We start from the raw sequence: 63,853 nt of genomic DNA, 5'->3' as shown, positions 1-63,853 counted from the left end.
ACTGGTTCTGACCCAGCCTTGTCTGTCGGGGAGGCAAACCTTACATCTGTTACACAAGGCTCATACATATAACTAACAATTGCAAAATTGACAAATCTTAATTCTAGGTCTTATCCATAGTGATGTGCTTATAGTTAACTCTTCAGCACTACCTCTCATATAGCAACTCTTAGCATGATAATACTTTTAACTATGTGCTCCTGGATGTTTCAAGGTAAGCAAGATATATCAGGTACACAATAACAATACTTGGCCAAATACAAACAAAACCAGACCAGAAGACCAGACCAGCCCAGAGGGGATATTCCCCTGGGAGAGCGTCCTCTCCCGTGTCCCCCGCGAGACGGCGTCCCGCCTCGACTCACGGGTATCCAGAACCAGAATAACCAGAACCAGAATAAACAAAACCAGAACCAGATACAAACACCTTTTATCAATAGGCAGTGTTCTTGTCCAGCCCCCGCAAGAAGCCACCGAAGAAGGGAGCCCCTTCGGGTAAAAAGACTTACCCGAGGGCGCCCAAGGGGGTCCCGTCCTTTGGGGGATTCCGCAGCCGGGTGGAGAAGGTGTGCTGCTGCCGGTCGCCAAATGAATCCGAAAAATCGGTCCGAGAAACTGCTCAGAGACTTTTTATCTTTAAGCAGCAAGGTATTTGTTTATTCAACGTTGGGAGCAAGCCAGCTCGCGCTGGACAAACTTGCTCAAAGGCTTCACACAAAATCAGCATTTTTATACAATCTTCAGATTGTATAAATACATATTCAAGTGATTCCAACATCTATCTCTGCATATTAATAATAGGTGGAGTATAGGTGGAGCTCAGGTGGGGCTTGGGGCGGTGCTTCTCTTGGCCCTCAATTTTGGTGGGTCTGGGGGCTTCAACTCATCTTCCTCAGCTTGACCTTCCTTCTTTTCCATTGTTCTTGACCCGCTCACTGAAGCTTGGAGAAAGCCCTGGCTCCAGGCCTATTTCTCCTATTCAAATGTCTACCTGATCCTACTGCATTTCTAATTTATTGCTTCTAGGCCTATTACATGTTCCGGTACTATTCTCTTAAGCTTTGGTCCAGTAAGTAGAACAGAACAAGCACAGATTGTTTTGGATGTTGGTAGCTTGTTAGCAGGCCCAAATTTCTTAGTTAACTCTTTTGGGCCTGGCCTCCTGTTTCAGATCCTGGAGTGGCGTGTTGGGTTTGAAATAAGAGTAAAGGACAATTTAGTCAGAAACGATTCCTGTTGTTGGTGGCACAGGGCAAAAGGAAAATGGGCCTTTCTTTCAACCATTAAAATTTGGAATTGGTAAATGGGTGTTGGCCCTTCAGTTTCTTTATGTGCCTGACTGTGCTGTACCATTCCTAGGCAAGAGATGGATTTAGTGAGTTAAATGACATTTGAAAAAGGGAAAATCCAAGTTAGTGGGTGCAGCTGCTCTGTCATTTCTGGGTTTTGGTGTCATTGTGTCACTCAGGGATCCTGAGGAGGGTGAAGCCCTTCTGTGCAGGACATGGAGATGGTCCCTGGCCTGTCCAAATGCATTAAATGCTGCTGCTGAAGGAGCCCCCCCAGTGATTTTATCTGCATTGACCCCCTGGAGCCCACGGGCACCTGCTCCGGCCTGGACAGTAACCAGGAGTTTCCTTGGACTGGTGTCCCCCAGGAAGGACGTTTTCCCCCCTGTTTCTGCGGCTTTTAATAGTCTTTGATCAATAAATATTTCTCCATGTGATTTCTCCTTGTGGTGTCTTCTTGAAGCCTGAAGCAAGCAGAGGAGGGGATGCCAAAGATCCGCCCTCCCCTCTCTATTGTCCCTCTGCACCCCCCAGGCCCTTCCTCTGCAGTGTCCTGTCTCCCTGGACGTCCCCCCTGGAACTTGTGCCCTTCCCTGCTGGCACGGGTGGGCACACCCCCCATCCCAGTCATGTTCCCAAGCACTGCCAGGGCCACCTGGGTGACCAGCAGGACATGAGTGGGGGTGGCTTGTGAGAGAGTCCCCAAAGGCTCCCTGTCCCCAGAGAGCAGAGCCACGGGGACCAGGGCAGGTCCCCCAGCAGGTCCCACTGCAAATGGCCCACTTTGTGCTCCAGGGAGGAACAGGCAAGGACCCAGCTTGGGAGAAGATGCTCCAGGAAAGGACCAAGAGGGTCCAAGACACAGGATTTGGGGCAGGAACACACCTCAGTGCCTCCTCACATACATGTGGTGTGAGTGAGAACAGCCCAGGGCAGAAACACCCACCTGCCCGGGGGCCCCAGCAGTGGGTCAGCACCAGGCTGCAAACAGGGCAGGGCAAAACTTGGCCCTGCAGACCCCACAACCGAGGCCAAAGAGAGACCAGCCAGGCCACCACCCCCAGCCCAGCCTATTGCACCTCCGGCCACAAGAGTGGGGACCAAAGCTGTGCTTCTCCTTCCTCCTCTGCACCCAGGAGCCACAGCCCGGGGCACGATCCTGCCCCCAGCAGCACAGACTGCCAGGTCCCTGAGCCCCTGGGGCAGGAGCTCCTCAGGGCGCAGCCCCTGGGCCCTGCAGCACCACAACCTCCTGTAGGGCTGCCCCTGCCTGGGCTCAGACTGCCCAGCACGAGGGAAACCAGGAGCCAGAGAGCAGAGCTGGGGGCCTGCAGAACATCAGCATTTCCTGCCCTGCACAGCCAGGACAGTTTTCCAGAGCTCACTTAAAACAGCCCCTCCAGAACTTTCAGGGTGTTCCACAGGGCCCAGTCAGTCCCAGGATGATCCCAGTCAGTCCCAGGATGACCCCAGTCACTCCTGGTCTCTCCCAGTATATCCCAGTTGCCCCCAGCTGCCCCCCCACCCCGAGCTGCCGTCGGGCGCCGCCCCCCAAGATGCTGACGGGGGTCGGGGGCTCCGTGCTGGGGTTCCTCTGCCTGGGCCTGCATGGAATGAAGGGGCCAAGGTGACACTGCAGGGCCTCCTGGAACCAAAGAACCCTGAGACATTTGGGAACCTCCTGCAATCAAGGGACAATTGGGAGCCTGCAGGGCCTCCTGGAAAAAAGGGACCCTGAGACACTGTGGAAACTCCTGGAATCCAGGGGCCTTTGTGACATGGGGGCCTCATGGAACCAAAGGAACCTGGAAACATTTGGGGAAGTTGTGGAATCAAGGGACCATTGTGACACTGCAGGGCCTGATGGAATTACAGGCACACTGGGACACTGTGGCAGGACATTCCCCCCTGGAATGGGACCAAGACAATGCCCTATTTGCAAATGTATCAGTGCTGAGCTGAGAGGGGCCCAGGCCAGGCCAGGAGATGTTGGAACCAGTCTGGGTTCAACCCTGAATTAACATCCTGATGGTGAGGCAACCACTGGAGTCCAAGGGCTGTCAGTCCATCACTTTATACTATAAAGTTCCAGTCCCCTTTCCCAGGGGCAGGTTCTTCCAACATAACCCCTCTTGGGGTGTATGTTTGGAGATTCCCCCCTTGGCTGGGGACCCCCCGCAAGGTCAGTCCTCGAGGGTGAGCAAAAGAGATCTCCCCAGGAGCCTTGGTCCTGGGGAGTTACATCAAATGTCTACTTAATAATTATTAATTTTTTGCCAGCTTTAGTATAATTCCTTCAATTATATTGTACTTATCCTGTACTACTGATAGTTTTATTGTTTATATTGTGTAGTAAATAATTCTGATTAAAATCTTTTGTCTGTTCATCTGTGATAATGATGAGTTCATTTCATATCAATATATCTGATTTTCCATCATTAAAACCTGCAGGACAAAAGTGGTTCAATCACAGCTCTGTAATTCCTTAAATTCCAACCCTTGGCATAATCCGGGGCTGAGATTGGATCCAGCCGCCCCCAGGCTCCTCTCTGAGCAGGAGTTTAGAGAGCCAGGGAGTCCTTTCTGCACCTCGGGACTCAAGGGCAGGACTTCTTTAATGAACTTTGTCTAAACCTTCCACTCCCCCCGGCAACAGGGGATGACAGGGAAAAGGGAGGGGAAAGGGGAGAAAAGGTGGAAAAAGGGGGTGAGACCCCTTCAACTGAGCGGTTGAGGGGGTGGGACCCCCAGAGCAGAGCACGGGGAAGCTGTGGTTTGACGGGACGATCGGAAAGGGGTGGGAGAGAAGGGAAAAGGGGTGGGATCCCCAAAACTGAGTGTGAGGGGGGTTGCGACCCCCAGCCTAAGTGGGAGGGGTTGGGAGCCCCTGGCTGAGCACAGAGGGTCTGGAAATTGGGGGGACGTTGGGAAAGAGGAGGGAGAGGGGGGAAGAGGGAGGTGGGACAGAAGGTCGAGGGGTCCCTTTGTGTCCCCCATCACATGAGCGTGACCCCCCTTCTTCATTTCCTGCCGGGGGTTTTGCAAACAGGGCCTTGTTGGAGTTGTTTTACCCCATTCCAGGCAGAGCATCCTGCTACAGGACCCCCATGGGACCCCCTACGCCCTTTCTCACCCTTTTCCTCACTGTCCCACTCGTTTCCCACCCTCCCTGCAATCCCCTGCTCCCCCCACAGCTCGGTTTGGGGGTGGCCCCCTCCCCCACCCTGTTCAGTTCAAGGTCTCAGCCCCTTCTCACTCACTTTGACGATGCAAAGCGCATCCCTTTTCCCCCCTCTCCCACCCCTTTCCCATCAGACCCCCAAACTCCAGCTGCCCCAGTTGCTCTCACTAAATCTGGGAGTCCTACCTCCCCCTTTCTCTCAGTTTTGTGGGTCCCACCCCCCTCCTTCTCCATTTGGGGACCCCAGCTGTTCCGATCCACTTCAATGCAGAGGGGAACCAGGTTCTAAAACACTCCCATAAGCCAGGTTAAGGCACAAACGAGGCCAGATGCTGGATCCCAAAACGAGAATTCCACTTTGTTTTGGAACACAAAAGAGCAGAGAGAAAGAAGGGAGATAGGACAGTGGGACAAGCTAAGGGGAACTGTTAAAAGCACAGGACAGGAGTTAGCAGCACCAGGAAGTGCTGCTGCCTTGCAAGCTGGTAGATCTCTGCTGGGCTTCTGCCCTGGTCGCCTTGTAGCCTCTGAGGAACAAACCCAACCCGCAGGGGAAGGGGGTGGCAGCAGCTCCCGCAGCAGTCCTGCAACAGCTCCCCACAGTCCCCGGGCACGGCCTTAAATCCCCTCGCCGTGGGACCCCTGGATGCCCCCTGGCCCGTTCACCAGGATCCAAGCAAAGGTCTCCTGGCACCGAGATGGGCCCCGAGTGTCCCTTGGCTGGTTCCCCGGTCTCCAAGCGAGATCCGCCTGGCACACCTTCTCCCATTTTTGGATTGTCACAAGTTTTTCTCTTGTTTGCTCCTCTGCCTGCCTCTGCTGGCTTGCTGTGTGCCTCCTGGAGCTTTTGCAAGGAGCTCGGCTCCTGCAGCAGCCCGGCTGTGGCACCAAGGCTTTGGAACTCTGCTAAGGGAAAAGGTGAAGTTGCTGTTGGGCCAATGTTCCAGTGCTATTGCTAAGGGAAAATGTGAAGCTGCGGTGGATGGGGAGGATGTTGAGTTGCCCTGGAACTGGCCCAGTTGAATTAAAGTGCAGGTTGAAGGGTCGGTGCTGTTGCTAAGAGAGCAGCCCTGTTGCCGGGGAGCAGCCAATGGGGAGCTGCCCAGAGGCAGCCAATGGGGAAGCTGCGTGGTGGCGCAAAGGGCCAGCCAATGGGAGAGTGCGATGGAGCCAAGTGTAGCCAATAGCCAGCCAATGGGACCCCGAGCGGACGGGCAGCCAATGAGGAGCTGTGGCCGGGAAGGTGCTGAGGGACTGCGCATGCTCTGGGCCAGTCCCCGTGGGGGGCTTTTCCCAATTGTCCCCTGTTCAACTCACTTCAGCCTCCAACCCTGATAATTCCTGGCATCCCCCTGTCGCTGCAGAGATCCACATGGGTTCTGCACTTGACCGCCCTGGGGCAGGGGGTGAGCAGGGCATAACCAAGCTCAGGTGTGGACACCTGACATTTCTGGGGGTGCCTAGAAGAGAAGCTTTGGGCAAGGTGACTGTGGTTAAACCTGTCTGGCCATCCAGGGACAGCCAAGTTGCTCTCTCCCTTCCCCTCCTCAGAGACGCTTCCTGTGGGGCCAGCACTGCCCAGGGACAGCCAAACCCTTGGGCTGGGACCAACAGCGCTGCAGCCACGAGCACCAACCCAGCAGGACAGGGGCTGCTCTGGGCAAAGGGAACTGCAGCCCAGCCACAGCCAGAGCAGGGCTGCTCAGGGGGCCCTTCCAGCCTCTGGTATTCTGGGACTCAATGAAGCTTTTCCTTGGAGAGCTCTTTGAAGGCCCAAGTGAGAGAGAGGCAGAAGTGCAGCTGTCAAATGCAGCAGGATAAACACAGCAGTTCCATTGAGGAACATTTCTGCACTCAATCTGGGGAAGGGCCTGTGAGGTCCCTTCTCTCTGCAGGAGCTGATGGCTCAGCCCGTGACTCAGGGCTGGGCCAGGGGCTCTCCAGCTGCCCCTGCCCTGGCCTGTGACAGCCCAGCACAAGGCCCCTGGCTGGCACAGGCCCTGGGAGATCCCCTGTGCCTCAGGGCCTGGGCTCACTCCAGCAACGGGGCTTCTCTTTGGGCTGCCCCGTCCCTCGTGCTGAGCGCAGGATGGGACAGCAGCAGGCACAGCTGGGCCCTGTCTGTGCCCGCAGCTGAAAGGAGCAGCCTGGGCACAGCACGGGGAGGCTGCTGCTGGCAGGGCACAGCAAAGGGCCCGGGCAGGCTGGGCACTGGCACCCCCTTGTCCTTCCCTCAGCGTCACCCCCCAAGGCAGTGCCCCCGGCAGAGCCCTGAGCCAGGCGGGAGGGACAGGATCTGCCTTCCCCGGGCTGGGGGTCAGGGCTGGGCCTTTCTGCTGCCTCCAACCAAGCCAGGCTGTTCTCAACATCTCAGCTGCCTGCACAGAGCCTTTGCCTCCCTGCACTCACGGCCCCCAAGGATCTGCTGGAGAGTCCCTGGGGAGGCTTTGTCAGGAATGGCCCTTGGGGGGCTCCTGAAGGCTCCAAGGGACTGCAGGGTTTTCCAAGGCCTTTGGGTTTTGCTTTGGAATCTCGCAGAAGTTTGTGCAACCCTGACCTCCAGTTCTCTGCTCTAATGAGTCCCTGAAGAGGCTTGGTCAGGAAGGGCCCTCAATGGGGCTCGTTAATGCTTGAAGGGACTAAAGGTTTATTCAGGTCCTTTGCCTTTCCTTTTGACTCTGAGTCTAGGAGAGGTTTGATCAATCATGGTCTCCAATTCTCTGCTGTAATTAGTCCCTTGAGAGGCTTTGTCAGTAGGTCCTCCAGGGTTTTTAAGGAGCTTTGGGATTTCCTTTGGAAACTGAGCCTTTGAGAGCTTTGTGCAATCATGGCCTCCAATCCTCTCCTCCAACCAGTCCATGAGGAGCCTGTCTTGGGAATGGCCCTCAGTGGGACCCATTAATGCTTTGAGATACTTTGGGTTCTCCTTCTGACTTTCACTTCTGGACAGGTTTGTGCAATCTCCCCTCAGTACCTGAGGTTCAAGGACTCAGCACCAAAAGCCCCCCGGGGCTCATTCAGATAAAGCAAATCCTAACAAACCACGGCCCTTCCTGGGATTTTCCTCCAGTCTAGCCAGTAAATTAGGAATGTTGTCCCATGGAATCAGGGGACCATTGTGACACTGCAGGGCCCCAGGGAACTCTTTTGCCTGCGACGAGGGTCAGCACAAGAGACACCGACACCAACTTTGGAGAACAAGTGTGTAATTTTCCTGCAGTGCAAAGCAGCAAAGAATGACAAAAGGCTGAGCTCAGTAACGCACCTCATCGTTCCTACCAAGAGTGCCTGGAGTGAGTAGAAAAGCTCCCTGCCCAGTTGCCCTCATCTGTTCCCCTCAGCCAGGCCCGCACGGCAGCGGGGGAGCCCCGGTCGCAGCCAAGGGTTGGAGAACCCCTCCCGGGCACGGGGAATCCCACCCAGGGCGTCCACTCCTAGGGGAGGGCTCCATCTCTGCTGGGAGGGGGTCCAGCTTTTCTGGCCTTGCAGAAACAAGCTCGCAGAGCTACGAGTGTGCAAAACCATCTGGCTCCATTCTCCTCCTGGGTTCCACCCACAGCCTGGCCAGGGCTTAAGGGGAAAACCCAGGCAGTCAACCTGCCCCATCTGCTGCCAAACAAGGCCACACATCCACTGCCAGGGCCTTGACCACTCTCTAAAGACAGAAAGATAAAGATCACATTTTGCTCACAATCAGACATAAGATTTGATTAATCAACACATACAAATATCATTCACTAATGAGCTGAGACTCACAGATCTCACTAATAAGCACATTTATTTTGTTCAGGGGCAGATACACGGGGAGTCTTTCCACACTACATCTTTGACCAACAAACATACACAGTTTTAGCTAAGGAGCAAATACAGGGATAAACAGACTGTTAGGTTGGAAGGTTCATCTGGAGCTCAGCTTTGGCTCAGGGCCTGTTGTTCAGCCTCAGCACTTCAGTGACAGCCACACAGGGCTTTACATGACACACACAGTTTCCAGATTCATTAGATATTCTCCCTTACTTAAGACATAGATGTTACTTTGCTTTACACAGTCACCTCCCCTATTGCAAGTCCTTAGTTGGTCCTTTGGGGTCTCCTTCAGGGCTCTCTGGTGGGTTTTTTGGTAGCTGGTGCCCCCCAAAGTTGAGGTGTCCACTTCTTGCCCTCGGTTCTGAGCAGACACAGTGTCATTACCTTTCACCACAAAGACTGGAACGTTTGGGTTTGATCTTCTCTGGGCCCACAGAGCTCAGCTTCCATCCTGTTTGCTTAGTTACATCCCTGATCCAGTTCTCCAGGACCTCTCCAAGATTACAGTTTTCCTTCCTTGGCCATAGAGAAATGTTGGGAGCAGTCTTCTATATCCCACATCAAATCCCCCCTTTTTTCAGACTAAGCTCCTGAAGGGATAGAGTGTCTTAGGAGCTTTATTTCATTTTACAGCTCAAGGCATTAGAACAGCTACAGCACTGAATCCTGATGCAAGCTAAAATACAAATGCCCTTCCAGCTTTGGGGCAACCCTTCACAGGTGTTATTTCCACACACCAATCCCACCCCGTTCCTTTGGGGACCGGCCAAGGATCAGTCATTTCCCCAGCAGGAAGGGTTTGAGGACATTGGGGGTGATTTCCCACAAACGGGCCACTCTCATTAACACAATCCACTTGTCCTGTTCCTTTAGTGGGGGTCACAGCTTTGGACACAGGCAGGATTGTCAGAGGTGGTGGGGGGTACTTGCACACTGACTGCGGGGTCTACTTTTTGGGGAACACAAGTGCTCACCCAGTGACCAGGAATCATTTCTGCCAGAATAGGGAAGGCAGAAATGGTGAATGGCTTCCTTGTCTTTTCAGGTAAAGGAGTGCACACCCAGCAATCCCTTGGAGGCAACACTTGGGTCACGTTTGAGACTAAAAGGAGATGTAAATTTTGCTCCCAAGTCAAGACCCAATTAACTATTGTCAGGAGAGCCAAAGCAGACTTAAGCATTTGGTTTCTTCTCAGACAACCTCTCAGTTACCCAAGGGGCTCTGGCCTTTGGAATTCTGCAATAATGCATCCCTGACTTGACTTGTTGGACCACTTCTACAATCAAGTGGGCACCTCTGTCTGATGACATTCCCAAATGTACCTCGAATCCAGGGATTCTTGGATTCAACAGTATTCCACTCACTTCCCCAGCCAAGTTGGTGTGACAAGGAAAAGCCTCTGGCCACCCAGAGAAGGTATCCCCCAAGACCAGGAGATCTTTACACCCCCCTTGTCTGGGCAATTCAGTCACATCCATCTGCCAACATTCACCTACAACAATTCTACATTTTCCATCACCTGTTCCCACTCCACTGGCAGGGTTTGGATTATTTCTCTTCCACACACCACACTGCTGACTCACTGCTTGTACAACTGGGGTCAGTTTTGGACCAAGAACCCACTTGGGCAAATGTTACAGTGCAGAAACAAATACAAACACAAAACAAGGATTAGTGGAGAAAACAAAGCCAGAGACCAAATGGGGGAACACCAAATAACCCACCCAAAGAGCTGGAAGATCCACATGTCTTAGAGGGACAGGATTCCCCAAAAGAATGCCTTATTATCCAGTGGGATCTTCCCCCATCCCAGACCAGTCCAGGGATCTGTGGTCTTCTCCAGGAAAGTCCTGGGGCCGGCATGAAGATCCAGAGATCCCTCGGATCCACGGGAGATCAGGCAGAGGGTCCCATCTGGGGCCAGAAATGGTCTCCAAAAGCAGCAGAAAGCAAGTCCTTAACCCCAGCTGGGAGGTGTTAAGAAGCAGGCATTCTTTAGGGCAGCGTGCTGGACGCCTGCAGGAGAGTTCTTCTAATCCAGCCTGCTCAGGGACACAGGCAGGGCTTGGGATTACACCCACTGATTCCAGAGGCATTGGATATTCCCCCTTACTGAACACATGTCCATTACTGTGCTTTACACAGTCACACCCCTATTGCAAGACCACTCTCTAGATACAGAAAGAGAAAGATCAGATTTTGCTCACAATCAGACATCTTTTGTTAATGAACAGACACAAACAGGATTCACTGATGAGCCCAGACTAACAGATCTTCCTAAGAAGCACACCTGTTTGGTTCAGGAGCAGATACACAGGTGGAGTCCCATCACACCACATTTGTACCAACAAATAGACCCAGTTTTAGCTCAGGAGCAGATACATGGAGACACAGCCCATTAGGTTGGAAGGTTCATCTAGAGCTCAGCTTTGGCTCAGGGGCTGTTGTTCAGCCTCAGCACTTCAGTGACAGCCACACAGGGCTTTACATTACACACACAGTTTCCAGATTCATTACAGAGTCTTGCTTATGTAATACAGACACTTGTGGGCAACACTTGGATCACCTTTGGCACTAAAAAGACATGTAAATTTTCCTCCCACGTCAACAGTGTTTGAACTGTGTTCAGAAGAGCAAAACAAGAGTGAAGCATTTTGTTTCTGCAGTCAAGTGGGAACCTCTGTCTGATGACATTCCCAAAGGCATCCCAAATACAGGGAGGATTGCACTGAACAGGATTGCAGTCTCTTTCCCAACCTGCTTAGTGCAACAAGGAACAGCCTCTGGCCACCCAGAGAAGGTATCCCCCAAGACCAGGAGATCTTTACACCCCCCTTTTCTGGGCAATTCAGTCACATCCATCTGCCAACATTCACCTGCAACATTTCTGCATTTTCCATCACCTGTTCCCACTCCAGTGGCAGGGTTTGGATTATTTCTCTTCCACACACCACACTGCTGACCCACTGCTTGTACAGCAGGGGTCAGTTTTGGACCAAGAACCCACTTGTGCAAATGTTTCAATAATTTGCTTCACTCCAAGGAATCCCCTCATGTTCCCCATCCACCAGGTCACAGGAGATTGGCTCAGGGACTATTATTTGCCCACTTGGGGGAACTGCCCAGCCTCCTGGAGCAAATTTTGCTCTAAGGTTTCAAGGAGTTGACAATCCTTAGCACTAGACTCATTTTCTTCTACTGGGAGAAGGATCTCTGTCAGGATCTCTGACCTGGTGGTGGGGAGTTCTGTGCATCCAGAGAATTGTTTTCCATGCCGGACAAAGCTGCCCCCCCTGGGAAACAATTCCCAACCAGGACTTTCCAAGGGGCTGTCTCCTAAGTCAGGTCTGCCCCAATACACTTCCCCTCTAGTCTGGAAGCAATCCCGCTCTGGGCTTCCTTTGCTGGGGCTGGGGCAGTTGACAGGTTGCTTCTTTCCTTCCTGGCCCAGCCTCCCTTGTCCTTGGAGAATTCCAAAGCCCACAGAGGCTCCTGGGCTCTGGACTACTTGCACTTTGTGTTTGGGATACCCCATATCCACTCAGCCCAAGGAAATTCCACAGGGCCACAGTCTGACCCCAACGTTGCTGCTCAGCATCAGTGGCTATCAAAAGATCATCCACACCCTGCAATAAGGCTCCAAGAGGGTGGGTTTGGACTTCTCCATTCCTCCAGTCCCTTTGCCAATTGAGTTCCAAATATTGGGGGGCTATTTTTAAACCCCTGCAAGAGGACCACCAAAGTCAGATGGGTTTTCCTCCCCGGCTTTGCATTTTCCCATTGGAAAGCAAAAAGCTCTTGACTTTCCCAACTCAAAGGGAGACACAAAAAGGCAGCTTTCAAACCTAATCCTTTGAAACATATTAAACTCTAATTTAGGGGAGTGAGCAAAGTGTAAGGATTCGCTACGACTGCTTGTATATCTTCTACTCTATTCTTTACAGCTCTAAGGTCTTGGACTAACTGGCATAGCCTTCCATTTGCCTGCTTGACTGGCAAAACTGGAGCATTCCATTTAGATTCACATTCTTTTCACAAGCAAAATTTCATCAATTGTTCTACAAAGGGTGAGAATCCCTTACAACTTTCTATTTGCAAAGGACATTGCTTTGGCCCCACCAACCCCACTCCAGGTTTCTCTGGAATTCTCACGGGTTCTGCTCTCTTGGATCATGGAGGCACCTCTCCAGCCCATCCTGTTGGAACCACTGCATCCCCAAGTGATGGTGGCAGATGGATTACTTCTGCTTTGGGAGACTCTCATGCAAAACTAGAAACTTGCACAGAATTAGGCTCTGCAATAATAACCTATATTGGACCATTTTTCAATTGGATTGTGGCATTTCATTTTGCCAAGAGATCTCTCCCAAGCAGAGGCTTTGGGGAATTGGGGAAATACAAAAACTGGGGAGCCAACCACTGTTTTCCCAATTTCAAAGCCACAGCATTAAAAATGGCCCAGTTTCCCAATTCCCTGGCACACCAGACAATTGTTCTAGAATTGTCCCTTGAGTTTCATTTTCCTGGATTTAACACAGAGGAACAAGTTCCCACAGCCACAAACAATTGTGCTTAGCTTGGCTGGAACCAGATGTTCTGATGGGGAAGAATCCTCTGGTGCCCCCTCAGTCGTCTTCAGTGATGCCACGAGAGGGTTCGGAGGGTTCTGAAGTTTCAGTTGTGGACAATCCCATTTCCAGTGTCCATCTTTCTTACAGGATGCAGAGGGACTGATCCCAGGTCTCCTGGGGGGATGTTTGAAGCAGGCTGCCCATGCTCTCGTCCTCTTCCTCTCCCTGGGGGCACCATTTCCTCGGGGATTTCTTCCAGAACTGCAACTCCAACCTCCAACAATGTCCCCAAATTAGACTGATCTTGTCCCTCAGCTTGATTTTCCTTTCCGGGCTCACACCAAGGGCTCTGAGGGCGCTGCATTCACACCACAATCTTTCTGCCCTTTCACAGGTTCTGCAAAGTGAAAAACACATCACCAGACATAACCTCCTTCCACTTCTGTTCCCCTTCTCAAACAGCATCAACTGCAACAATGGATTCTAATTCAGTGTTCCAGAACAGCCACCCTTTGATTCCAACACTCCATTAAATTCTCCCTGGGAGAATTTACAAGTACAAAACAATATTGATGGATAAAACAAAGGCAGAGACCAAATTCCAGAATAACAAAGAACCCACCCAAAGCGTTGGAAGATCCACAGGTCTCAGATGAGCAGGATTCCCAAAATACCAAAGAACCCCAGTGTGCTGAAAGATCCATATCTTTGACATGGGCAGGATTCCCAATAAGAATGCCTTGTTATCCACTGGGATCTTACCTGTGTCCCAGACTGGGCTGGGGATCTGTGCTCTTCTGCAGCAAAGTCCTGGTGCTGGCGTGAAGATCCAGAGATCCCTCGGATCCGCGGGAGATCAGGCAGAGGTGTCCTGTCTGGGGGCCAAAAATGACACTGAAAAGCAGCAGAAACAAACTTCTTCACCCCAATTTGGAGATGTTAAAAAGAGCATTCTTCTTTATTCAGCATGCTGGGCGTTCAGAGGAGAGCTCCTCTAATCCACCGTGCCAAAGGACAGACAGGGCTGTTTATTACACACACTGTTTACATGTGCATTCAATAGTCTGGCTTACTTAATACAGATTCAGTACTTTGCTTTACATAGCCACACCCCTATTGGAAGTCCTTTTCTGGGCCTTCCGGGCCTTCTCTGTCATCCTGACCTCAGTTCTTGAGCAGCACAGCACCACTGTGTTTCACCACCAAATATAAAGTTTGTTCTTTCATTATCTGGGTACCCAGAGCTTAGTTTCCATCCTGCTTGTTTGGGACATCCCTTCTCTAATTCTCTAGGACTTCTCCAGGATTACATTGTTCCTCATTTGGGCACTCCGGGGGACTGTGAGAAGAGTTTCTATTTCTTCTCTCAGTGGTTTGATGGAGACCATGAGGAGCTGGGAACTCATTGCAGGGACAGGAGGGAGCAGTTGGGAAGTACTAGGCAGGTGGGGGAGAGAACTGTTCAGAGAACAGCTGAGATACAGCTCGAGCAAGCTGAAAACTAAACTGTCATTTGGGGTCATCCCAGAACGACTGGATTTCAGCAATTACTCAACACAGGTGCCACCTCCTCCAGCCAAGCCCAGGAGATCAACCTCCTCAGCAGCTGCAAGAGCGGGATGTTCATGTGCCTGCTGCCATCTCCCCAAAGCCATTATCCCACTCCTGCTGACAAGATGGGCAAGAGGAGCATCTACCTCACAAGATCTGCTGCCGCAAGAAGAGCGTGTCCCAAAGGATGTCCTCAGCCTTCTCAGAGGGGACGTCAGATCCTCTCCAGGGATGGTCCCAGCCCTTCCCAACCCGGACTGGGCACCAGCTCCAACTCTTCCCTGGAAAACAAACAACAAATTCATGAACAGAGATTACAAACCAAAAGTGGAAACAAGAAAAAAAGGTAAAATGTTAACCTTCTGTCAGGGTTCTGAGGAAGGCCCAAGCCCTGCAGGCCAAAGGAAAACCCCACCTCCTCCAGCTGAGGAAAACCCAGGCCTTCTCCCTGCCCTGCAGCACTGGCCCAAAGAAAGGCTCCTAAGCCAAGGCAGGCAGCCCAAGCCTTTCCTGGCCTGCAGCCCAAAGCAGCTGGTGTTCTGCAGCCCCGCCTTTGCTCCCCCCACGGGGGTTTGTTTTTGGCAGGCTGGCTGCCCCTGCCCCAGCCCCGCCCAGCAAAGGGGCAGTAGCAGAGGCTGGGGGCAGAGCCGGGCTCCCATTTCACACCCAGCCCAGAGCACCCGCCCACCCTCCTGCCAAGAAGCAGCTTGGCAGCCGGCTGAAGAATTCCTCAGGTTCCCCATCAGCAAAGGGGGAACCTTCGGTGCCCAGCCAGGCTGAGCAATGCCCGTGTCCGGGAGCACCCCCTGGGTGTGGACTCATCTGCAAACGGCGTGTGGAGCACGGCTTGGAGGAAGGGGCCAGAATCAAAGGCCATCCTCTTCAGCTCGCCGGCGTCCAGGTCAACTGAGAGCTTGTCATCCCTGACGTCGTCCTCGATGTCTCCAGCAGCAGGCCCACCCGGCACAGCTTCTGCAGAGGCCTCTTCTCCTTCCCTGGGGGCCAGACCAGGCTGTCAGCGTTCTGCCGAGGGCCCAGCTGTCTGTGAAGCGGGACGAGCAAAACCAGGTTGGATGGTGGCCACCAGCACTTGGGAGACCGGGTCTGCAGCCCAGCTCCAGCACAAAGAGGGGCGTGTTCCCATGGGATGACCCCCCCCCAGTGCTACAGGCTGACAAAAAAGTCTGGTTTCCTTTGCTTCTTATTGCCAAGAGATGTGTGGAGGTGTTACCTGCCAGGCCCCGGGATCAAAGGGAGCACGTGGATCTCTCCCGTCTTCTAGGGCAGGGGAATGCCCTGCACCCAAGGATGGCACAACAGGTCTTCCAGTGCTGGCCTGTCCGAGGGGCGGATGGACAAACACCACCTGATAAGGTGCTGGCAGCCTGGGGGGAAAATGGCCGGTCAGTTGGAGAAGGATCCTGTCCCCTCTGTCCCACTGTCCACGTGCCCAGGCTGTGCTGGCTGTGCTCAGGGCTGTGCCCAAACTTCTCCATCGATTCTCCCTTTTGGAGGAGAGCAGGATGGCAGGACACAGGCCACCTCCTCCAGCCACCCATGGGACACAAACAGCTTCAAGAGCGGCGTCCTCGTGAGCCCGCTGCCCTCTCCCAACACCGTTATTCCCCCCATGCCACAAAGATTGGTATCCACCTGGAGAGACCAGTGCTGGGAACGGGAGCTGGTCCCAGATGGTGTTGGGGCCTTTGCGGAAAGGGTGCTTCCCGCAGACCATCTGGTAGAGCAGGATGCCCAGGGACCAGATGGTCGCCTCCTCGCCGTGGTAGCGCTTGAGGTAGATCCACTCTGGCGGGCTGTATGACAGTGTTCCTACGGAATACAGACGCAGTTCATCAGGTGGATGCTGCCTGCTCCCAGAGCCTCACCCCAGCATCCCTGGCAATGTGGGGCCTGCCCCAGTGGCACACGCTGGGACCCACTGCCTTCTCGCCGGCCCCTGACTCTTGGTTACAAACTCTGGGTTGGAGAAGAAGCCGCTGGTGTCCAAGAGGGCAGCAGAAGCCCTGGCAAGGCCCAACCATTACATGCAAGGGAAAAACCCACCCAGTGGTGGGGAAAAGCCGTGCCTTCTCCCCGCCCCACTGCACTGCCCCCAACAATTCATCATAAGCCAAGGCAAACAAGGCGAGCGGAGCAGCCCAAGCCCTTCCTCGCCTGCACACCAAGCCAGCTGGTGCACAGTTCTGACCCCCTTCTCTGCTACCCTCATGGGGGTTTTGGTCAGGCTGGCTCCCCCCTGCCCCAGACCCAGCCCGGGACAGGGTGGGTGGCGCAGGCTGTCGGCAAGGCCGGGGCCTGTCTCACAGTAACCTCCCAGCCCCATCCAAAAGCAACTTGGCTGAAGAACTAATCCTGTTCCCCCTCAGCCAAAGGGGCAATCTCCACTGCCACACCCGGGCATGGCCATGCGATGCCCGGCACCAGGAGCATCCCCCGGCTGTGGGCTCACCTGCAAACTGGGTGTAGACCGTGTCCTTAAGGAAGGTGCCACATCCAAAGTCGAGGAGCTTGGCCTCGCCGGTGGCCAGGTGGAGGAGGATGTTCTGGGGCTTGATGTCCCGGTGCAGGACGCCGCAGCTGGTGCAGTGCCGCACGGCCTGCAGCACCTGGCGGAACAGCCCCCACGCCATCTCCTCCGGCAGGAACCCCCACGCCCTCAGTAAGCGAGAGAGGTCCTGAGACGGCTCCGGATGCTCCATGACCAACAGGAACCCGTTGGGGAGCTCGAACCACTCCAGCAGCTGGATGACACCAGGGAAGCCATTGGACACCTTGTCCAGCAGCACGATCTCCAGGGGGGCCCGGGTGCCGTCAGGCTGCGGGGGGACCACGGGGTCGTCAGTGGGGCTGATGCCGTGCCTGTCTGCCTGCTCCCCCTCGGCCAGCCCTGGATGCTCCCCGTCCCCCACGGAGCCCACGGCCACTCTCCCTCCAGGTGTCCCGGCGGCTTCCACCCTGCCGGGCCTCGGCTCGTCCCCGCCCGTCCCGCCCCGCTTTCTGCCGCTGGCCCCGCTCGCTCACCAGCTCGCCCCAGCGCCGGATGCCATCCCGGGACACGGCTTTGATGGCCACCTGCAAGCCAAGGGGAAGGGCGGGTTGAGCTCTCCCGTCCCGCTCTCCTCCTCCTCCTTCTCCTCCTCCTCCTCCTCCTCCTGCACTCACCGGGGCTCCGTCCGCCAGGCAGGTCCCCGCGTAGACGCGGCCGAAGCCGCCGCTGCCCAGCAGCGAATGCAGCCGGTAGCGCTCGTGCAGCGGCTCCTTGGCCTTCGGTGCGGGCGAGACGTGGCCGTCAGCGTTGGGGCCGGGGCCCGGCACGGCCCCCGAGCGCCCCTCAAGCGGCCCGGGCCGGGCTTCCCCAGCCGCAGCGGGCAGCGGCGGCTCGCTGCCGGCGGCCGGGCTGGCGAGCGGCGGAGCTCTGGCCGGGGAAGCCGCCGAGGAGGCGGCAGCGGCCGCGGCGCCCGCGGCCCCCGCCGGCCCCGGCAGGCGCCGGGCTCGAGCCAGGCGGAGCCAAGGGGCGGCGAGGCCGAGCCCGTCCCACAGCCAGCCCCACAGGAGCGCCCAGCAGCGCCACAACCGGCGCGCCGGGAGCCGGGCGAGGGCGAGACCGCGCCGGGCCGCCCAGGGCCGGGGCCGGGGCGGCCCCGCCCGGCACAGGGGAACGGCCGGGGCCATGGGCCGGGCCGGCAAGGGGAGGGGGACACCGGCAATGGGACAGGGACCGCGGGAGTGGGACACTGGGACAGGGACACCGGCACAGGGACACTGGGACAGCGGGACACCGGGAGAGGGAGAGGAGGACGAAGAGCTCGAGCAAGGAGAGCACGAACAAGAGTCACAGCGAGAGCGCGTCGCTACAGTCGCTGCTGCCGCCGCTGCTGCTGCCGAAGCGCAGGGGCCGTTGGTCCGTTGGTCCGTTTGTCCGTTCCCCGTTGGCCCCCGCGAGCCCCGGGGGCAGCCCCGGCCGCTCCGCTCCCAACCAGCCCCGGCCGCAGTCACGGAGCTCCCCTTCCTCCCGCCCCCACGCCAAGACCACGGCCTTTTGGAGCTGCTTCACTTTAGTTCAACTTCTTGGCTGCCAAGTTTGCAACTTCCCGCCGCTGCTCGGACCCCATCCCGCCCGCTCGGCCCGCGCTGCTGTCGCTTCCTCCCAGGCCAGGCGGGCTCTGCACTTGCCCCTCAACTTTGGCAAGGGCTTTGCTCAGTGAGGAGCCCCGGCACGTCCGGCCAGCGCCAGGCAGAGCCAGCCCCGGGGGAGGGCAGAGCAGGACGATCGGCAGGGGAAATGCAGCCCTTTGGGGTCAGCGCTGCTCCCCGACCACCCCAGGGCTGGTCCTGTTTTCCACCTGGTTTGAGGGAAAATCGGCAGCTGCAGAGAGGATTAAGCAGAAGAGAATTAGAAGACTCTTCTTGCTGCCCTTTGGATGCCAGTCCCTCCTAATAAATGCAGGCTTAATTTGGAATGGACACGATGGAGCAGCTTTTTCAGCACCCAATATTTAACAGCTGCCTTTCAGGGGACAATGGGAAAAGGGGGGGAGAACAGGAGAAAAGGGGGGCTGGGACCTCCAAAGTGAGCGAGGAGGGGGCTGAGACTGTGAAACCGAGCAGGGCAGGGGGAAGAAACACCCCCAAACCGAGCTGGGGGGGAGCTGGGGACGGTGGGGATGATGGGAAAGGGGTGGGAGAGGGGAGAAAAGGGGTGTTGGACAGTGGGCAGGGGGACAGAGGGCAGGGGGTTCCCACATGGGTCTCCCCTGTCCCCCATCACTTGAGCCCTGGAGCGGTTCCCTGGGGCTCTGGGAGGGGGCAGATCCGCCCTGGGAATGTCCACTGCTTCTGTAACCCTTTGTGTGCTTGCTCTGGTGACGATTGTCCACAGGTGCCCAACCCCCCTGTCCATCCCTGGGGGGCTGATGGGGGGACTCCCCCACCCAGTAACTGGTGCTGCAGCAGCTGTGGGGCAGAGGGGGGTGGGAAAGGGGGGTCCGGGGTGGCCCCCTGAGCTCCCAACCTGCTGGGGGGGCTGAGGGCTGCTGGGGGGGCACCCCCTGACCTGTGTCCCTGCACACCCAGGGCTGTTCCAGGTCCTGGGAAAAGCCGAGTGAACGGCCCCAACCGGGAGAGGTTCCTGCCCGGGTACATCTCCAACTGGGAGCAGCTCAGGCACTTCAGCAAAGATTTGGGCACCTGGGGGGGACACCCCGTGTGGGGAGACCTAGGCCAGGCACTGGAACAGCCAAGGGGAGTTCCTGGAGAACAGACAGGATCAGGGGACATGAACTGCTGGCACAACTACGAGAATGTGGCCCCGTTTGCCCGGCCTGGGAACCCCCATTTTTGGGGTAATCTCCCCAAATCCTCCCAAATATTCCTCTGAATCCCCAAATGCCTGGGGTCAGGGCTCTGGCTCAAGCTCTCGTCCCCTTCCCGGCACAGGGTGGGTCTTTCCTCCTCAGAGCACCCTGGGCTGGCTTTGGAGCCCCTCCTCCTGGGGTACCTTCGTGGCTTTCCCTCCCCGCTGCCTTCCTGCGCCGTGGAGCCCTTCAAAACGGCCTCTCCCACCAGGCTCTGCGGGGGGGATTTGTCCTCCAGGCTCTCCGTCCTCAGCTCGGGGCCTGGGGCAGGAGGGAAGAAGGACAGGGAGGGGATTTGCCTCCGGCCCAGAGGGAAGGCCAAGGACATCCCCCCAACTCCGGCCCCAGCAGGACGGCGGCGGCAGCGGGGTTGTCCTGCAGCCGGGGGCGATGCTCAGCTGGGAGATACAGGACAAGACAGGGCAAAGGGGCACTGACTTCCTCCTCACCTGCCTGGGGGTCCTGGGGCATCTTCCTCTTCCTCGCAGCCTCCTCCTCCATCTGGCCAAGCTTTGGGAAGGAATTATTCTGTGTAAACTCATTCCCTTCTGCCCAGAGTAACTCAAACTAATACACATATATCAGACTTACAGGCTGATGCCATAGAGTTTAGAGACAGACTTCCCAAAGGGATGAATTTTTCCTGGTTTAGGAGGGAAAACAAGGTGTGGGTGCATTGGGTTGGCGGTCCCTCTGTTACAACCCACCCCAGGAAAAGAGGGGGGGGTAACCCAGGTTTTATCAATAATTCCTTTGGGGTGGATTAAAGCAAAACGACACTAAATAATTGGTGTCTGAAAACATATATTGACAAGATTTATTTTAACAATTTTGTATCAATAGGTATGTTAGCATTTTGGGTGCTGTCATAACCTTTCGGGGGAGGAGGAAAACAAATGCATAGGGGAGAGAAAGACAGGGTAAGAGTAAGGGAGAGCAAGAGAAAAAAAAGGAAAGATGAGAGTGGTATAATCACCACCCACTGGATCCAGCGACGTCTTGATCCGCAGGCGGTGGGGGGAGAAGAAGAAGAAAAACCCCGCCAAACCCCCAAAGTCACCAGTCAGTATCTATATCCTTTGCAGCTCCCCCAAGGCGGGGAGTTGTTTTCACAGGGTGGTGTCTCCCTTTTTGGCGCGGAGTTCGTGGTCTCTTCCCGCCTTTTCTTTTCGGGGCTTGACATCTTCTGCACTGGAGGACGGGGGATGGGCCCAGTTGCCCATCAGAAAGTCAAAAGCCTGCAGAAGTCTCTTAGAATGCAGAAATCCTTAACTGTTCCAGTCTCTGACACCCTCCTGCCCAGCTCCATCTCTAGAAGTCACCTGGAATCACCAGGAATCACCTCCAAACCACCAAGATTCAGCCCAAAACAACCCTCTCAGCAGTAGAGTTCCTCCTCGCTGGTCCATCCACTTTGGGGTTCTGGGGTCCCTCCTGGGTGGGCTGCTGGAGGTCTCACATGTATTGGGGAACCCCCTCTCCAGGGTTCCCGCCCTCTCTGGGCTGCCGGAGATCCCGGGAATCCCAGGGGTCCTTCCTTTATGGGCTCCTCACTTTGCCATTCTGGGGATCCCCCTTCTCTGGGCTGCTGGGGGTCCCGGGGGTCCCGGGGGCTCCCCTCTCCGGGGTCCCTTTTAGGGTGGTCGGGGGCTTTCGGGGTCCCAGGGTCCCTTCTCCCCTGACTCTCGCCTTCGGGGTGCTGGCGATCCCAAGGTGTCCAGCCCTCTCTCCAGGCTGCCGGGGGTCCCGGCTCCCCCCACAGCCCTCGCTGCTCCCCCCTCCTCTCCAGACTGCCGGGAGTTCCCCCTCTCCGGGCCCCCGTTTCAGATTCCAACCCCCGCCTGTCCCAGGGGTCCCCAAAGCCGGTGTGTTTGTCCCGTGTCCCCCCCACTCCCCGCCGGTATCCGGCGATCGCCACGTGGCTCCGGGGACCCAACATCCCCCTGCTCATCGTCGGGGCTGTGCCGGGAACCCACCCCGGGACCCCCAAAAAACACCTCCCGGGGATCCCCAATATCCCCCCAAGGGGCATTTGCGGCTCAGCTTTGGGGTCCTGCAAGATCCAAACATCCCCCTGCACCCCCCAAAAAAATCCCAGCGTGCTCAAGATATTTGGGGCGAGCTCCCCTTCCCCGGTCACCTGCGGGATGCGGGGGGCGATGCTCCCGGGACGCGGGGGCTACGGATACAGCTGTCGGTGCATCCACGTGCGTTCTTTCTCCTCCTTCCCCTCCTCCTGGGGGGGTCCGGGTGGAGCGCTGGGCGCTGCGGGTCTGGCTGGCAACTGATGAGTCATCAGCGCTGCGCGCTCGGATTGGCTGAGCACTGCTTTGGGGGCGGGGCTGAAGGAAAGGGGGTTCTTTGCAGGGGAAGACATTTGGAGCTGGAAGGACTCCAAAGCTGAGCCGCAAATGCCCCTGGTGGGGATCGGGGGGGGTGCGGGGTCCCCCCCGCGGTGGGGGTTGGTCTTGTTGGAAATGATCCAACTTGCCTCAAATTTTAGTCAGGGGCAGCAGCTGACCGGGTTTCTTTTCACGGGCTCTTGTCGGTTTGATCTTTAAAGCACCCAAACTTGGAGTTTCTCTGCACTGGCTCTGATGAGCTTCCATAAACAAAGCCCGAGGGAGCTGAAGATTGGACATCTGGGATCTTAAATTCCTGGTCCTTCAAGGACCTGTTGGAGGAACCAGAAGGTCCAGAGGGGATTAACAAAGACATTGCAGCCTGAGAGTTGGAGACTCTGTGTCTGAGGAGGAGTGCTAAGAGGACCAAAGAAGGTGGACCAAATTAGCCAGTTAAGGATAGACTACTAATTAGAGTCTTAATTAATGAAGAGAATTCATTAGTTCATTAATTGGGGTAAATTAGAAGCAATGAACATGAATTTGTTTGTTTGTTCAAATGTAGAAATGTGTGAAAAGTCTGGAAAGGGACAGGTGTGGCTGGAATGATTGGCTCCCTGTCTCTGGGAGCCAGAACAAAGCAGTGCCTGGCTCACCAACACTTCCCAGGGGCGTTGGAGGGTTTCATTTCTTCCCAACGCTTTTCAGGGACAATTCTTGGTGAGCCAGGTGGGACAATGCTGTCGACCCTCCAGGGATTCCGGGACCCTGAGGACTCCAGCGAGCAGTGAAAATATTCTTCTGGGAGATCTCAGTCCCTGGATCTGGTGAGTTCGAAGCAAGATCCCTGGAATTTTATTAAGGCATTCCTGAGTGTATAAAAGGTATACCTAAGCATCCTAGAAATGGAGCTCTAGAACAGAATTGAATAGAATTGGGTTGTGAAAGTGATGCTAGAACTGTAAAAGAAGGAGTGTGATATTTGCCTTATGAGAAGAAATCCCTACTGACTGAGTGAAAGGGGTGGGTTCCAGGCCCCAGGTGTGGTTCAGGGGGTGGGTTCCAGGCCCCAGGTGTGGTTCAGGGGGTGGGTTCCAGGCCCCAGGTGTGGTTCAGGGGGTGGGTTCCAGGCCCCAGGTGTGGTTCAGGGGGTGGGTTCCAGGCCCCAGGTGTGGTTCAGGGGGTGGGTTCCAGGCCCCCCGTGTGCTTTGCCCACAGATCAGTCACACACAGAGCTCTTGCCCATAGAGCTGCTTTGGGGAGGGCTTTGCTCAGGGAACTGTGTTTGTCAAAGCCAATGGTCAGTGCTGGAGAAAGTGAAGTGTTTGGGGAGTGTGTGTTACTGGCAGTGTGTGTTATAGTATTAGAATCCTGTCTGACTCGGGGACGCCCATAATAGATATAAAAAAGAAAAAATTCACTTGCTGTAGAGTGTTAAATGCAAAAGTTTGTTCTTGTGTGCATTTTAAAGCATTTGGTGCACATTAAATATTTGAAGGAAGGTAAATTGCCACAGCAGCTGTTAAGCTGGGATTGTGTGTTCAGAGCATTCTTTAGTGTCAGCTTTAGTGTTTGCAGGGGTTGGATTTGTGTTAATTGTGCCGATCTTCCATTAGTGATTAGTGAATTAGAGATTCAGTTTGTGGATTATAATACGGTTTTTCAGTTGCTGTTGTTTTGTCAGAGAAAAGAGAAGTGAACTGAAATCTCTAGATTTATTCTTTGAACTGAGCAATAGTCAGGGTTTGGGAAGGTGTGGTTTGATGCCAGGGAGCAGCAGCAGCTGGGGAGGTTCTGAATCCGAAAAATCGGTCCGAGAAACTGCTCAGAGACTTTTTATCTTTAAGCAGCAAGGTATTTGTTTATTCAACGTTGGGAGCAAGCCAGCTCGCGCTGGACAAACTTGCTCAAAGGCTTCACACAAAATCAGCATTTTTATACAATCTTCAGATTGTATAAATGCATATTCAAGTGATTCCAACATCTATCTCTGCATATTAATAATAGGTGGAGTATAGGTGGAGCTCAGGCGGGGCTTGGGGCGGTGCTTCTCTTGGCCCTCAATTTTGGTGGGTCTGGGGGCTTCAACTCATCTTCCTCAGCTTGACCTTCCTTCTTTTCCATTGTTCTTGACCTGCTCACTGAAGCTTGGAGAAAGCCCTGGCTCCAGGCCTATTTCTCCTATTCAAATGTCTACCTGATCCTACTGCATTTCTAATTTATTGCTTCTAGGCCTATTACATGTTCCTGTACTATTCTCTTAAGCTTTGGTCCAGTAAGTAGAACAGAACAAGCACAGATCATTTTGGATGTTGGTAGCTTGTTAGCAGGCCCAAATTTCTTAGTTAACTCTTTTGGGCCTGGCCTCCTGTTTCAGTCCCCCCTTTTTGTTTAGAATTTACGAATTCTTTCATCAAGTTCCAATGGATTTTGATAGGTATTCATCACAGCCCACATTATCTGCATCCTTCTAACCATGATGCTTGATTTGCACCATAGCCAAACAATTAGGACCAGTAGTAGAATCATGCCAGCTCCTAATACCAATATTGGATGTATCAAATAGTGGAACACTCGTGATGCCGTAGGGGAGTATCCTGTAAAGACGTCCCACCAGTGGTGCTCTCCCACTTTTTCTACTTTGGTTAAAACGGTTTTTATGCTCTCAGTGTCATGTTCTACTTGCCAGAACATTTGTTTAGTCGTTCTGTTTACTTCCTGGACCAGTTTTTCTATATCAGGATGTTTAAGCATTGCTTTAGAAAGATTAATGTTCATTGCTATCTGTAACTTTGGCACATCATGGTACATTATATAATCAGCTTCAATCAGTTGTCTAGTAGTCACTGGAACAGTATAATCAAAGTCACAGCCTATTATTTTAGTAAAAAAAAATTAGTACCACTCACTACTTCATGACAAATATCTATGGTAAAATTAACACAAAAGATTCTAACACATGCACAACCATTTCCTACGTAATAGACTTGTGATTGGGTTTTAGTTTGGGGAAGCATTTCAAAGGTACACACACTATCGTCAGCAGCTAAGCATAAATCTTCATTTCCTACTACAGCATTTTCACAGATATATCCTAATTGTCCTTTAGGAATACATGCCTCAGGACTGACTGGCTGCCACTTTTTCTTGGTGTGATCATAACTTGCCCAAACATTATGGTCAATGGGTCTGACAATTACATTTTGGTGTATGGCTCCTAATGTCAGGATAGGAAAGATGGTCTTTTCTTTAGCTGCACTGATAGTGAGCACATAAGCTTCAATTTGTTCATGTTGAGGGTTGTAAGTGAAGTTCACTAACTGCCACCACGCTTGGTAATTTCTCTCAAATTGCGTAGTAGAACTGTTTCTAGCTATTATTTCTCTTACTTCTTGTGGTAATATTCCTGAAGGTCCTTCTCTTAATATTCCTGCAGCTACAGATTGTACCCACTGTTGAGTTTGGAGACATTGTATTGCAAGTGCAACCCTTTTATGGATGACACCAGCATAGTGAATAATTTTGGTGAAATCTTTTGCAGTGTGGTTGGCTTCTAATGTTAACAATTTAACTGCCAATGATTGTGTTTCTGCCAAAGTGAGCAAAGATGACCTTAAAGGGACTTTGAATTTTCTTAGATCAGATGTGAGAGCACTTAGTATATTCACTAATACTTCTTGATCTATGGTGTTTAATACACTTAATCCTGTGCCAAACCATCCGGTTACATCGCTTTGAATTCTGGTACGAGGGGATCTGGCCATCATCTCTGCATGCCAGCCTTTAGGGCTTTGCTGTATATAGGGCTGACAATCTTTTTGTATGTTTGATATGTTTACTTGAAGGCTTATTTGAACCCTCTTCAGTGAATATGTGGGATCTAACAACAGCTTCTGCTCATTTGAGTGTCTAATCATGTAAGGTCCAGCATAAGTTAAATTGTGGACACTCTCACAGGCTAAAGAAGGAGTTGTAAAACTGGTGGTGGTCTTAGTCAATGGGGTGGTAGGAGATTTGCTGGTTGGAAATCTCCTGGTTATATTTCCTTCCCTGAATGTCCACTGACACATCACAGAAACTGATTTATCTAGAGTGAAGGTGTGCCAACACTGATCAGCCACTAATTACATTTCACAGTAACGTCAATTCTGGGTGACCATCTAATCTGTGCCTATTAAAACACTTGCATCGTATGGGGTACCAGGATTTTACCAATTATTCAGTACCTTTGTTCCTTGGAGGACTATAACAGATGCATTGTATTGGTTCAGTTCAGATGAATTCAGAATATCTGTATTTATAGCAAATCATAGACTAGAATTCCCATTATAGGCCTGAGACCATAATAATTTTTCGGCCAGGGTTTGATTTAACACTAATGTACTTATCAGTCCAGAGATCAGCACTGAGGAGGCTTGATAGTAGATGATTCCTCTCCCGAGGTCCATGCTTCCTCTGGAACCCTCTTGACTCGAGAGCAGTGGATCCCCGTGGGTTTCTCTTTCACCCGGATCGTGTGGAGGTTGTCATCAGCACCTGGTAGGGTCCATCCCACTTCTCCCACAGTGGATCTCCTGAAAGATTCTTAACATATACCCAATCACCAGGGTTGAATGGATGTAACTTACAATCAGGCTGCTTGGGTTGATGTTCTAACACCACTGTAGCATTTTTCTGCAATTGTTTTCCTACAGCCATAACATGATCGTACACATACTGATTACTGATTTGATCTACAGCTTCACTGTTCACAGTTTGCATCATGTAGGGTCTGCCCAATAGAATTTCAAATGGTCTCAGTTTCCCTTTTGATCTTGGCTTGACCCTTAGCCTGATTAAAGCAATAGGTAAAGCTTGATACCAATGAAAATTTGTTTCTTGACATATTTTAGATTCATCTTTTCTACTTGCCCACTTGCTTGGAGTCTGTAGGGCATATGCAGTTGCCAATTGATTTTTAGTGCTTTACTTATTGCTTGTACAATTCATGCACAGAAGTGTGAACCTCTATCTGAAGAGATGCTCTTAGGCATTCCAAACTGTGGTATAATCTCATTCAACAAGACTTTAACCACTCCTTTTGATTCATTTTTTTCTACATGGGAAAGCTTCAGGCCATCCAGAAAATGTGTCAGTCAAAACTAAGAGATAACAGGACCCCCCCCTTTTCTTGGGAGCTCAGAGAAATTAATTTGCCAAGTTTCACCTGGGAAATGCCCTTTACTTATTGCCCTTTGGCGTATTTCTGTTCCAGTATTAAAGACAAAGTTCACATTGGGATGTGACTTGCTCTATTGTGATAAATAAATTTGGTCCTGCTACTCTAGTCCTTAAATGCTAATAGAGTGAGTCTAAGCCCCAATAGTTTTATCATGTTTTACTTTTACAAATTGCCACACTAATTTTTCTAACAGTATTAACTGACCTGTTTTTAGTTAACCTCATCTATTGTCTAACACCTTACCTTCATTTTCATGTATCCATTTATAATCTGTTTCTTGATATTCTACCTGTTGATCTGTGTCTAGTTCTTCTAGCACTAAAGCTGCTACTGATAGTTCTTTACTTCTTGCAGCAGCTAATTCAGCTTCTGCATCAGCTTTTCTGTTTCTTATTTCCAGGACAGTGTAACCTTTCAGGTGTCCTTGGCAGTGCATAATTGCCACCTGAGAGGGGAGTTGTACAGCTTCTAATAATCATAGAGTTTCTTCAGTATATTCCACAACTTTTCCTTGAAGAGTTAAAAGTCCTCTTTTTTCCAGATTGCTCCATGAGTGTGAACTATGCCAAAGGCATATTTGGAGTCAGTCCAGGTGTTAATTTGTTTTCCTTCTTCCAATCCTAAAGCTCGAATGAGAGCCATCAGTTCTGCTTTCTGGACTGAGGTTCCTGCGGGCAAAGGATTTGATTTGATTACCTCAGTAGTGGTGGTCACAGCATACCCAGCCATCTTCACACCTTGTCTTATGAAACTGCTGCCATCGGTAAACCAGTCGTCTGCATCCAGGGGTGGTTCTTCTTTAAGGTCCAGGCAGCTGGAGTGCACTGCTTCGATGGTTTCCAGGCAGTCCTGCATGACAGGTGCAGCCGAGATTCTTCCTTCTAGGAATGAAGCTGGGTTAACAGTGTTAGTCACCTGAATGGTTATGTCATCTGATTCAGCCAGGATTACCCGATATTTCAGGAATTGGGAGGGTGACAGCCAGTGATTTCCTTTCTGTTCCAGTACTGTAGATGCTGTGTGGGACACTAACACAGTCATTTTCTGTCCCATTGTACATTTCCTGGCTTCTTCCCTATTTATGATCATTGTTGCTACTGCCCTTAGGCAGGTGGGCCATCCTTTGCTTACTTCAGCCAATTGCTTGGAGAAGTAGGCCACTGTTCTTTTGTGTGGCCCTTGTTGCTGAGCCAGGACCCCCAGAGCCATTCCTCGTTGTTCATGCGAGAACAACCAAAAGGGCTTCGTTACGTCAGGCAATCCCAACGCCGGGGTCCTCATGAGTTCTCACCTCAGCTGTTTGAAGGCTCCACTTGCTTTGGGGGTCCAGATGAGGTTGCCCTCAGTCATTTTCAGCAGGTCATATAAAGGCTTTGCAATTAGCCCATACTGATATATCTATAAACAACACCAACCTGTCATTCCTAGAAAGGCTCGAAGGTTTCTCACCATCTGTGGTTTCAGTGTCTGGCAGACAGTTTCCTTTCTTGTTGTCCCCAGTGATCATTGTCCTTCAGATACTTTGTAATCCAGGTACACCACTTGTTTCTGCACCGGCTGTGCTTTCTGTTGAGAGACTCGATACTCAAATGAGTCCAAAAAGTTTAAGAGGTTTACTGAGTATTGGGCACATTCTTCTTGTTTTTCAGTAACAATCAATAGATCATTCACATATTATAAAAGTACACCCTCTCCTGGTGGTGACTGCCATTGTTCCAATTCTTTAGCTAATTAATTCCCAAAATTGTGGGAATATTTCCTAACCCTTAAGGTAACACTGTCCAAATGAGCTGAGTTTTCCTTCCTGTGGTGGGATTTTCCCACTTGAAGGCAGATATCCTTTGACTTTCCTGTGTTAAGGGAAGGCAGAAAAAGGCATCTCTTAAGTCTAATACTGTGAACCAAATTACACTTTCTTTTAATATTGTTAATAAGGTATACAGGTTTGCAACAGCTGCATGTATGTTTTAGCTATTTTATTTACTGCTCTTAAATCCTGAGCCAACCTATGTGTTCCATTTGTCTTTTGACTGGTAAAATTGGGGTGTTGAAATCTGATTCACACTCTACAAACCCTTAATTTCAAAAAAATTGTCTATTATTGGCTCAATTCCTCTTCTATCTTCCAGCTTCAGTGCATATTGCTTCCTAACTACTGGGTTTGCTCCTGTCCGTAATTCTATTTCAATGGGAGCTGCTCTTTTTGACTTTCCTGGTGTTTCAGTAACCCAAACTCCTGGGTATACCTGATCTAAAATTTGATTGACATTTGAATTACCCTGGCTTGGCTCCACATAGCTCATTGCTAAACTCAGAGCTGCTATTAATTGTTCTTCCTTTACCTTGTCATGGTTTGAGATAGTCCCCAAATCCAATTCCCTAGCTCCATCCCCCCTCCCACATCTCAACCTAATGTGAGATGGGTTTTTCCAGACAAAACACACCAGACTCAAAGTGGGGGAAAGGGAATATATTACAATGACTGTACAAATAAATATAACATCACATTATACACATGATCACAACTATCTCTACCATGACATATGTATTTACAATGGATCAGATCTCTTCTCCCCTCCAAATAAAAGTCCGGGAGGGAAAGAAGGACAGATCCCTTCCAGTCCTTAAGCAGCAGCTCCTCTTCTGTCCTCCCTGCAGCAGTAACTGGGTTGTTGTAGCTGGATCTCTGTTCAACATACACAAGGGGGTCTCCAAGCCCCTCGGCTCTCCTTCGGTCCAAGCGAAGGCCTCACCTGTGGGCTGCCAGCAGGGACCAGACTCGCATCACCACAGGCATATCACGAACTGCAGGGGCATCTTCGTGAAAGTCCCTTCCTCAGGGGATTCAAATTCCCGTTTGCAGAGCTCCGTGCTCTGTCTCCAGGCAGCGGGGGGGGCGAAGCCCTCCTCCACATTCCTTTGGCTGTCCTGGTCCAGCTTCAGGACGCCTTTGAGCTTCTCAGCTCCTCTCTGTAAGTGCTGTAGCACTCCAAGGCTCTTTCAAGTAAGAGTCCATCATCTTCCTCCTTCCAGGAGGTCTCAAAGGAGTTTTGGGGGGTCTGGTACAGTCTTACCCCAAACTCTGTCTCTCAGCTGCTGGTTCTCTCTCTCTCCCTTTCCAGGAGTCTTTTCTCTGGTGCTGCATGTTGTTTCTGCTGCTCCTTCAGTACAGGTCCTTATCTCTGGCTCTCTGCCACCTTCTCTGGCCAGTGTCAGCTGCTGCTGTGTGCCCATGGAGAAAACACCTCCCGGCATAACTACAGGCACCTAGCCCAGCTTTATGCTGTTCCAGGTCCCTGCAGCCCCCCCAGCCAGGGCTGGGAGGCCCCAGAGGGCCCAAGGGGCTTAAAGCCCCCTCCTCGTGGCTCACAACATGGCCACCTCTCCTCCAACAATCAAAACTACAACTCATCTCTTCCGGTGAGCTGTGATATGTTTACATTTCTGCAGGAGCGCCCATTGGGCAAAACTTCAAAACTTCCAGAGGTTTCCACCCCTTGGGGTCTACCACTTTTCTTAGCCTCTGGGGGAAAACAAAATTCAAACCACGACAACCTTAAGTTCAATTTTACCTTGTTTGAATTCTATTACAGCTCCCAGATTTTCTAGTAGGTCTCTGCCCAATACGAGTTTGGATAAATTTGGTAAATACAAAAACTGATGCACTCCCATTTGTTTTCCAATTTTGAACTTTAGGGGTTTCAAAAGAAAGCTTTTCTGATTGGCCAGTGGCACCCACGACTTAAACATATTTATCACTTTTAGGTATTAATTCAAAACAGAAAATGTAGCCCTGGTGTCAATTAGAAAATCTAATTCTTCTTTTTCTTCCCCTAGTTTAATTTTTACCAGCAGGTCCCCTAGCACTGGCCTGCCAGCCCCCCCCTTCACTCAGTACTCTGTAAGCAACAACAGCCTCTCCTGTGCCTGTATTTCCACCTGTTAATTCAGGGCATTCTTGCTTCCAGTGTCCCTCTTTTCTGCAATATGCACACTGGTTCTGACCCAGCCTTGTCTGTCGGGGAGGCAAACCTTACATCTGTTACACAAGGCTCATACATATAACTAACAATTGCAAAATTGACAAATCTTAATTCTAGGTCTTATCCATAGTGATGTGCTTATAGTTAACTCTTCAGCACTACCTCTCATATAGCAACTCTTAGCATGATAATACTTTTAACTATGTGCTCCTGGATGTTTCAAGGTAAGCAAGATATATCAGGTACACAATAACAATACTTGGCCAAATACAAACAAAACCAGACCAGAAGACCAGCCCAGCCCAGAGGGGATATTCCCCTGGGAGAGCGTCCTCTCCCGTGTCCCCCGCAAGACTGCGTCCCGCCTCGACTCACGGGTATCCAGAACCAGAATAACCAGAACCAGAATAAACAAAACCAGAACCAGATACAAATACCTTTTATCAATAGGCAGTGTTCTTGTCCAGCCCCTGCAAGAAGCCACCGAAGAAGGGAGCCCCTTCGGGTAAAAAGACTTACCCGAGGGCGCCCAAGGGGGTCCCGTCCTCCGGGGGATTCCGCAGCCGGGTGGAGAAGGTGTGCTGCTGCCGGTCGCCAAATGAATCCGAAAAATCGGTCTGACAAACTGCTCAGAGACTTTTTATCTTTAAGCAGCAAGGTATTTGTTTATTCAACGCTGGGAGCAAGCCAGCTCGCGCTGGACAAACTTGCTCAAAGGCTTCACACAAAATCAGCATTTTTATACAATCTTCAGATTGTATAAATACATATTCAAGTGATTCCAACATCTATCTCTGCATATTAATAATAGGTGGAGTATAGGTGGAGCTCAGGCGGGGCTTGGGGCGGTGCTTCTCTTGGCCCTCAATTTTGGTGGGTCTGGGGGCTTCAACTCATCTTCCTCAGCTTGACCTTCCTTCTTTTCCATTGTTCTTGACCCGCTCACTGAAGCTTGGAGAAAGCCCTGGCTCCAGGCCTATTTCTCCTATTCAAATGTCTACCTGATCCTACTGCATTTTTAATTTATTGCTTCTAGGCCTATTACATGTTTATTGCTTCTAGGCCTATTACATGTACTATTCTCTTAAGCTTTGGTCCAGTAAGTAGAACAGAACAAGCACAGATTGTTTTGGATGTTGGTAGCTTGTTAGCAGGCCCAAATTTCTTAGTTAACTCTTTTGGGCCTGGCCTCCTGTTTCAGATCCTGGAGTGGTGTGTTGGGTTTGAAATAAGAGTAAAGGACAATTTAGTCAGAAACGATTCCTGTTGGTGGTGGCACAGGGCAAAAGGAAAATGGGCCTTTCTTTCAACCATTAAAATTTGGAATTGGTAAATGGGTGTTGGCCCTTCAGTTTCTTTATGTGCCTGACTGTCCTGTACCATTCCTAGGCAAGAGATGGATTTAGTGAGTTAAATGACATTTGAAAAAGGAAAAATCCAAGTTTGTGGGTGCAGCTGCTCTGTCATTTCTGGGTTTTGGTGTCCTTGTGTCACTCAGGGGTCCTGAGGAGGGTGAAGCCCTTCTGTGCAGGACATGGAGATGGTCCCTGGCCTGTCCAAATGCATTAAATGCTGCTGCTGAAGGAGCCCCCCCAGTGATTTTATCTGCATTGACCCCCTGGAGCCCACGGGCACCTGCTCCGGCCTGGACAGTAACCAGGAGTTTCCTTGGACTGGTGTCCCCCAGGAAGGACGTTTTCCCCCCTGTTTCTGCGGCTTTTAATAGTCTTTGATCAATAAATATTTCTCCATGTGATTTCTCCTTGTGGTGTCTTCTTGAAGCCTGAAGCAAGCAGAGGAGGGGATGCCAAAGATCCGCCCTCCCCTCTCTATTGTCACTCTGCACCCCCCAGGCCCTTCCTCTGCAGTGTCCTGTCTCCCTGGACGTCCCCCCTGGAACTTGTGCCCTTCCCTGCTGGCACGGGTGGGCACACCCCCCATCCCAGTCATGTTCCCAAGCACTGCCAGGGCCACCTGGGTGACCAGCAGGACATGAGTGGGGGTGGCTTGTGAGAGAGTCCCCAAAGGCTCCCTGTCCCCAGAGAGCAGAGCCACGGGGACCAGGGCAGGTCCCCCAGCAGGTCCCACTGCAAATGGCCCGGTTTGTGCTCCAGGGAGGAACAGGCAAGGACCCAGCTTGGGAGAAGATGCTCCAGGAAAGGACCAAGAGGGTCCAAGACACAGGATTTGGGGCAGGAACACACCTCAGTGCCTCCTCACATACATGTGGTGTGAGTGAGAACAGCCCAGGGCAGAAACACCCACCTGCCCGGGGGCCCCAGCAGTGGGTCAGCACCAGGCTGCAAACAGGGCAGGGCAAAACTTGGCCCTGCAGACCCCACAACCGAGGCCAAAGAGAGACCAGCCAGGCCACCACCCCCAGCCCAGCCTATTGCACCTCCGGCCACAAGAGTGGGGACCAAAGCTGTGCTTCTCCTTCCTCCTCTGCACCCAGGAGCCCCAGCCCGGGGCACGATCCTGCCCCCAGCAGCACAGACTGCCAGGTCCCTGAGCCCCTGGGGCAGGAGCTCCTCGGGGCGCAGCCCCTGGGCCCTGCAGCACCACAACCTCCTGTAGGGCTGCCCCTGCCTGGGCTCAAACTGCCCAGCACGAGGGAAACCAGGAGCCAGAGAGCAGAGCTGGGGGCCTGCAGAACATCAGCATTTCCTGCCCTGCACAGCCAGGACAGTTTTCCAGAGCTCACTTAAAACAGCCCCTCCAGAACTTTCAGGGTGTTCCACAGGGCCCAGTCAGTCCCAGGATGATCCCAGTCAGTCCCAGGATGACCCTAGTCACTCCTGGTCTCTCCCAGTATATCCCAGTTGCCCCCAGCTGCCCACCCACCCCGAGCTGCCGTCGGGCGCCGCCCCCCAAGATGCTGACGGGGGTCGGGGGCTCCGTGCTGGGGTTCCTCTGCCTGGGCCTGCATGGAATGAAGGGGCCAAGGTGACACTGCAGGGCCTCCTGGAACCAAAGAAGCCTGAGACATTTGGGAACCTCCTGCAATCAAGGGACAATTGGGAGCCTGCAGGGCCTCCTGGAAAAAAGGGACCCTGAGACACTGTGGAAACTCCTGGAATCCAGGGGCCTTTGTGACATGGGGGCCTCATGGAACCAAAGGAACCTGGAAACATTTGGGGAAGTTGTGGAATCAAGGGACCATTGTGACACTGCAGGGCAGGATGGAATTACAGGCACACTGGGACACTGGGGCAGGACATTCCCCCCTGGAATGGGACCAAGACAATGCCCTATTTGCAAATGTATCAGTGCTGAGCTGAGAGGGGCCCAGGCCAGGCCAGGAGATGTTGGAACCAGTCTGGGTTCAACCCTGAATTAACATCCTGATGGTGAGGCAACCCCTGGAGTCCAAGGGCTGTCAGTCCATCACTTTATACTATAAAGTTCCAGTCCCCTTTCCCAGGGGCAGGTTCTTCCAACATAACCCCTCTTGGGGTGTATGAGTGGAGATTCCTCCCTTGGCTGGGGACCCCTCCCAAGGTCAGTCCTCGAGGGTGAGCAAAAGAGATCTCCCCAGGAGCCTTGGTCTGGGGGAGTTACATCAAATGTCTACTTAATAATTATTAATTTTTTACCAGTTTTAGTATAATTCCTTCAATTAAATTGTACTTATCCTGTACTACTGGTAGTTTTAGTGTTTTATTGTGTAGTAAATAATTCTGATTAAAATCTTTGGTCTGTTCATCTGTGATAATGAATAGTTCATTTTATATCAATATTTCTGATTTGCCATCATTAAAACCTGCAGGACAAAAGTGGTTCAATCACAGCTCTGTAATTCCTTAAATTCCAACCCTTGGCATAATCCAGGGCTGAGATTGGATCCAGCCGCCCCCAGGCTCCTCTCTGAGCAGGAGTTTAGAGAGCCAGGGAGTCCTTTCTGCACCTCGGGACTCAAGGGCAGGACTTCTTTAATGAACTTTGTCTGAGCCTTCCACTCCCCCCGGCAACAGGGGATGACAGGGAAAAGGGAGGGGAAAGGGGAGAAAAGGTGGAAAAAGGGGGTGGGACCCCTTCAACTGAGGGTTGAGGGGGTGGGACCCCCAGAGCAGAGCACGGGGAAGCTGTGGTTTGACGGGACGATCGGAAAGGGGTGGGAGAGGAGGGAAAAGGGGTGGGATGCCCAAAACTGAGTGTGAGGGGGGTTGCGACCCCCAGCCTAAGTGGGAGGGGTTGGGAGCCCCCGGCTGAGCACAGGGGGTCTGGAAATTGGGGGGACGTTGGGAAAGAGGAGGGAGAGGGGGGAAGAGGGAGGTGGGACAGAAGGTCGAGGGGTCCCTTTGTGTCCCCCATCACATGAGCGTGACTCCCCTTCTTCATTTCCTGCCGGGGGTTTTGTAAACAGGGCCTTGTTGGAGTTGTTTTACCCCATTCCAGGCAGAGCATCCTGCTACAGGACCCCCATGGGAACCCCTATGCCCTTTCTCACCCTTTTCCTCACTGTCCCACCCGTTTCCCACCCTCCCTGCAATCCCCTGCTCCCCCCACAGCTCGGTTTGGGGGTGGCCCCCTCCCCCACCCTGCTCAGTTCAAGGTCTCAGCCCCTTCTCACTCAATTAGACCATGCAAAGCTCGTCCCTTTTCCCCCCTCTCCCACCCCTTTCCCATCATACCCCCAAACTCCAGCTGCCCCAGTTGCTCCCACTAAATCTGGGAGTCCTACCTCCCCCTTTCTCTCAGTTTTGTGGGTCCCACCCCCCTCCTTCTCCATTTGGGGACCCCAGCTGCTTCGATGCAGAGGGGAACCAGGTTCTAAAACACTCCCATAAGCCAGGTTAAGGCACAAACGAGGCCAGATGCTGGATCCCAAAACGAGAATTCAACTGTGTTTTGGAACACAAAAGAGCAGAGAGAAAGAAGGGAGATAGGACAGTGGGACAAGCTAAGGGGAACTGTTAAAAGCACAGGACAGGAGTTAGCAGCACCAGGAAGTGCCGCTGCCTTGCAAGCTGGTAGATCTCTGCTGGGCTTCTGCCCTGGTCGCCTTGTAGCCTCTGAGGAACGATCCCAACCCGCAGGGGAAGGGGGTGGCAGCAGCTCCCGCAGCAGTCTTGCAACAGCTCCCCACAGTCCCCGGGCACGGCCTTAAATCCCCTCGCTGTGGGACCCCTGGATGCCCCCTGGCCCGTTCACCAGGATCCAAGCAAAGGTCTCCTGGCACCGAGATGGGCCCCAAGTGTCCCTTGGCTGGTTCCCCGGTCTCCAAGCGAGATCCGCCTGGCACACCTTCTCCCATTTTTGGATTGTCACAAGTTTTTCTCTTCTTTGCTCCTCTGCCTGCCTCTGCTGGCTTGCTGGGTGCCTCCTGGAGCTTTTGCAAGGAGCTCGGCTCCTGCAGCAGCCCGGCTGTGGCACCAAGGCTTTGGAACTCTGCTAAGGGAAAAGGTGAAGTTGCTGTTGGGCCAATGTTCCATTGCTACTGCTAAGGGAAAATGTGAAGCTGCAGTGGATGGGGAGGATGTTGAGTTGCCCTGGAACTGGCCCAGTTGAATTAAAGTGCAGGTTGAAGGGTCGGTGCTGTTGCTAAGAGAGCAGCCCTGTTGCCGGGGAGCAGCCAATGGGGAGCTGCCCAGAGGCAGCCAATGGGGAAGCTGCGTGGTGGCGCGAAGGGCCAGCCAATGGGAGAGTGCGATGGAGCCAAGTGTAGCCAATAGCCAGCCAATGGGACCCCGAGCGGACGGGCAGCCAATGAGGAGCTGTGGCCGGGAAGGTGCTGAGGGACTGCGCATGCTCTGGGCCAGTCCCCGTGGGGGGCTTTTCCCAATTGTCCCCTGTTCAACTCACTTCAGCCTCCAACCCTGATAATTCCTGGCATCCCCCTGTCACTGCAGAGATCCACGTGGGTTCTGCACTTGACCGCCCTGGGGCAGGGGGTGAGCAGGGCATAACCAAGCTCAGGTGTGGACACCTGACATTTCTGGGGGTGCCTAGAAGAGAAGCTTTGGGCAAGGTGACTGTGGTTAAACCTGTCTGGCCATCCAGGGACAGCCAAGTTGCTCTCTCCCTTCCCCTCCTCAATCAGACAAGAGGAGAAAAGCAGGTGAAGAAATCCTTGGTCAACAGAAAGGGAGATTAACTGGAGAGAGGAAAGCAAACAGCAAAGGCCATGTGCAGAAACCAAGAAAACCCCTGGGAGGCAAGAATTCAGTCCATGGAGAGGTTTCTTTGGAAGACAAATGTATTAATGAAGGACATCCACGTCTGCCCCCTGCCCACCTTCCTTTCTGCCTTCCTTTCTCTCAGTTTATTGCTGATCATGCCATCCCATGGAATGGAATATCCCTTGGGTCAGTCCAGCCCAGCTGTCCCAGCCATGTCCCCTGTGAAACACTTGCCCAGCAGAGCCCATTGGGTGGGGGTGGTTGCAGAGACGCTTCCTGCGGGGCCAGCACTGCCCAGGGACAGCCAAAGCCTTGGGCTGGGACCAACAGCGCTGCAGCCACGAGCACCAACCCAGCAGGACAGGGGCTGCTCTGGGCAAAGGGAACTGCAGCCCAGGCACAGCCAGGGCAGGGCTGCTCAGGGGGCTCTTCCAGCCTCTGGTATTCTGGGACTCAATGAAGCTTTTCCTTGGAGAGCTCTTTGAAGGCCCAAGTGAGAGAGAGGCAGAAGTGCAGCTATCAAATGCAGCAGGATAAACACAGCAGTTCCATTGAGGAACATTTCTGCCCTCAACCTCCTGTTAGGAAATGTGTTGGATAGATTTGATGAAACAAGCTTCCTTTTCTCTGGTCCTGTGGTAGGTCACAAAAAGGAGGATGATGGATGGGTACGGTGCTGTGTGATCAGTTGTATTTCAGCAACTCACTATCCAGAAGGATGCTGGTGGCTGTGAAGGGGCTGTGAGGTCACTTCTGCCCCTGGAGGGGAGAGGCCAAGAGCAGGAAGGTGTCTGGGGAAGGGCCTGTGAGGTCCCTTCTCTCTGCAGGAGCTGATGGCTCAGCCCGTGACTCAGGGCTGGGCCAGGGGCTCTCCAGCTGCCCCTGCCCTGGCCTGTGACAGCCCAGCACAAGGCCCCTGGCTGGCACAGCCCTGGGAGATCCCCTGTGCCTCAGGGCCTGGGCTCACTCCAGCAACGGGGCTTCTCTTTGGGCTGCCCCGTCCCTCGTGCTGAGCGCAGGATGGGACAGCAGCAGGCACAGCTGGGCCCTGTCTGTGCCCGCAGCTGAAAGGAGCAGCCTGGGCACAGCACGGGGAGGCTGCTGCTGGCAGGGCACAGCAAAGGGCCCGGGCAGGCTGGGCACTGGCACCCCCTTGTCCTTCCCTCAGCGTCACCCCCCCAAGGCAGTGCCCCCGGCAGAGCCCTGAGCCAGGCGGGAGGGACAGGATCTGCCTTCCCCGGGCTGGGGGTCAGGGCTGGGCCTTTCTGCTGCCTCCAACCACGCCAGGCTGTGCTCAACATCTCAGCTGCCTGCACAGAGCCTTTGCCTCCCTGCACTCACGGCCCCCAAGGATCTGCTGGAGAGTCCCTGGGGAGGCTTTGTCAGGAATGGTCCTTGGGGGGCTCCTGAAGGCTCCAAGGGACTGCAGGGTTTTCCAAGGCCTTTGGGTTTTGCTTTGGAATCTCGCAGAAGTTTGTGCAATCCTGACCTCCAGTTCTCTGCTCTAATGAGTCCCTGAAGAGGCTTGGTCAGGAAGGGCCCTCAATGGGGCTCGTTAATGCTTGAAGGGACTAAAGGTTTATTCAGGTCCTTTGCCTTTCCTTTTGACCCTGAGTCTAGGAGAGGTTTGATCAATCATGGTCTCCAATTCTCTGCTTTAATTAGTCCCTAGAGAGGCTTTGTCAGTAGGTCCTCCAGGGTTTTTAAGGAGCTTTGGGATTTCCTTTGGAAACTGAGCCTTTGAGAGCTTTGTGCAATCATGGCCTCCAATCCTCTCCTCCAACCAGTCCATGAGGAGCCTGTCTTGGGAATGGCCCTCAGTGGGACCCATTAATGCTTTGAGATACTTTGGGTTTTCCTTCTGACTTTCACTTCTGGACAGGTTTGTGCAATCTCCCCTCAGTACCTGAGGTTCAAGGACTCAGCACCAAAAGCCCCCCGGGGCTCATTCAGACAAAGCAAGTCCTAACAAACCACGGCCCTTCCTGGGATTTTCCTCCAGTCTAGCCAGTAAATTAGGAATGTTGTCCCATGGAATCAGGGGACCATTGTGACACTGCAGGGCCCCAGGGAACTCTTTTGCCTGCGATGAGGGTCAGCACAAGAGACACCGACACCAACTTTGGAGAACAAGTGTGTAATTTTCCTGCAGTGCAAAGCAGCAAAGAATGACAAAAGGCTGAGCTCAGTAACGCACCTCATCGTTCCTACCAAGAGTGCCTGGAGTGAGTAGAAAAGCTCCCTGCCCAGTTGCCCTCATCTGTTCCCCTCAGCCAGGCCCGCCCGGCAGCGGGGGAGCCCCGGTCGCAGCCAAGGGTTGGAGAACCCCTCCCGGGCACGGGGAATCCCACCCAGGGCGTCCACTCGTAGGGGAGGGCTCCATCTCTGCTGGGAGGGGGTCCAGCTTTTCTGGCCTTGCAGAAACAAGCTCACAGAGCTCCGAGTGTGCAAAACCATCTGGCTCCCTTCTCCTCCTGGGTTCCACCCACAGCCTGGCCAGGGCTTAAGGGGAAAACCCAGGCAGTCAACCTGCCCCATCTGCTGCCAAACAAGGCCACACATCCACTGCCAGGGCCTTGACCACTCTCTAAAGACAGGAAGATAAAGATCACATTTTGCTCACAATCAGACATAAGATTTGATTAATCAACACATACAAATATCATTCACTAATGAGCTGACACTCACAGATCTCACTAATAAGCACATTTATTTTGTTCAGGGGCAGATACACGGGGAGTCTTTCCACACTACATCTTTGACCAACAAACATACACAGTTTTAGCTAAGGAGCAAATACAGGGATAAACAGACTGTTAGGTTGGAAGGTTCATCTGGAGCTCAGCTTTGGCTCAGGGCCTGTTGTTCAGCCTCAGCACTTCAGTGACAGCCACACAGGGCTTTACATGACACACACAGTTTCCAGATTCATTAGATATTCTCCCTTACTTAAGACATAGATGTTACTTTGCTTTACACAGTCCCCCCCCCATTGCAAGTCCTTAGTTGGTCCTTTGGGGCCTCCTTCAGGGCTCTCTGGTGGGTCAGCTTCCATCCTGTTTGCTTAGTTACATCCCTGATCCAATTCTCCAGGACCTCTCCAAGATTACAGTTCTCCTTCCTTGGCCATAGAGAAATGTTGGGAGCAGTCTTCTATATCCCACATCAAATCCCCCCTTTTTTCAGACTAAGCTCCTGAAGGGATAGAGTGACTTAGGAGCTTTATTTCACTTTACAGCTCAAGGCATTAGAACAGCTACAGCACTGAATCCTGATGCAAGCTGAAATACAAATGCCCTTCCAGCTTTGGGGCAACCCTTCACAGGTGTTATTTCCACACACCAATCCCACCCCGTTCCATTGGGGACCGGCCAAGAATCAGTCATTTCCCCAGCAGGAAGGGTTTGAGGACATTGGGGGTGATTTCCCACAAACGGGCCACTCTCATTAACACAATCCACTTGTCCTGTTCCTTTAGTGGGGGTCACAGCTTTGGACACAGGCAGGATTGTCAGAGGTGGTGGGGGGTACTTGCACACTGACTGCTGGGTCTACTTTTTGGGGAACACAAGTGCTCACCCAGTGACCAGGAATCATTTCTGCCAGAACAGGGAAGGCAGAAACGGTGAATGGCTTCCTTGTCTTTTCAGGTAAAGGAGTGCACACCCAGCAATCCCTTGGAGGCAACACTTGGGTCACGTTTGAGACTAAAAGGAGATGTAAATTTTGCTCCCAAGTCAAGACCCAATTAACTATTGTCAGGAGAGCCAAAGCAGACTTAAGCATTTGGTTTCTTCTCAGACAACCTCTCAATTACCCAAGGGGCTCTGGCCTTTGGAATTCTGCAATAATGCATCCCTGACTTGACTTGTTGGACCACTTCTACAATCAAGTGGGCACCTCTGTCTGATGACATTCCCAAATGTACCTCGAATCCAGGGATTCTTGGATTCAACAGTATTCCACTCACTTCCCCAGCCAAGTTGGTGTGACAAGGAAAAGCCTCTGGCCACCCAGAGAAGGTATCCCCCAAGACCAGGAGATCTTTACACCCCCCTTGTCTGGGCAATTCAGTCACATCCATCTGCCAACATTCACCTACAACAATTCTACATTTTCCATCACCTGTTCCCACTCCAGTGGCAGGGTTTGGATTATTTCTCTTCCACACACCACACTGCTGACTCACTGCTTGTACAACTGGGGTCAGTTTTGGACCAAGAACCCACTTGGGCAAATGTTACAGTGCAGAAACAAATACAAACACAAAACAAGGATTAGTGGAGAAAACAAAGCCAGAGACCAAATGGGGGAACACCAAATAACCCACCCAAAGAGCTGGAAGATCCACATGTCTTAGAGGGACAGGATTCCCCAAAAGAATGCCTTATTATCCAGTGGGATCTTCCCCCATCCCAGACCAGTCCGGGGATCTGTGGTCTTCTCCAGGAAAGTCCTGGGGCCGGCATGAAGATCCAGAGATCCCTCGGATCCACGGGAGATCAGGCAGAGGGTCCCATCTGGGGCCAGAAATGGTCTCCAAAAGCAGCAGAAAGCAAGTCCTTAACCCCAGCTGGGAGGTGTTAAGAAGCAGGCATTCTTTAGGGCAGCATGCTGGACGCCTGCAGGAGAGTTCTTCTAATCCAGCCTGCTCAGGGACACAGGCAGGGCTTGGGATTACACCCACTGATTCCAGAGGCATTGGATATTCCCCCTTACTGAACACATGTCCATTACTGTGCTTTACACAGTCACACCCCTATTGCAAGACCACTCTCTAGATACAGAAAGAGAAAGATCAGATTTTGCTCACAATCAGACATCTTTTGTTAAGGAACAGATACAAACAGGATTCACTGATGAGCCCAGACTAACAGATCTTCCTAAGAAGCACACCTGTTTGGTTCAGGAGCAGATACACAGGTGGAGTCCCATCCCACCACATTTGTACCAACAAATAGACCCAGTTTTAGCTCAGGAGCAGATACATGGAGACACAGCCCATTAGGTTGGAAGGTTCATCTAGAGCTCAGCTTTGGCTCAGGGGCTGTTGTTCAGCCTCAGCACCTCAGTGACAGCCACACAGGGCTTTACATTACACACACAGTTTCCAGATTCATTACAGAGTCTTGCTTATGTAATACAGACACTTGTGGGCAACACTTGGATCACCTTTGGCACTAAAAAGACATGTAAATTTTCCTCCCACGTCAACAGTGTTTGAACTGTTGTCAGAAGAGCAAAACAAGAGTGAAGCATTTTGTTTCTGCAGTCAAGTGGGAACCTCTGTCTGATGACATTCCCAAAGGCATCCCAAATACAGGGAGGATTGCACTGAACAGGATTGCAGTCTCTTTCCCAACCTGCTTAGTGCAACAAGGAACAGCCTCTGGCCACCCAGGGAAGGTATCCCCCAAGACCAGGAGATCTTTACACCCCCCTTGTCTGGGCAATTCAGTCACATCCATCTGCCAACATTCACCTGCAACATTTCTGCATTTTCCATCACCTGTTCCCACTCCACTGGCAGGGTTTGGATTATTTCTCTTCCACACACCACACTGCTGACTCACTGCTTGTACAGCAGGGGTCAGTTTTGGACCAAGAACCCACTTGGGCAAATGTTTCAATAATTTGCTTCACTCCAAGGAATACCCTCATGTTCCCCATCCACCAGGTCACAGGAGATTGGCTCAGGGACTATTATTTGCCCACTTGGGGGAACTGCCCAGCCTCCAGGAGCAAAGTTTGCTCTAAGGTTTCAAGGAGTTGACAATCCTTAGCACTAGACTCATTTTCTTCTACTGGGAGAAGGATCTCTGTCAGGATCTCTGACCTGGTGGTGGGGAGTTCTGTGCATCCAGAGAATTGTTTTCCATGCCGGACAAAGCTGCCCCCCCGGGAAACAATTCCCAACCAGGACTTTCCAAGGGGCTGTCTCCTAAGTCAGCTCTGCCCCAATACACTTCTCCTCTAGTCTGGAAGCAATCCCGCTCTGGGCTTCCTTTGCTGGGGCTGGGGCAGTTGACAGGTTGCTTCTTTCCTTCCTGGCCCAGCCTCCCTTGTCCTTGGAGAATTCCAAAGCCCACGGAGGCTCCTGGGCTCTGGACTACTTGCACTTTGTGTTTGGGATACCCCATATCCACTCAGCCCAAGGAAATTCCACAGGGCCACAGTCTGACCCCAACGTTGCTGCTCAGCATCAGTGGCTATCAAAAGATCATCCACACCCTGCAATAAGGCTCCAAGAGGGTGGGTTTGGACTTCTCCATTCCTCCAGTCCCTTTGCCAATTGAGTTCCAAATATTGGGGGGCTATTTTTAAACCCCTGCAAGAGGACCACCAAAGTCAGATGGGTTTTCCTCCCCGGCTTTGCATTTTCCCATTGGAAAGCAAAAAGCTCTTGACTTTCCCAACTCAAAGGGAGACACAAAAAGGCAGCTTTCAAACCTAATCCTTTGAAACATATTAAACTCTAATTTAGGGGAGTGAGCAAAGTGTAAGGATTCGCTACGACTGCTTGTATATCTTCTACTCTGTTCTTTACAGCTCTAAGGACTTGGACTAACTGGCATAGCCTTCCATTTGCCTGCTTGACTGGCAAAACTGGAGCATTCCATTTAGATTCACATTCTTTTCACAAGCAAAATTTCATCAATTGTTCTACAAAGGGTGAGAATCCCTTACAACTTTCTATTTGCAAAGGACATTGCTTTGGCCCCACCAACCCCACTCCAGGTTTCTCTGGAATTCTCACGGGTTCTGCTCTCTTGGATCATGGAGGCACCTCTCCAGCCCATCCTGTTGGAACCACTGCATCCCCAAGTGATGGTGGCAGATGGATTACTTCTGCTTTGGGAGACTCTCATGCAAAACTAGAAACTTCCCCAGAATTAGGCTCTGCAATAATAACCTATATTGGACCATTTTTCAATTGGATTGTGGCATTTCATTTTGCCAAGAGATCTCTCCCAAGCAGAGGCTTTGGGGAATTGGGGAAATACAAAAACTGGGGAGCCAACCACTGTTTTCCCAATTTCAAAGCCACAGCATTAAAAATGGCCCAGTTTCCCAATTCCCTGGCACACCAGACAATTGTTCTAGAATTGTCCCTTGAGTTTCATTTCCCTGCATTTAACACAGAGGAACAAGTTCCCACAGCCACAAACAATTGTGCTTAGCTTGGCTGGAACCAGATGTTCTGATGGGGAAGAATCCTCTGGTGCCCCCTCAGTCGTCTTCAGTGATGCCACGAGAGGGTTCGGAGGGTTCTGAAGTTTCAGTTGCGGACAATCCCATTTCCAGTGTCCATCTTTCTTACAGGATGCACAGGGACTGATCCCAGGTCTCCTGGGGGGGATGTTTGAAGCAGGCTGCCCATGCTCTCGTCCTCTTCCTCTCCCCGGGGGCACCATTTCCTCAGGGATTTCTTCCAGAACTGCAACTCCAACCTCGAACAATGTCCCCAAATTAGACTGATCTTGTCCCTCAGCTTGATTTTCCTTTCCGGGCTCACACCAAGGGCTCTGAGGGCGCTGCATTCACACCACAATCTTTCTGCCCTTTCACAGGTTCTGCAAAGTGAAAAACACATCACCAGACATAACCTCCTTCCACTTCTGTTCCCCTTCTCAAACAGCATCAACTGCAACAATGGATTCTAATTCAGTGTTCCAGAACAGCCACCCTTTGATTCCAACACTCCATTAAATTCTCCCTGGGAGAATTTACAAGTACAAAACAATATTGATGGATAAAACAAAGGCAGAGACCAAATTCCAGAATAACAAAGAACCCACCCAAAGCGTTGGAAGATCCACAGGTCTCAGATGAGCAGGATTCCCAAAATACCAAAGAACCCCAGTGTGCTGAAAGATCCATATCTTTGACATGGGCAGGATTCCCAAAAAGAATGCCTTGTTATCCAGTGGGATCTTACCTGTGTCCCAGACTGGGCAGGGGATCTGTGCTCTTCTGCAGCAAAGTCCTGGTGCTGGCGTGAAGATCCAGAGATCCCTCGGATCCGCGGGAGATCAGGCAGAGGTGTCCTGTCTGGGGGCCAAAAATGACACTGAAAAGCAGCAGAAACAAACTTCTTCACCCCAATTTGGAGATGTTAAAAAGAGCATTCTTCTTTATTCAGCATGCTGGGCGTTCAGAGGAGAGCTCCTCTAATCCACCGTGCCAAAGGACAGACAGGGCTGTTTATTACACACACTGTTTACATGTGCATTCAATAGTCTGGCTTACTTAATACAGATTCAGTACTTTGCTTTACATAGCCACACCCCTATTGGAAGTCCTTTCCTGGGCCTTCCGGGCCTTCTCTGTCATCCTGACCTCAGTTCTTGAGCAGCACAGCACCATTGTGTTTCACCACCAAATATAAAGTTTGTTCTTTCATTATCTGGGTACCCAGAGCTTAGTTTCCATCCTGCTTGTTTGGGACATCCCTTCTCTAATTCTCTAGGACTTCTCCAGGATTACATTGTTCCTCATTTGGGCACTCCGGGGGACTGTGAGAAGAGTTTCTATTTCTTCTCTCAGTGGTTTGATGGAGACCATGAGGAGCTGGGAACTCATTGCAGGGACAGGAGGGAGCAGTTGGGAAGTACTAGGCAGGTGGGGGAGAGAACTGTTCAGAGAACAGCTGAGATACAGCTCGAGCAAGCTGAAAACTAAACTGTCATTTGGGGTCATCCCAGATCGATTGGATTTCAGCAATTACTCAACACAGGTGCCACCTCCTCCAGCCAAGCCCAGGAGATCAACCTCCTCAGCAGCTGCAAGAGCGGGATGTTCATGTGCCTGCTGCCATCTCCCCAAAGCCATTATCCCACTCCTGCTGACAAGATGGGCAAGAGGAGCATCTACCTCACAAGATCTGCTGCCGCAAGAAGAGCGTGTCCCAAAGGATGTCCTCAGCCTTCTCAGAGGGGACGTCAGATCCTCTCCAGGGATGGTCCCAGCCCTTCCCAACCCGGACTGGGCACCAGCTCCAACTCTTCCCTGGAAAACAAACAACAAATTCATGAACAGAGATTACAAAGCAAAAGCAGAAACAAGAAAAAAAGGTAAAACATTAACATTCTGTCAGGGTTCTGAGGAAGGCCCAACCCCTCCAGGCCAAAGAGAAACCCCACCTCCTCCAGCTGAGGAAAACCCAGGCCTTCTCCCTGCCCTGCTGCACTGGCCCAAAGAAAGGCTCCTAAGCCAAGGCAGCCCAAGCCTTTCCTGGCCTGCAGCCCAAAGCAGCTGGTGTTCTGCAGCCCCGCCTTTGCTCCCCCCACGGGGGTTTGTTTTTGGCAGGCTGGCTGCCCCTGCCCCAGCCCCGCCCAGCAAAGGGGCAGTGGCAGAGGCTGGGGGCAGAGCCGGGCTCCCATTTCACAGCCAGCCCAGAGCACCTGCCTGCCCTCCTGCCAAGAAGCAGCTTGGCAGCCGGCTGAAGAATTCCTCAGGTTCCCCATCAGCAAAGGGGAACCTTCGGTGCCCAGCCAGGCTGTGCAATGCCCGTGTCCGGGAGCACCCCCTGGGTGTGGACTCATCTGCAAACGGCGTGTGGAGCACGGCTTGGAGGAAGGGGCCAGAATCAAAGTCCATCCTCTTCAGCTGGCCGGCGTCCAGGTCAGCTGAGAGCTTGTCATCCCTGACGTCGTCCTCGATGTCTCCAGCAGCAGGCCCACCCGGCACAGCTTCTCCAGAGGCCCCTTCTCCTTCCCTGGGGGCCAGACCAGGCTGTCAGCGTTCTGCCGAGGGCCCAGCTGTCTGTGAAGCGGGACGAGCAAAACCAGGTTGGATGGTGGCCACCAGCACTTGGGAGACCGGGTCTGCAGCCCAGCTCCAGCACAAAGAGGGGCGTGTTCCCGTGGGATGACCCCCCCTCAGTGCTACAGGCTGACAAAAAAGTCTGGTTTCCTTTGGTTCTTATTGCCAAGAGATGTGTGGAGGTGTTACCTGCCAGGCCCCTGGATCAAAGGGAGCACGTGGATCTCTCCCGTCTTCTAGGGCAGGGGAATGCCCTGCACCCAAGGATGGCACAAACGGTCTTCCAATGCTGGCCTGTCCGAGGGGCGGATGGACAAACACCACCTGATAAGGTGCTGGCAGCCTGGGGGGAAAATGGCCGGTCAGTTGGAGAAGGATCCTGTCCCCTCTGTCCCACTGTCCACGTGCCCAGGCTGTGCTGGCTGTGCTGAGAGCTGTGCCCAAACTTCTCCATCGATTCTCCCTTTTGGAGGAGAGCAGGATGGCAGGACACAGGCCACCTCCTCCAGCCACCCATGGGACACAAACAGCTTCAAGAGCGGCGTCCTCGTGAGCCCGCTGCCCTCTCCCAACACCGTTATTCCCCCCGTGCCACAAAGATTGGTATCCACCTGGAGAGACCCGTGCTGGGAACGGGAGCTGGTCCCAGATGGTGTTGGTGCCTTTGCGGAAAGGGTGCTTCCCGCAGACCATCTGGTAGAGCAGGATGCCCAGGGACCAGATGGTCGCCTCCTCGCCGTGGTAGCGCTTGAGGTAGATCCACTCTGGCGGGCTGTATGACAGTGTTCCTACGGAATACAGACGCAGTTCATCAGGTGGATGCTGCCTGCTCCCAGAGCCTCACCCCAGCATCCCTGGCAATGTGGGGCCTGCCCCAGTGGCACACGCTGGGACCCACTGCCTTCTCGCCGGCCCCTGACTCTTGGTTACAAACTCTGGGTTGGAGAAGAAGCCGCTGGTGTCCAAGAGGGCAGCGGAAGCCCTGGCAAGGCCCAACCATTCCATGCAAGGGAAAAACCCACCCAGTGGTGGGGAAAAGGCGTGCCTTCTCCCCGCCCCACTGCACTGCCCCCAACAATTCATCATAAGCCAAGGCAAACAAGGCGAGCGGAGCAGCCCAAGCCCTTCCTCACCTGCACACCAAGCCAGCTGGTGCACAGTTCTGACCCCCTTCTCTGCTACCCTCATGGGGGTTTTGGTCAGGCTGGCTCCCCCCTGCCCCAGACCCAGCCCGGGACAGGGTGGGTGGCACAGGCTGTCGGCAAGGCCGGGGCCTGTCTCACAATAACCCCCCAGCCCCATCCAAAAGCAATTTGGCTGAAGAAGTAATCCTGTTCCCCCTCGGCCAAAGCGGCAATCTCCACTGCCACACCCGGGCATGGCCATGCAGTGCCCGGCACCAGGAGCATCCCCCGGCTGTGGGCTCACCTGCAAACTGGGTGTAGACCGTGTCCTTAAGGAAGGTGCCACATCCAAAGTCGAGGAGCTTGGCCTCGCCGGTGGCCAGGTGGAGGAGGATGTTCTGGGGCTTGATGTCCCGGTGCAGGACGCCGCAGCTGGTGCAGTGCCGCACGGCCTGCAGCACCTGGCAGAACAGCCCCCACGCCATCTCCTCCGGCAGGAACCCCCACGCCCTCAGTAAGCGAGAGAGGTCCTGAGACGGCTCCGGATGCTCCATGACCAACAGGAACCCGTTGGGGAGCTCGAACCACTCCAGCAGCTGGATGACACCAGGGAAGCCATTGGACACCTTGTCCAGCAGCACGATCTCCAGGGGGGCCCGGGTGCCGTCAGGCTGCGGGGGGACCACGGGGTCGTCAGTGGGGCTGATGCCGTGCCTGTCTGCCTGCTCCCCCTCGGCCAGCCCTGGATGCTCCCCGTCCCCCACGGAGCCCACGGCCACTCTCCCTCCAGGTGTCCCGGCGGCTTCCACCCTGCCGGGCCTCGGCTCGTCCCCGCCCGTCCCGCCCCGCTTTCTGCCGCTGGCCCCGCTCGCTCACCAGCTCGCCCCAGCGCCGGATGCCATCCCGGGACACGGCTTTGATGGCCACCTGCAAGCCAAGGGGAAGGGCGGGTTGAGCTCGCCGCCCGTCCCGCCCTCCTCCTCCTCCTTCTCCTCCTCCTCCTCCTCCTCCTGCACTCACCGGGGCTCCGTCCGCCAGGCAGGTCCCCGCGTAGACGCGGCCGAAGCCGCCGCTGCCCAGCAGCGAATGCAGCCGGTAGCGCTCGTGCAGCGGCTCCTTGGCCTTCGGTGCGGGCGAGACGTGGCCGTCAGCGTTGGGGCCGGGGCCCGGCACGGCCCCCGAGCGCCCCTCAAGCGGCCCGGGCCGGGCTTCCCCAGCCGCAGCGGGCAGCGGCGGCTCGCTGCCGGCGGCCGGGTTGGCGAGCGGCGGAGCTCTGGCCGGGGAAGCCGCCGAGGAGGCGGCAGCGGCCGCGGCGCCCGCGGCCCCCGCCGGCCCCGGCAGGCGCCGGGCTCGAGCCAGGCGGAGCCAAGGGGCGGCGAGGCCGAGCCCGTCCCACAGCCAGCCCCACAGGAGCGCCCAGCAGCGCCACAACCGGCGCGCCGGGAGCCGGGCGAGGGCGAGACCGCGCCGGGCCGCCCAGGGCCGGGGCCGGGGCGGCCCCGCCCGGCACAGGGGAACGGCCGGGGCCATGGGCCGGGCCGGCAAGGGGAGGGGGACACCGGCAATGGGACAGGGACCGCGGGAGTGGGACACTGGGACAGGGACACCGGCACAGGGACACTGGGACAGCGGGACACCGGGAGAGGGAGAGGAGGACGAAGAGCTCGAGCAAGGAGAGCACGAACAAGAGTCACAGCGAGAGCGCGTCGCTACAGTCGCTGCTGCCGCCGCTGCTGCTGCCGAAGCGCAGGGGCCGTTGGTCCGTTGGTCCGTTTGTCCATTCCCCGTTGGCCCCCGCGAGCCCCGGGGGCAGCCCCGGCCGCTCCGCTCCCAACCAGCTCCGGCCGCAGTCACGGAGCTCCCCTTCCTCCCGCCCCCACGCCAAGACCACAGCCTTTTGGAGCTGCTTCACTTTAGTTCAACTTCTTGGCTGCCAAGTTTGCAACTTCCCGCCGCTGCTCGGACCCCATCCCGCCCGCTCGGCCCGCGCTGCTGTCGCTTCCTCCCAGGCCAGGCGGGCTCTGCACTTGCCCCTCAACTTTGGCAAGGGCTTTGCTCAGTGAGGAGCCCCGGCACGTCCGGCCAGCGCCAGGCAGAGCCAGCCCCGGGGGAGGGCAGAGCAGGACGATCGGCAGGGGAAATGCAGCCCTTTGGGGTCAGCGCTGCTCCCCGACCACACCAGGGCTCTTCCTGTTATCCCGCCTGGTTTGAGGGAAAATCGGCTGCTGGACAGAGGATTAAGCAGAAGAGAATTAGAAGACTCTTCTTGCTGCCCTTTGGATGCCAGTCCCTCCTAATAAATGCAGGCTTAATTTGGAATGGACACGATGTAGCAGCTTTTTCAGCACCCAGTATTTAACAGCTGCCTTTCAGGGGACAATGGGAAAAAGGGGGGAGAACGGGAGAAAAGGGGGGCTGGGACCTCCAAAGTGAGCGAGGAGGGGGCTGAGACTGTGAAACCGAGCAGGGCAGGGGGAAGAAACACCCCCAAACCGAGCTGGGGGGGAGCTGGGGATGGTGGGGATGATGGGAAAGGGGTGGGAGAGGGGAGAAAAGGGGTGTTGGACAGTGGGCAGGGGGACAGAGGGCAGGGGGTTCCCACATGGGTCTCCCCTGTCCCCCATCACTTGAGCCCTGGAGCGGTTCCCTGGGGCTCTGGGAGGGGGCAGATCCGCCCTGGGAATGTCCACTGCTTCTGTAACCCTTTGTGTGCTTGCTCTGGTGACGATTGTGCACAGGTGCCCAACCCCCCTGTCCGTCCCTGGGGGGCTGATGGGGGGACTCCCCCACCCAGTAACTGGTGCTGCAGCAGCTGTGGGGCAGAGGGGGGTGGGAAAGGGGGGTCCGGGGTGGCCCCCTGAGCTCCCAACCTGCTGGGGGGGCTGAGGGCTGCTGGGGGGGCACCCCCTGACCTGTGTCCCTGCACACCCAGGGCTGTTCCAGGTCCTGGGAAAAGCCGAGTGAACGGCCCCGACCGGGAGAGGTTCCTGCCCGGGTACATCTCCAACTGGGAGCAGCTCAGGCACTTCAGCAGAGATTTGGGCACCTGGGGGGGACACCCCGTGTGGGGAGACCTAGGCCAGGCACTGGAACAGCCAAGGGGAGTTCCTGGAGAACAGACAGGATCAGGGGACATGAACTGCTGGCACAACTATGAGAATGTGGCTCCGTCTGCCCAGCCTGGGAACCCCCATTTTTGGGGTAATCTCCCCAAATCCTCCCAAATATTCCCCTGAATCTCCAATTGCCCCCAAATGCCAGTAAAATGGTGGGGCTTTAGATGTCTTTGTTGAATGTCTTTGTTTTAAATTCAACGAATCAGCTCTTCCCACTGAATTTCCCAGGTCAGTTTGTGACCCCATGGATGTTTCTCCCACTGTGTTCACCCAGGAGCCTGGGGGGAACCAGGAGGATGTGGAGACCACCAGCCAGGTGTCTTCCCAATGTGGGAAGACATCACTCCTCCAGTGGGTGATGGAGTTGGAGCAGCAGACAAAGCTCTTCCCACAGTCGAGGCACCTTTAGGGCTTCCCTTACTGGTGGGTCCGTTGGTGTGAGGTCAAGGCAGAGCTCTGGCTGAAGCTCTTCCCACACTCCCCACACTTGTAGGGCCTTTCCCTGCTGTGGATGACGAGTGGGTGACGAGGTGGGAGCTCTGGTTGAAGCCCTTCCCACAGTGGGTGCAGAGGAAGGGCCTCTCGCCCGTGTGTGTCCGCTCATGCAGGAGGAGATTCCCACTGGTCTGAAACCTCTTCTTGCATTCCAAGCACTTGTAGGGCCGTTCCCCGGTGTGGGTGCGCTGGTGGCAGATCAGGTGGGAGCTCTGGCTGAAGCTCTTCCAACAGTCCAAGCACTTGAAGGGCTTTTTCCTGGTGTGAGGCTGCTCATGGACATCCAGGTCAGGGCTCTGGCTCAAGCTCTTGTCGCATTCCCGGCACAGGGTGGGTCTTTCCTCCTCAGAGCACCCTGGGCTGGCTTTGGAGCCCCTCCTCCTGGGGCACCTTCGTGGCTTTCCCTCCCCGCTGCCTTCCTGCGCCGTGGAGCCCTTCAAAACGGCCTCTCCCACCAGGCTCTGCCGGGGGGATTTGTCCTCCGGGCTCTCCGTCCTCAGCTCGGGGCCTGGGGCAGGAGGGAAGAAGGACAGGGAGGGGATTTGCCTCCGGCCCAGAGGGAAGGCCAAGGACATCCCCCCAACTCCGGCCCCGGCAGGACGGCAGCGGCAGCAGGGTTGTCCTGCAGCCGGGGGCGATGCTCAGCTGGGAGATACAGGACAAGACAGGGCAAAGGGGCACTGACTTCCTCCTCACCTGCCTGGGGGTCCTGGGGCATCTTCCTCTTCCTCACAGCCTCCTCCTCCATCTGGCCAAGCTTTGGGAAGGAATTATTCTGTGTAAACTCATTCCCTTCTGCCCAGAGTAACTCAAACTAATACACATATATCAGATTTACAGGCTCATGCCATAGAGTTTAGAGACAGACTTCCCAAAGGGATGAATTTTTCCCGGTTTAGGAGGGAAAACAAGGTGTGGGTGCATTGGGTTGGCGGTACCTCCTGCTCAGCTCCATCTCTAGAAGTCACCTGGAATCACCAGGAATCACCTCCAAACCACCAAGATTCAGCCCAAAACAACCCTCTCAGCAGCGGAGTTCCCCCTCGCTGGTCTATCCACTTTGGGGTTCTGGGGTCCCTCCTGTGTGGGCTGCTGGAGGTCTCACATGTATTGGGGAGCCCCCTCTCCAGGGTTCCCGCCCTCTCTGGGCTGCCGGAGATCCCGGGAATCCCAGGGGTCCTTCCTTTATGGGCTCCTCACTTTGCCATTCTGGGGATCCCCCTTCTCTGGGCTGCTGGGGGTCCCGGGGGTCCCGGGGGCTCCCCTCTCCGGGGTCCCTTTTAGGGTGGTCGGGGGCTTTCGGGGTCCCAGGGTCCCTTCTCCCCTGACTCTCGCCTTCGGGGTGCTGGCGATCCCAAGGTGTCCAGCCCTCTCTCCAGGCTGCCGGGGGTCCCGGCTCCCCCCACAGCCCTCGCTGCTCCCCCCTCCTCTCCAGACTGCCGGGAGTTCCCCCTCTCCGGGCCCCCGTTTCAGATTCCAACCCCCGCCTGTCCCAGGGGTCCCCAAAGCCGGTGTGTTTGTCCCGTGTCCCCCCACTCCCCGCCGGTATCCGGCGATCGCCACGTGGCTCCGGGGACCCAACATCCCCCTGCTCATCGTCGGGGCTGTGCCGGGAACCCACCCCGGGACCCCCAAAAAACACCTCCCGGGGATCCCCAATATCCCCCCAAGGGGCATTTGCGGCTCAGCTTTGGGGTCCTGCAAGATCCAAACATCCCCCGGCCCCCCAAAAAAATCCCCGAGTGCCTCAAGATATTTGGGGCGAGCTCCCCTTCCCCGGTCACCTGCGGGATGCGGGGGGCGATGCTCCCGGGACGCGGGGGCTGCGGATACAGCGGGCGATGCATCCACGTGCGTTCTTTCTCCTCCTTCCCCTCCTCCCGCTCTCCCTCCTCCTCCCCCTCCTTCTCTTTCTCCTCCCCTCCTATTCCCACTCCTCCTATTCCCGTTGGAGCTGGAGCAGGTCGGGATGGGGCAGCGCTGGGCTCTTGGCCGCTCCCGCCCGCACTCGGCCCCCGCCGCAGCCGCCACGGCCGGGACGGCGCGGGGGGGCCCGGCCTGGGCACCCCCCACCTCCCCTTTGCCCAAATTCCCGTCCCGGGGGGCGCTGGGGCCGAGGGGGGACCCTGGGGGGGTCCGGGGGGCGCTGGGCGCTGCGGGTCTGGCCGGCAACTGATGAGTCATCAGCGCTGCGCGCTCGGATTGGCTGAGCACTGCTTTGGGGGCGGGGCTGCAGGAAAGGGGGTTCTTTGCAGGGGAAGACATTTGGAGCTGGAAGGACTCCAAAGCTGAGCCGCAAATGCCCCTGGTGGGGATCGGGGGGGGTCCGCGGGAGGGGATTTGGTTTTGGGGGTGTCCCGGTGGCGGTTCCCGGCAGAGCCCCGGCGGTGGGCGGGGGGATGCGGGGTCCCCCCCGCGGTGGGGGTTGGTCTTGTTGGAAATGATCCAACTTGCCTCAAATTTTAGTCAGGGGCAGCAGTTGACCGGGTTTCTTTTCACGGGCTCTTGTCGCTTTGATCTTTGAAGCACCCAAACTTGGAGTTTCTCTGCACTGGCTCTGATGAGCTTCCATAAACAAAGCCCGAGGGAGCTGAAGATTGGACGTCTGGGATCTTAAATTCCTGGTCCTTCAAGGACCTGTTGGAGGAACCAGAAGGTCCAGAGGGGATTAACAAAGACATTGCAGCCTGAGAGTTGGAGACTCTGTGTCTGAGGAGGAGTGCTAAGAGGACCAAAGAAGGTGGACCAAATTAGCCAGTTAAGGATAGAATACTAATTAGAGTCTTAATTAATGAAGAGAATTCATTAGTTCATTAATTGGGGTAAATTAGAAGCAATGAACATGAATTTGTTTGTTGGTTCAAATGTAGAAATGTGTGAAAAGTCTGGAAAGGGACAGGTGTGGCTGGAATGATTGGCTCCCTGTCTCTGGGAGCCAGAACAAAGCAGTGCCTGGCTCAGCAACACTTCCCAGGGGCGTTGGAGGGTTTCATTTCTTCCCAACGATTTTCAGGGACAATTCTTGGTGAGCCCGGTGGGACAATGCTGTCGACCCACCAGGGATTCCGGGACCCTGAGGACTCCAGCGAGCAGTGAAAATATTCTTCTGGGAGATCTCAGTCCCTGGATCTGGTGAGTTCAAAGCAAGGTCCCTGGAATTTTATTAAGGCATTCCTGAGTATATAAAAGGTATACCTAAGCATCCTAGAAATGGAGCTCTAGAACAGAATAGAATAGAATTGGGTTGTGAAAGTGATGCTAGAACTGTAAAAGAAGGAGTGTGATATTTGGCTTATGAGAAGAAATCAGTATTGACTGAGTGAAAGGGGTGGGTTCCAGGCCTCAGGTGTGGTTCAGGGGGTGGGTTCCAGGCCCCAGGTGTGGTTCAGGGGGTGGGTTCCAGGCCCCAGGTGTGGGTCAGGGGGTGGGTTCCAGGCCCCAGGTGTGGTTCAGGGGGTGGGTTCCAGGCCCCCCGTGTGCTTTGCCCACAGATCAGTCACACACAGAGCTCTTGCCCATAGAGCTGCTTTGGGGAGGGCTTTGCTCAGGGAACTGTGTTTGTCAAAGCCAATGGTCAGTGCTGGAGAAAGTGAAGTGTTTGGGGAGTGTGTGTTACTGGCAGTGTGTGTTATAGTATTAGAATCCTGTCTGACTCGGGGACGCCCATAATAGATATAAAAAAGAAAAAATTCACTTGTTGTAGAGTGTTAAATGCAGTAGTTTGTTCTTGTGTGCATTTTGAAGCATTTGGTGCACATTAAATATTTGAAGGAAGGTAAATTGCCCCAGCAGCTGTTAAGCTGGGATTGTGTGTTCAGAGCATTCTTTAGTGTCAGCTTTAGTGTTTGCAGGGGTTGGATTTGTGTTAATTGTGCCAATATTCAATTAGTGATTAGTGAATTAGAGATTCAGTTTGTGGATTATAATACGGTTTTTCAGTTGCTGTTGTTTTGTCAGAGAAAAGAGAAGTGAACTGAAATCTCTAGATTTGTTCTTTGAACTGAGCAATAGTCAGGGTTTGGGAAGGTGTGGTTTGATGCCAGGGAGCAGCAGCAGCTGGGGAGGTTCTGAATCCGAAAAATCGGTCTGACAAACTGCTCAGAGACTTTTTATCTTTAAACAGCAAGGTATTTGTTTATTCAACGCTGGGAGCAAGCCAGCTCGCGCTGGACAAACTTGCTCAAAGGCTTCACACAAAATCAGCATTTTTATACAATCTTCAGATTGTATAAATGCATATTCAAGTGATTCCAACATCTATCTCTGCATATTAATAATAGGTGGAGTATAGGTGGAGCTCTGGCGGGGCTTGGGGCGGTGCTTCTCTTGGCCCTCAATTTTGGTGGGTCTGGGGGCTTCAACTCATCTTCCTCAGCTTGACCTTCCTTCTTTTCCATTGTTCTTGACCCGCTCACTGAAGCTTGGAGAAAGCCCTGGCTCCAGGCCTATTTCTTCTATTCAAATGTCTACCTGATCCTACTGCATTTCTAATTTATTGCTTCTAGGCCTATTACATGTTCCTGTACTATTCTCTTAAGCTTTGGTCCAGTAAGTAGAACAGAACAAGCACAGATTGTTTTGGATGTTGGTAGCTTGTTAGCAGGCCCAAATTTCTTAGTTAACTCTTTTGGGCCTGGCCTCCTGTTTCATTCCCCCCTTTTTGTTTAGAATTTACGAATTCTTTCATCAAGTTCCAATGGATTTTGATAGGTATTCATCACAGCCCACATTATCTGCATCCTTCTAACCATGATCCTTGATTTGTACCATAGCCAAACAATTAGGACCAGTAGTAGAATCATGCCAGCTCCTAATACCAATATTGGATGTATCAAATAGTGGAACACTCGTGATGCCGTAGGGGAGTATCCTGTAAAGATGTCCCTCCAGTGGTGCTCTCCCACTTTTTCCACTTTGGTTAAAACGGTTTTTATGCTTTCATTGTCATGTTCTACTTGCCAGAGCATTTGTTTAGTCGTTCTGTTTACTTCCTGGACCAGTTTTTCTATATCAGGATGTTTAAGCATTGCTTTAGAAAGATTAATGTTCATTGCTATCTGTAACTTTGGCACATCATGGTACATTATATAATCAGCTTCAATCAGTTGTCTAGTAGTCACTGGAACAGTATAATCAAAGTCACAGCCTATTATTTTAGTAAAAAAAAAATTAGTACCACTCACTACTTCATGACAAATACCTATGGTAAAATTAACACAAAAGATTCTAACACATGCACAACCATTTCCTACGTAATAGACTTGTGATTGGGTTTTAGTATGGGGAAGCATTTCAAAGGTACACACACTATCGTCAGCAGCTAAGCATAAATCTTCATTTCCTACTACAGCATTTTCACAGATATATCCTAATTGTCCTTTAGGAATACATGCCTCAGGACTGACTGGCTGCCACTTTTTCTTGGTGTGATCATAACTTGCCCAAACATTATGGTCAATGGGTCTGACAATTACATTTTGGTGTATGGCTCCTAATGTCAGGATAGGAAAGATGGTCTTTTCTTTGGCTGCACTGATAGTGAGCACATAAGCTTCAATTTGTTCATGTTGAGGGTTGTAAGTGAAGTTCACTAACTGCCACCACGCTTGGGAATTTCTCTCAAATTGCGTAGTAGAACTGTTTCTAGCTATTATTTCTCTTACTTCTTGTGGTAATATTCCTGAAGGTCCTTCTCTTAATATTCCTGCAGCTACAGATTGTACCCACTGTTGAGTTTGGAGACATTGTATTGCAAGTGCAACCCTTTTATGGATGACACCAGCATAGTGAATAATTTTGGTGAAATCTTTTGCAGTGTGGTTGGCTTCTAATGTTAACAATTTAACTGCCAATGATTGTGTTTCTGCCAAAGTGAGCAAAGATGATCTTAAAGGGACTTTGAATTTTCTTAGATCAGATGTGAGAGCACTTAGTATATTCACTAATACTTCTTGATCTATGGTGTTTAATACACTTAATCCTGTGCCAAACCATCCGGTTACATCTCTTTGAATTCTGGTACGAGGGGATCTGGCCATCATCTCTGCATGCCAGCCTTTAGGGCTTTGCTGTATATAGGGCTGACAATCTTTTTGTATGTTTGATATGTTTACTTGAAGGTTTATTCGAACCCTCTTCAGTGAATATGTGGGATCTAACAACAGCTTCTGCTCATTTGAGTGTCTAATCATGTCAGGTCCAGCATAAGTTAAATTGTGGACACTCTCACAGGCTAAAGAAGGAGTTGTAAAACTGGTGGTGGTCTTAGTCAATGGGGTGGTAGGAGATTTGCTGGTTGGAAATCTCCTGGTTATATTTCCTTCCCTGAATGTCCACTGACACATCACAGAAACTGATTTATCTAGAGTGAAGGTGTGCCAACACTGATCAGCCACTAATTACATTTCACAGTAACGTCAGTTCTGGGTGACCATCTAATCTGTGCCTATTAAAACACTTGCATCGTATGGGGTACCAGGATTTTACCAATTATTCAGTACCTTTGTTCCTTGGAGGACTATAACAGATGCATTGTATTGGTTCAGTTCAGATGAATTCAGAATATCTGAATTCATATGTATTTATAGCAAATCATAGACTAGAATTCCCATTATAGGCCTGAGACCATAATAATTTTTGGGCCAGGGTTTGATTTAACACTAATGTACTTATCAGTCCAGAGATCAGCACTGAGGAGGCTTGATAGTAGATGATTCTTCTCCCGAGGTCCATGCTTCCTCTGGAACCCTCTTGACTCGAGAGCAGTGGATCCCCGTGGGTTTCTCTTTCACCCGGATCGTGTGGAGGTTGTCATCAGCACCTGGTAGGGTCCATCCCACTTCTCCCACAGTGGATCTCCTGAAAGATTCTTAACATATACCCAATCACCAGGGTTGAATGGATGTAACTTACAATCAGGCTGCTTGGGTTGGTGTTCTAACACCACTGTAGCATTTTTCTGCAATTGTTTTCCTACAGCCATAACATGATTGTACACATATTGATTACTGATTTGATCTACAGCTTCACTGTTCACAGCTTGCATCATGTAGGGTCTGCCCAATAGAATTTCAAATGGTCTCAGTTTCCCTTTTGATCTTGGCTTGACCCTTAGCCTGATTAAAGCAATAGGTAAAGCTTGATACCAATGAAAATTTGTTTCTTGACATATTTTAGATTCATCTTTTCTACTTGCCCACTTGCTTGGAGTCTGTAGGGCAGATGCAGTTGCCAATTGATTTTTAGTGCTTTACTTATTGCTTGTACAATTCATGCACAAAAGTGTGAACCTCTATCTGAAGAGATGCTCTTAGGCATTCCAAACCATGGTATAATCTCATTCAACAAGACTTTAACCACTCCTTTTGATTCATTTTTTTCTACATGGGAAAGCTTCAGGCCATCCAGAAAATGTGTCAGTCAAAACTAAGAGATAACAGGACCCCCCCCTTTTCTTGGGAGCTCAGAGAAATTAATTTGCCAAGTTTCACCTGGGAAATGCCCTTTACTTATTGCCCTTTGCTGTATTTCTGTTCCAATATTAAAGACAAAGTTCACATTGGGATGTGACTTGCTCTATTGTGATAAATAAATTTGGTCCTGCTACTCTAGTCCTTAAATGCTAATAGAGTGAGTCTAAGCCCCAATAGTTTTATCATGTTTTACTTTTACAAATTGCCACACTAATTTTTCTAACAGTATTAACTGACCTGTTTTTAGTTAACCTCATCTATTGTCTAACACCTTACCTTCATTTTCATGTATCCATTTATAATCTGTTTCTTGATATTCTACCTGTTGATCTGTGTCTAGTTCTTCTAGCACTAAAGCTGCTACTGATAGTTCTTTACTTCTTGCAGCAGCTAATTCAGCTTCTGCATCAGCTTTTCTGTTTCTTATTTCCAGGACAGTGTTACCTTTCAGGTGTCCTTGGCAGTGCATAATTGCCACCTGAGAGGGGAGTTGTACAGCTTCTAATAATCATAGAGTTTCTTCAGTATATTCCACAACTTTTCCTTGAAGAGTTAAAAGTCCTCTTTTTTCCAAATTGCTCCATGAGTGTGAACTATGCCAAAGGCATATTTGGAGTCAGTCCAGGTGTTAATTTGTTTTCCTTCTGCCAATCCTAAAGCTCGAATGAGAGCCATCAGTTCTGCTTTCTGGACTGAGGTTCCTGCGGGCAAAGGATTTGATTTGATTACCTCAGTAGTGGTGGTCACAGCATACCCAGCCATCTTCACACCTTGTCTTATGAAACTGCTGCCATCAGTAAACCAGCCTTCTGCATCCAGGGGTGGTTCTTCTTTAAGGTCCAGGCAGCTGGAGTGCACTGCTTCGATGGTTTCCAGGCAGTCCTGCATGACAGGTGCAGCCGAGATTCTTCCTTCTAGGAATGAAGCTGGGTTAACAGTGTTAGTCACCTGAATGGTTATGTCATCTGATTCAGCCAGGATTACCCGATACTTCAGAAATTGGGAGGGTGACAGCCAGTGATTTCCTTTCTGTTCCAGTACTGTAGATGCTGTGTGGGACACTAACACAGTCATTTTCTGTCCCATTGTACATTTCCTGGCTTCTTCTCTATTTATGATCATTGTTGCTACTGCCCTTAGGCAGGTGGGCCATCCTTTGCTTACTTCATCCAATTGCTTGGAGAAGTAGGCCACTGTTCTTTTGTGTGGCCCTTGTTGCTGAGCCAGGACCCCCAGAGCCATTCCTCGTTGTTCATGGGAGAACAACCAAAAGGGCTTCGTTACGTCAGGCAATCCCAACGCCGGGGTCCTCATGAGTTCTCACCTCAGCTGTTTGAAGGCTCCACTTGCTTCGGGGGTCCAGATGAGGTTGCCCTTAGTCATTCTCAGCAGGTCATATAAAGGCTTTGCAATTAGCCCATACTGATATATCTATAAACAACACCAACCTGTCATTCCTAGAAAGGCTCGAAGGTTTCTCACCATCTGTGGTTTCAGTGTCTGGCAGACAGTTTCCTTTCTTGTTGTCCCCAGTGATCATTGTCCTTCAGATACTTTGTAATCCAGGTACACCACTTGTTTCTGCACCGGCTGTGCTTTCTGTTGAGAGACTCGATACTCAAATGAGTCCAAAAAGTTTAAGAGGTTTACTGAGTATTGGGCACATTCTTCTTGTTTTTCAGTAACAATCAATAGATCATTCACATATTATAAAAGTACACCCTTTCCCAGTGGTGACTGCCATTGTTCCAATTCTTTAGCTAATTGATTCCCAAAATTGTGGGAATATTTCCTAACCCTTAAGGTAACACTGTCCAAATGAGCTGAGTTTTCCTTCCTGTGGTGGGATTTTCCCACTTGAAGGCAAATATCCTTTGACTTTCCTGTGTTAAGGGAAGGCAGAAAAAGGCATCTCTTAAGTCTAATACTGTGAACCAAATTACACTTTCTTTTAATATTGTTAATAAGGTATACAGGTTTGCAACAGCTGCATGTATGTTTTAGCTATTTTATCTACTGCTCTTAAATCCTGAGCCAACCTATGTGTTCCATTTGTCTTTTTGACTGGTAAAATTGGGGTGTTGAAATCTGATTCACACTCTACAAACCCTTAATTTCAAAAAAATTGTCTATTATTGGCTCAATTCCTCTTCTATCTTCCAGCTTCAGTGCATATTGCTTCCTAACTACTGGGTTTGCTCCTGTCCGTAATTCTATTTCAATGGGAGCTGCTCTTTTTGACTTTCCTGGTGTTTCAGTAACCCAAACTCCTGGGTATACCTGATCTAAAATTTGATTGACATTTGAATTACCCTGGCTTGGCTCCACATAGCTCATTGCTAAACTCAGAGCTGCTATTAATTGTTCTTCCTTTACCTTGTCATGGTTTGAGATAGTCCCCAAATCCAATTCCCTAGCTCCATCCCCCCTCCCACATCTCAACCTAATGTGAGATGGGTTTTTCCAGGCAAAACACACCAGACTCAAAGTGGGGGAAAGGGAATATATTACAATGACTGTTCAAATAAATATAACATCACATTATACACATGATCACAACTATCTCTACCATGACATATGTATTTACAATGGATCAGATCTCTTCTCCCCTCCAAATAAAAGTCCGGGAGGGAAAGAAGGACAGATCCCTTCCAGTCCTTAAGCAGCAGCTCCTCTTCTGTCCTCCCTGCAGCAGTAACTGGGTTGTTGTAGCTGGATCTCTGTTCAACATACACAAGGGGGTCTCCAAGCCCCTCGGCTCTCCTTCGGTCCAAGCGAAGGCCTCACCTGTGGGCTGCCAGCAGGGACCAGACTCGCATCACCACAGGCATATCACGAACTGCAGGGGCATCTTCGTGAAAGTCCCTTCCTCAGGGGATTCAAATTCCCGTTTGCAGAGCTCCGTGCTCTGTCTCCAGGCAGCGGGGGGGGCGAAGCCCTCCTCCACATTCCTTTGGCTGTCCTGGTCCAGCTTCAGTATGCCTCTGAGCTTCTCAGCTCCTCTCTGTAAGTGCTGTAGCACTCCAAGGCTCTTTCAAGTAAGAGTCCATCATCTTCCTCCTTCCAGGAGGTCTCAAAGGAGTTTTGGGGGGTCTGGTACAGTCTTAACCTCAAACTCTGTCTCTCAGCTGCTGGTTCTCTCTCTCTCCCTTTCCAGGAGTCTTTTCTCTGGTGCTGCATGTTGTTTCTGCTGCTCCTTCAGTTCAGGTCCTTATCTCCTGGCTCTCTGCCACCTTCTCCGGCCAGTGTCGGCTGCTGCTGTGTGCCCATGGAGAAAACACCTCCCGGCATAACTACAGGCACCTAGCCCAGCTTTATGCTGTTCCAGGTCCCTGCAGCCCCCCCAGCCGGGGGCTGGGAGGCCCCAGAGGGCCCAAGGGGCTTAGAGCCCCCTCCTCGTGGCTCACAACATGGCCACCTCTCCTCCAACAATCAAAACTACAACTCATCTCTTCCGGTGAGCTGTGATATGTTTACATTTCTGCAGGAGTGCCCATTGGGCAAAACTTCAAAACTTCCAGAGGTTTCCACCCCTTGGGGTCTACCACTTTTCTTAGCCTCTGGGGGAAAACAAAATTCAAACCACGACAACCTTAAGTTCAATTTTACCTTGTACAGCTCCCAGATTTTCTAGTAGGTCTCTGCCCAATACGAGTTTGGATAAATTTGGTAAATACCAAAACTGATGCACTCCCATTTGTTTTCCAATTTTGAACTTTAGGGGTTTCAAAAGAAAGCTTTTCTGATTGGCCAGTGGCACCCACGACTTAAACATATTTATCACTTTTAGGTATTAATTCAAAACAGAAAATGTAGCCCTGGTGTCAATTAGAAAATCTAATTCTTCTTTTTCTTCCCCTAGTTTAATTTTTACCAGCAGGTCCCCTAGGCACTGGCCTGCCAGCCCCCCCCTTCACTCAGTACTCTGTAAGCAACAACAGCCTCTCCTGTGCCTGTATTTCCACCTGTTAATTCAGGGCATTCTTGCTTCCAGTGTCCCTCTTTTCTGCAATATGCACACTGGTTCTGACCCAGCCTTGTCTGTCGGGGAGGCAAACCTTACATCTGTTACACAAGGCTCATACATATAACTAACAATTGCAAAATTGACAAATCTTAATTCTAGGTCTTAATTCTTCTATCCATAGTGATGTGCTTATAGTTAATTCTTCAGCACTACCTCTCATATAGCAACTCTTAGCATGATAATACCTTTAACTGTGTGCTCCTGGATGTTTCAAGGTAAGCAAGATATACCAGGTACACAATAACAATACTTGGCCAAATACAAACAAAACCAGACCAGAAGACCAGCCCAGCCCAGAGGGGATATTCCCCTGGGAGAGCGTCCTCTCCCGTGTCCCCCGCGAGACTGCGTCCCGCCTCGACTCACGGGTATCCAGAACCAGAATAACCAGAACCAGAATAAACAAAACCA

General features: G+C 52.4%; 2 protein-coding genes and 2 long non-coding RNA genes across 5 annotated transcripts; all 4 read right to left on the bottom strand.

Annotated features, from left to right (window-relative positions):
* Positions 1–12,287: 12,287 nt before the first annotated feature.
* Positions 12,288–14,885, bottom strand: LOC135404355 (uncharacterized). Its single transcript, XR_010425625.1, has 3 exons — positions 14,547–14,885; positions 13,612–13,724; positions 12,288–13,246 (listed from the first exon to the last, which is right to left on the bottom strand). It is a non-coding gene; the product is annotated as an uncharacterized LOC135404355 (long non-coding RNA).
* Positions 14,886–15,870: 985 nt separating this feature from the next.
* On the bottom strand, positions 15,871–18,093 carry LOC135404907 (serine/threonine-protein kinase pim-1-like). The gene is made up of 5 exons (XM_064639636.1): positions 17,443–18,093; positions 16,726–17,237; positions 16,363–16,424; positions 16,054–16,230; positions 15,871–15,905 (listed from the first exon to the last, which is right to left on the bottom strand). Exons 1-5 carry the CDS (start codon positions 18,091–18,093, stop codon positions 15,871–15,873), a joined length of 1,437 nt encoding a protein of 478 aa, XP_064495706.1.
* A 28,830-nt stretch (positions 18,094–46,923) lies between these two features.
* Positions 46,924–48,055, bottom strand: LOC135405187 (uncharacterized). 2 transcript variants are annotated; one of them, XR_010425783.1, is made up of 3 exons: positions 47,820–48,055; positions 47,398–47,551; positions 46,924–47,208 (listed from the first exon to the last, which is right to left on the bottom strand). It is a non-coding gene; the product is annotated as an uncharacterized LOC135405187 (long non-coding RNA). The 2 variants fall into 2 exon arrangements; XR_010425784.1 differs by having other exon boundaries at positions 46,924–47,204; positions 47,820–48,053.
* Positions 48,056–48,487: 432 nt separating this feature from the next.
* LOC135404906 (serine/threonine-protein kinase pim-1-like) lies at positions 48,488–49,862 on the bottom strand. The gene is made up of 2 exons (XM_064639634.1): positions 49,209–49,862; positions 48,488–49,003 (listed from the first exon to the last, which is right to left on the bottom strand). The coding sequence occupies exons 1-2, from the start codon at positions 49,860–49,862 to the stop codon at positions 48,488–48,490; spliced, it is 1,170 nt and encodes a 389-aa protein (XP_064495704.1).
* Between the last annotated feature and the right edge of the window lie 13,991 nt (positions 49,863–63,853).

Source organism: Pseudopipra pipra, chromosome W (assembly GCF_036250125.1).
Source record: "Pseudopipra pipra isolate bDixPip1 chromosome W, bDixPip1.hap1, whole genome shotgun sequence".
Classification (NCBI taxonomy): domain Eukaryota; kingdom Metazoa; phylum Chordata; class Aves; order Passeriformes; family Pipridae; genus Pseudopipra; species Pseudopipra pipra.
This window is presented reverse-complemented; position numbering and strand designations above follow the sequence as displayed.

Coding starts and splice junctions, on each gene's coding strand:
- LOC135404906 (XM_064639634.1), bottom strand. CDS start 49,862: ATGGCCCCGGCCGTTCCCCTGTGCCGGGCGGGGCCGCCCCGGCCCCGG. Junction 49,004..49,208: donor TCCGGCGCTGGGGCGAGCTG/GTGAGCGAGCGG, acceptor GTCCCCCCGCAG/CCTGACGGCACCCGGGCCCC.
- LOC135404907 (XM_064639636.1), bottom strand. CDS start 18,093: ATGGCCCCGGCCGTTCCCCTGTGCCGGGCGGGGCCGCCCCGGCCCCGG. Junction 17,238..17,442: donor TCCGGCGCTGGGGCGAGCTG/GTGAGCGAGCGG, acceptor GTCCCCCCGCAG/CCTGACGGCACCCGGGCCCC. Junction 16,425..16,725: donor GATGGGGCTGGGAGGTTACT/GTGAGACAGGCC, acceptor GGGCCTTGCCAG/GGCTTCTGCTGCCCTCTTGG.